A 72,089-nucleotide genomic window follows, 5' to 3' on the forward strand; every position below is an offset into this window, starting at 1 on the left:
GATCTTCCCTTGAAGGATAGTGGGGCCAGTCTTATGCAGAGCCCTATGGGCATGGCTAAGCAATTTAAAGGCAGCCCTCTGATGCATCGGGAGCCAAAGAAGTTTCTTCAAGCATTCCGAGGCCGAGTCTAGCTTGCCTTTGCTGCAAATAAGTTTGACCGCCGAGTTCTGTAATACCTGTAGGCGAGAGAACAGATGTTCGTTCATCCCTACAAACAGCGCATTACCATAGTCTAAACAACTAACCGATAGGTGACGGAGTGTCTGCAGTCCAGGGGTATCCCGGGAAATAACCTAGCGAGAAGTTTTAGGATGGCGAAACCCTTGCCGCAGAGTGATGGCAGAGTGATCGCACATGATCTTTCATGGACAGGGCGTCATCCAAGTTCCTAGCATGTTGTATCGGAATGGGGGCCAAACCCAATGAGGGTGGCCACCATGAGGCATCCCACACATGTTTGGCACCGCCAAAATCGTTTATGTCCTCGAATGCTTCTGCAAACAGAAATATGTGGGTAGCACCACATGTATGGCCAAGAAAAGAGTACAGGAACATCTCAGAGCCATTAGACATGTGGACAATCGATACCCCATTGCAAGACATTTCCAAGAGTACCACCAATCGAATAACTCTTTACTTAAATATTTTGGGGTGGAACAAGTCAACATGGGAAGAAGGGGCGGGAATCGGGAGTTGGCCCTTAGGAAAAAAGAGTCAAGATGGAAAATAGAACTCTAAACTAAGTTCCCTAGGGGGCACAACTTAGATGAGGAACTCGCGACTCATCTACATATGGACTAGGAATGTCTCACATACCTGTCAGTGTCACAAGTACTGAATATCATACATCGATTATGATCTATTTGAATATATGTTTTGTCTCAGAACCTGTGTTATTTAGAAACTGTTTAAGTTCTCTTTAAATTGTACAACAATTTTATTAAGGAGATTTTTAACTGTACATTTGTATATGTTTTTTAAAGGAGAAATGGAAGAGAGATTCACTTCTGTCACGTTCATTGCACCGTCCTTGGACCTTTCCTGTCATCTGGATGAAAGACACTAGCACCTGTATGAAAGTAGATATTCACTTTACCATATTAATTTGCACTGTATTCGGTGTTTGAGAGGCATGATACATGATGATTTTTGTTTACTGGTACGAGGTTAATTAGATGTAACTTTCTAGTGGCACTAGACCCCCTTTCACCTAGATCTTTGCATGAGGGAATGGTCACGAGATACTTTCTGGCAACAGCACAATTTTCCCTATCGCACCCTCCTTGGGCTATTATATTAACATAGCTGTTCTTTTTGTTGCACTTACAAGTTAGGACAATCGCATCGATGTGGTTGTACAGGGCACTAGTCCTACGTAAACCTGTAGATCCTCTGACTTCATATTGAGTGGAATGCTTTTTAGCATGTTTTTTAGCAACTTATACTCCGATTGCATTTACATTCACTCATCAATTGAATAATCAGCTGTATTTAAGCAGAATATATTGTTACCATATATCGTTACTTAATGGTATATGGTAAATCATAGGGTTTGATGACATATAACTCTGTTCCAAGATGGCAGATGCAGTGTAATTAAATGTCACATGACTTACACGCTAGGCACTCTGATTACCTCGTTTGTGTTTATGCTTCTGTATAACATGCCTTTTGAACCAGTTTGGTTTCACGTGTGATCAAGACATAAGATTGTCGAAACGCGTAGCGTGTAGTTGGAAATAAACTTCCTTACTGCAAAGAATTCCCGAGTGCGCCTTTTGCTTTGAAGCAAATTCTTGGATGTTTACAAAATTTCGGCTTCGTGAGGTCCGCCTAATGTGAGGTGCTACCTGACTTGGGAGTGAGAATCCCGGAAGGACCCTGCTGTGTGAATTTGGATATATATATATATATATATATATATATATATATATATATATATATATATATATATATATATATTCAATGAAAAAACCATAGGTTATAGGCCATATATAGTTAGGAATTAGCATTTACAAAACCTTATTTTACTCGCATAAAACCATTGAAATTCCATATATAGTTAGCTAACTATAAGCGCTAACTATATATCGCGCACCCGCAATCCACTGCTGATGATGTCACATATTACATCATTCATGACATGGTCAGTGACATCACTGATGACATCACTGATCACAACATCCAGTGATTGTATGTGTCTGTAAAGTTTAAATATGTTTCACATATTGAAGAATGAGTGGATGTATAAGTGTCTGGATGAAGAATTTAGTAGGTGCATGACTGACTGTATGAGTGAGTGATTAAATGTGTCTCACTGAGTACATGGGTTAGTGACTAAACTGTCTTAATTCGTGCATCAGTATGTTTGATGTTGTGTAAGCTGCTGCATGTGTTGATCAGTAGCTATAAGAGTGGCCATATGGGTTATTGATTGGTTGCCCAAATATTTGAATGGGAGGCTGAGTGTGTGTGTGGGTGGCTGGGAGGTGCGTGACTCTGTGCATAGATGTGTAAGCAGTTGATTCACTAGGAGTATGAGTTCAAGAGTGCATGTGGAAACAACTATATGGGCGGTTGACTGTGCATGGGTGTGTTGGTGAGTGAATGGATTTCTCATTGCTACATGTGCAAGTAAGTACGTATGTAAAACACAATACATGTGAGAGTTGAGATATATAAATAACTGAACATAAGAGCCAGTGAATGTGTGAGTGGCTGTATCGATCACTGTGAGCTTGTATCAGGGATTATATAAGAGAGTAAATATGTGTTATTATATGTTTGAATAAGTAAGATGTGTATAACTATATAGTTGAGGAAATGGAGGTGTGATTGATTCTTTGCATGACTGACTAGGTGTGTGAGTAACTCCATGGATGAGTGACAGTCTGTGAGTGTCTGTTTATACTGAGTGTATGTAAGGTTATATTAGAGTCTGAAGAGGTTCATTGTATTATCACATGAGTGATGTGATCAGTGATGACAAATGAGATGTCATCAGTGATGTCATTTGAGTTGTCATCAGTGATGTCATTTGAGATGTCATCATTGATATCATTTGAGTTGTCATCAGTGATGTCATTTGAGATGTCATCAGTGATGTCATCAGTGATGTCACTGACCATGTCATGAATGATGTAATATGTGACATCATCAGCAGTGGATTGCGGGTGCGCGATATATAGTTAGCGCTTATAGTTAGCTAACTATATATGGAATTTCAATGGTTTTATGCGAGTAAAATAAGGTTTTGTAAATGCTAATTCCTAACTATATATGGCCTATAACCTATGGTTTTTTCATTGAATTTTCAAGGTTTTGTAAATGCAAATTCCTAACTATATATCCACTATAACCTATGGTTTTTTCTGTGAATTTCATTGGTTTTTTAATAGCAAATATGAAAAGCTTTAAAATGTCAAGTACGTGATAGATAAAAACATTTTCGTATTTATGCACGCTGATGTGCTTTGAACGCTGCCCCCCCCCCTCCCCTCTTTTGCCTTAGTAGTACTCTCTCTTTGCAGATACAGAAGGGTAGTTAACGCAGGCCTTTACCCCCGTTGTAATCCGTCGTACCTCCTTGTCTCTCCATTTGATTGATTGTTGTCCAAGCATTTACTGTTTTAGAATTGGTTCTCTTTGGATCATTCTCTATTTACAAACAAGCACAAAGTCGCAATACTCTGTTTAGTCTTTGCAGATAGTGAAAAATCGTGTAAAAAAATAAAAGTAATCGAGCAAAATCAGTAGGCCACTAATTGGATCTCTTTTTGACCTCGCTAAAATAGAAACATTAGGAACAACCCTTCTTGAGAAATACGAAAATAGTGAGATGAACTGAGCTCCACACCATGAGGGCTGCAAGACAGCTCGACTCCGCCACCCACACCGCCCAAAATAACGGCAAACCCTATGCAAATATTATAAATATACACAACACACCAGCAAAGAAACAGAGTAAAACATTTTATTAAATAACTATTTACATAACTATTTTATACTTTTTATTACCCGATCCGGCTAGCTCAATCGATCGAGCATGAAACTCATGCACTGATAACAAGCGTTGAGAGTTTGTAGAATGATGTCTTCAGATTTTCCACATATGGTGTACTGGCGCGAACTGGCAGGGGGCGTTTGGATTCTACCCCTTCTCCAAATAAGATTTTCATACGTGAATGTTCGTTCATGCTTTTTGTCCCTGACTTGCTTCCATGTCACTGCCTTACATACATGGCATAAGTCCTGGTTGTCATACTTCAGAGTTCTAAGCAGCTCTTGTAACACTGTTTAAACCTTATTTGCACCTGCTGCAGCTTCACTATTCAAAGTAAGTGGGGTCCATTTGTGGACCTGACTGCATTGGAAAACAATGTGATACAGTGCCTCCCTAAACCGCTTGACGGAGGCCCCCGAGGGGCGGTGAGATGGCGCGGACTGAGAGGGGGCGCTTGGCTCCTGCCCCCTCCCCAAGTCGTGTTGCCCTGGTGAGGCCTGAGATCGCCCCCGGCATAGGCGGCCGGCTCCCGGGGTCCGGCGGAATTTTTTCCCTTTTGAAGAATCTTTCATTCTGGACCTTGTCCCACAATCCGTTTCACCTGAAGACACGCTGTCGTAGGGCGCCCCTTTACCGTTTTAGTTGCCATTCCGCCCGCTTTTGGTACTCTGTGCCTCTTCCGCCATTCAGCTGTTTACCGCTCGCTCTTGCGACTACAACGTCTCGCTCACCATGTAGTTGAGTTGCTCCCGCTCTTAAGATTTGACCGAACTTTTTGGACTGCTGAAAGCGGTTGTATTCCGACCGCTGGTTGGTGGAGACATTTTGACTATATTCTGCACCTGCATTGTCGCGTAATGCGTCATATGACGCGACGCGTTAGCGCACCCGGAAGTGCTCTGGTGCGCAAGGCGCAGCTTCCCGGAAACGATCCAGAGCGCTGCGCAGCGCGTAACGTAAGCATAACAGGTCATGTGACTTGTTAATAAAACTTTTCATTGGTTCATTTTACTTTTCTTTTCCTAATTATGTAAGACTAGGTCATGTGACCTAAAAATAACACTTTTCATTGGATTAAAACATTTTTTTTTCCCCAAACGATGAAAGCCCCACCTTGTTTCTGGATGTTTCAGACTGAAGCTGCCGTCACCATGAGAGCACCACCATCTCGTAGCTCCGTCGTGGCCATTCCGCAAGCAATCATGGCAGCCGCTCCCCACCGGAAGGCCGCGGGAGTCGAGGGCCCCCAAGACTTTTGTACAATCTTCAAGGCTGAGGGGACGCTTTCGAGAATGGAACCCAAGCCCTGGCAGACAAGCGTCCGAGTTCCAAGGTGTCCCAGGGCCATTTTACTGGACCAGGCCCAAATCCGAAGAGCCGGCCGCCATTTTAAGAGTCCTGTGGCAGCCGCCTATCGCTGCACCGCAAGAGTGGGAGCAACTCAACTACATGGTGAGCGAGACGCTGTAGCCGTAAGAGCGGGCGCTAAACAGGTGAATGGCGGAAAAGGCACAGTGTAGCAAAAGCGGGCGGAATGGCGACTGAAACGATAAAGGGGCGCCCCACTACAGCAGACAAGCCTCCGCCATGTGCTTCAAAACTGCATATGTATCTCGTGATATCAAGGTTGGGCAACCAGTACAGAACAAGCAGTTACGAGTCCCATTTACACCGGCGCCATTTTGGGCGCGGCCGGGCAGGTCCAGGACCTACTGAAACATAAAAAATGAGGCTGACGTCTCTGAAGCAGTTCACGAACAGCAGGACATAGCAAATAAACATGAACTCTCTAAAGCTGTTAACTCACTGCAGGACAAAACAAGTGAACCTGAAACCTCTGGAATAATTGTCGCTCAAAAGAACAACACACAAAACTCTGTAGAGCCTGAAGAAAAAAAACAGAAGGGCACTGTAGTTTCAGACACACTTAACACTAATGACTAAACAAAGATATCGTCTGTTTATAAAGCAGTTATCATCTTGACAGAATTGACAAAGAAGTGTACAGACACCAATGCATCAGCATTCTCGGAGATAACATCTTAAGGAACAAAGAAAGACCTGTTCACTCTTGACACCCCAGGTGCTGTGTATATTGCACTATAGTGCTGCATCGAGAAAACGGGCAACCCTATTGATGTGGATTTTTCATTATTGATTATTGTAAAGAAATTGCGACTCCCCCCTTTAGCAGATTAGCTAAATGTTTGCGTAATTTAGGCATAAAAGTTATATTATTGTTGTTGTTATCGTTATAGTTCTGGTTAATTTCAAAAAATGGTTAAATATATTTACAGTTTTTGTTGCGTTCGTTATATTTAAATGTTAATAAAGTTTTAAAATGTAACTGTCTTGGAGTACTATATTTTTTTAAAAAATCGGGTGAATGGGGCCTTGAATCGGGTTATTGTCATGTGTGGGCTTTGCAAGTGTACTGCTACAAGATCGGACATTTCAAACTCAAATGCACGTTCTTTTTCTTACCTTTCCGAAGCATGGAGCGCAATAGCAGGCAGAGAAAGGGTGATGCACGTGTTGAACACTGCCTGGCCTGCAAATTGCTGGCAGTGCCCCCCCCGCCCGCTCCTGAAAGAGGGCACACACACACCGCCGCCCCGAGTACTTCACAAATCTTTAAAAGACCATGCGCTTGTTCAATGTGAAGTGGATAACATGGCTAATAGCATTTGCTGGATAATGCATGAATATCGCTGACTTTTCAACGATATTCATGCATTGCGGCCGTTTTTTATCGCATTTGCGATAAACCTTGCTAATAGCAAGGTTTATGTACGATAAAATTCGCCGATGTGCGGTGATAATTTTTGTCTCTAAACAAGTTAGAGACAAAATTACCGCTAGTTGTTGGTAATATGCCCCCGGGTTTTTCCTTGCAGGAATCGGGAAGCGAAAGACTAGCACTGAAATCAGTAGTCTCACGCCTGAATCGGGAGGGTTGGCATGTCTGGATACTCTACAGCTGGGGCCATAAACTACATTCGCAGGGCTAGGTGATAGCCTAGGTCCGGCCTGGACAATCGGACACAGAGGAAGAGGAGTGTCAGAGGGTGCGGTAGTGAATAGGGTGAAAGGGAGGTGTCGGGCAGGCACAGGGTGTGATTCTCAGACAAGAGCAGCGCAGATGGGGGGAAGTATATGGCCCATGCATGAGAGAGAGAGCGGGGGTGACCATTGCGTGGGGGAGATGCGTGCGAGGGTGGGGAGCCATGTTTACCGCTAGTTGTTGGTAATATGCCCCCGGGTTTTTCCTTGCAGGAATCGGGAAGCGAAAGACTAGCACTGAAATCAGTAGTCTCACGCCTGAATCGGGAGGGTTGGCATGTCTGGATACTCTACAGCTGGGGTCATAAACTACATTCGCAGGGCTAGGTGATAGCCTAGGTCCGGCCTGGACAATCGGACACAAAGGAAGAGGAGTGTCAGAGGGTGCGGTAGTGAATAGGGTGAAAGGGAGGTGTCGGGCAGGCACAGGGTGTGATTCTCAGACAAGAGCAGCGCAGATGGGGGGAAGTATATGGCCCATGCATGAGAGAGAGAGCGGGGGTGACCATTGCGTGGGGGAGATGCGTGCGAGGGTGGGGAGCCATGCTGAGAATCGGCGGCGTGCAGAGAGTGGCCCTGGTCAAGGCATCTAAAATGGCAGCCGTGCACGACAAAATTGTGGCATTGGACAAAACGCAAGATGGCGCAGACAATGTTTATCAATAAGGATTCATTTATAACAAAATATTTACTCGCAGTGACAAAATGGTGGTCACCACTTCCTGATTTCCATCGAATCGAACGTTAACAAACGTCACGCAGCAAAAAAAAAAAAAAACACGCACAGAGCAGTTTTTAGCCATGTTATCCAATGGAAGGTGGATAACACGGCTAAGAGCATTTGCTGGATAATGCATGAATATCGCTGACTTTTCAACGATATTCATGCATTGTGGCCGATGTGCGGCGATAATTTTTGTCTCTAAACAATTAAAACGAAGTACAAAATGGCGAATTCCCGTTTCGCTACCAGTTCGCGGCCCGGGAAACGCTTCTACCGTGAAAAATAATTTTTTTTTTATTTTCCCCACGGGACCCTTTAATAACCCCAACAACAATCCTAGGGGGTCAAGAGGGGGATACCTTGCCCCCTTTCATTAAATTCCCCATTCGTTTTTCACCTCTTCTTCTCTCTCGATCCTACCGAGAGATAAGATGGCGGCCGCTCCGGACTGTCACGCAGCAAAAAAAAAAAAAGCTCACGCACAGCCGCTGGAAGAGATGTATCAACATATATGAGCCTCCTCAGCCACCCTCAGGAAATATAGGGGATTAGGATACGTCTCCCGCACCCCCTTATACCTAGTAATTTAATTAACGAAGCACAAAATGGCGAATTCCCGTTTCGCTACCAGTTTGCAGCCCAGTTCGCGGCCCGGGAAGCGCTTCTACCGTGAAAAATCATTTTTTTTTTAATTTTCCCCACGGGACCCTTTAATAACCCCAACAACATTCCTAGGGGGTCAAGAGGGGGATACCTTGCCCCCTTTCATTAAATTCCCCTTTCGTTTTTCACCTCTTCTTCTCTCTCGATCCTACCGAGAGACAAGATGGCGGCCGCTCCGGACTGTTTAGAATGTTGACAGACACCGGAGAGCCAATCAGCTTTCTGCGCGCAAAGTTCCGATAAGCGAAAAGTAAGCGGACCGGATCGCTGCCCGGAGCGCTGTTACAGATATATATCTTGATTTAAACGTTAATTTCTCAAAAACTACTGGAGCACATATATTGAGACCTAGCAAAGGCACATCGGGCTAACAGTCCCTACAATTTTGCCAAGTTTCGTGCAAATCCATTCAGCCGTTCGAGCTAAAAGTGAGTCCAACCGCCCTATGGAAAACTCAATGCAAAAAACGCGTTTTGGGACCCCCCTTTTTTCTCAGCCCCCCCTTGACGAAACCCCACCAAATTTTCAGGAGCTGCTCAGAAACAAAATGTGCCATTTTCCTGAAAATTTCAGCCGATTCCATCCACAAACGCCAAAGTTATTAGACATAGAATTTTCAAAAGTCCCATAGGGAATTTATCCTAACTATATATACCTACTGGCTATTGCCAGTAGGTAATATATATATATATATATATATATATATATATATATATATTACCTACTGGCGGTCGCCAGTAAGTATATATAGTTAGGATTTTTTTCCAATAGGATTTTTGAAAATTCTATGTCGAATACCTTTGGCGTTTGTGGACCGAATTGGCTGAAATTTTCAGGAAAATGGCACATTTTGTTTCTGAGCAGCCCCTGAAAATTTGGGGGGGGTTTCGTCAATAGGGGGCCGAGACAAAAGGGGGGTCCCAAAACGCGTTTTTCCCATTCATTTTTCCATAGGGCGTTTGGAATCACTTTTAGCTCGAACAGCTGAATGGATTTACACGAAACTTGGCAAAATTGTATTTATGGTTTGCTCGAGGTGCCTTTGCTATGTCTCAATATATGTGCTCCAGTGGATTTTGAGAAATTAACGTTTTAAAAAACAGTTATATCTGTGACAGCGCTTCGGTTAGTGCCCCGGTTTGCGTACCTGAGGCGTAACGGAACTTCGCGAAGCGAAGCTGATTGGCTGTTGGGTGTCTGCCAACATTCGAAACAGTCCGGAGCGGCCGTGATCTTGTGTCTCGGTAGGATCGAGACACAAGATGTGGCAAAAACAAAGGGGGAAATGAGCATAAGGGGGCAGAGTACATCCTCCCTGACCCCCTAGGTTTCATGATGGGGCTTTAAAAGGGCCTCGCAGGGTTAAAAAATAATAATTTTTATATCGTTTATTTTGCGGGGGAGCGCTCGGTACGCGCACCGGGAAGCGGTCCGGGAAGCGTAATATTGGGAAAATAGGATGAAAGAATGTTCAAATATTGCATGTTTATTGATTGTTCTTTTTGGTTTTTTTTTTTTTTTTATTTAAGTACCAACATGTAGGTACCAATGCAGAGTCTAAAAATAAAAATACATTGTTTCCTTTGTAGATATCTTGCATGTTGTTTCAGAAGGTATTGTGGTATATGGAATTCATAGCGTAGTCTGTCAGGAAAGCAGAAACACCATGGAGGCAGGAGATGATAAAGAGATGTTAAATACACATTGGAGATGATATAGTGGAAGAAAGGAAGTAACTATGAGCAAACTTAAAGTTGCACAGTATATTTAAAGTCTAATTTTACATTATAATCAATTTGCTACTAGTTTAAAAAATACATATAAAAATGAATAATGTCTCAAACAATTTTTGAATTATTATGTATACATTTATTTTTCAGAATTGTTTTCAAAATTAAAAAGAACTTCTAATAATTCTTTGTCAGAATTTGTCTCATTTTCAATTAGGAAATCCGCAGATTCAACACATTGCAGAAGTTCTATGTCCAGTGATTCATCAAAGAATTCTGATTCATTTTCTGTATCTTTGTTGCATTCTGCAACAATTTCCACGTTATTTTTTTTCTCTCCTTCCATTTTTGTGCTGTAAAATGATTTTTAAAAAAATATATCAGTACAGATAGGGCACTGTTGGGTTTAAGTACAGACAAGTAGTTTTTTTTTTAAACAGTGATTTTTTCGTTGGGCAGTGTATGGTATCAGACTGGAAGTAGAAATATCAAAAAATGTATGTGATAAAGTCTAAGTCAATTCTTAATTATACAAGACAAGCCTAACTCCATCCATAACTAAAACAGAGAAGTCTATCTTATTCTATAAGTATTACAGAGGGATAGTATATAACTATCAGAAAATGTTTTCCTAATTAACTTAAAGTTCAGAACATACTTCAGTTTTTAAAATAACATCTTACCTTTATTATTATATTATTATTGCATTTATTGAGCGCACAGCTACCCGGAGGTTTCCCGGCGCTTGCCTTGGGAACCCGTCCTGGCTTTTCCCTGTGAGATAGCCCCTACAGAGCATCCCCAAGGTGAAAGCCAGGCATCCCGCCGCAGGGGGGCCGTTGTGGAGATTAAGCAAGCTTAATGCCCAGAGTTGCAGAGTGAGAACCCATGATTTGAGCAGGCACCGAAGCAAGAATTATCGAGTCCGTGGACATTTGAGCTCAAGACGCTGCCTCGTCGGGAATTGAACCCTGGTCCCAGGTCTGACCTCAGCTTCCGGGTCTGCCTGCTCTACACCGTGAGCCACACTTCTCCACTTTCAAATAGAAGTTTAAGTTCTCAGTTGAAATGCACTTGATATGTACTTCAGGAAGCAGTAGTCAAAAAGGCTGTGTTTCTCTCTCTTTCTTTATATATATTCAGGTACATAACCAATCAAATGTCATGAAATAATAGAAGATATTGAAAGTAGAATTTTGATTGGTTGTCAATTCTAACACTTCATAAGTGTTTTTGTTAGGTAATTTACCTCAGGATATTTAGTGAGGCTTACAGCATAATTTTCTCAATGGAATTCCATCAAATTTGGGGAAATGGTAGGGACTGCTATGTAGTAGGGGCTATTCTATATTTGATGAAAGTGTCTATAGTGGTTTTTCTGTAAATTACTTTCCCACCTTTTTTTATCGAGCGCTTACCGGTGCGCTCCCCGGTACGCGAACCGGCAGCGTTACGGGAGTCCTCCATTTTGAGTATCGGTAGAATTGAGACACAAGATGGAGGACAAACAATGTTCGGAATGGGTAGAAGGGGGCACGGTAGACACTTTGTGACCCTCTAGGTTTTCGGAGGGGGGATTAGGATGCTGATACATGCAAAAATAAAAAAATAAAACATTTAAAAATTTTGCAGGGGGAGCGCCCAGTACGCACACCGGTAAGCGAACCGGGGAGCGTACTTTGGTGAAAAAAAAAAAGTAAGAAAAAGATCAACGTTTTGAATAATCAGAGGTAGGGTAGCTCTGAAAGAGCTATTGGGTTCTGTCGCTAATTTAGGTACCTACAAGTATGTTCCAATGCACACTTTTAAATATTGGACGAATATTCTATTCTCTTCATCGGGGAAGTGCACACCATCTCTTCTGTAGATGTCTTGAATGTTGTAACGCAATATTATTTACTATTAAAAAACCATTCAAATTCACTGAAAAAACCATAGGTTATAGAACATATATAGTTAGGAATTAGCATTTACAAAACCATAAATATTCACTGAAAAAACCATAGGTTATAGACCATATATAGTTAGGGATTTGCATTTACAAAACCTTATTTTACTCGCACAAAACCATTGAAATTCGCATATATAGTTAGTTGCACTAACTATATATCGCGCACCCGCAATCCACTGCTGATGATGTCACATATTACATCATTCATGACATGGTCAGTGACATCACTGATGACATCATCCAGTGACTGTATGTTTCTGTAAAGTTAAAATATGTCTTACATATTGAAGAATGAGTGGATGTATAAGTGTCTGGATGAAGGTTTTAGTAGGTGCATGACTGACTGTATGAGAGAGTGATTAAATGTGTCTCACTGAGTGCATGGGTTAGTGACTAAACTGTCTTAATTTGTGCATCATTATGTCTGTTGTTCTGTAAACTGCTGCATGTGTTAGTGCAACTAACGATATATGCGAATTTCAATGGTTTTGTGCGAGTAAAATAATGTTTTGTAAATGCTAATCCCTAACTATATATGGTCTATAACCTATGGTTTTTTCAGTGAATATATATATATATATATATATATATATCTTCCATATGCGAAGAGAATCGCAGATTGAAGAAACTCCACCGCTGATCAATTCAAAAGTATTAAAAAGCAACCCTTGGAGTGACCTTTTCTGGCCCCAGAAGCTAAGTGCCACCCCCTTACCAGTGCTGGTAGTGAAAAGCCTGGCATAAATGTTGATTCTGAGCTTTCCATCGCCAACCAGGTCACCTCAATGGTCGGCACATGTACAGGCTTTATGAGGCAGTTGCGGAAACTTGTCCCCCTCCTTCCAACCACCTCATTACAGATGATTGTGTCAGCCAAGATGATTTTCAGGCTTCCTAGAAGGTCGCACACCACCCCACCATTGTGCAAGCTGCACTGGCTCCCCATCAGGCAGAGAACAAAATTCAAGGACCTCTGTATTGCCCACAAAGCAAACTACGGCCAAACCTTGGCCTACATCAAAGAATGCCTCGAGAATTATGTTCCAGGCCACACACTGCAGTCTACTGAGGCCTGCCGCTTGGCCCTTTCACGGTACAACACTGCATCCAAAGGGGGCAGAGCATTCTCCGTCCTGGTTCCACAACTATGGAACCAACTACCTGATCACCTCCTTACAGAACCAGCACTCCTCCTGTTCAGGAAGCAGCTCAAAATGGTCCTGTTTGAGAGGCCTTGGACACAGTTTAGCTCCCTGTCCATGCACTGTTATGGCACCGCTAGTAGTTTTTGGCCACTCCAAAGCGCTGAGAGACCTGCTGGCGACTATGCGCTATACAAATACTAGTTAATATTAACATTAACAATTACCGGGCAATAAGACGCGTTTAAACTCCATCCATTGTCTTTGTCACATGATATCCTCCCGGGTCAGACCCCATTTTAAAAGTTCTTAACACATATGTGGACTCCACGCGTCAGTTAATAAACATAAAAGAAATCTTAAAACAATAATTCAAATACAATCAACATGTATGCTAAATAGCAAGTACATTTTAAAGGATGTTTTGTAATTCCTAAACAATTGCCTATTATTGTCAGCATAATAGTCACTTTAGCATGTGCCCTGTGTTTGATAACCCCACTTGCATAGGGGTCAACTGCAGTGTTCGGGGAGACTTGCATACATGTGGATAGGGAAAGTAGGGTCTAGTACCCTGTGTTTGGTGTCAGTGGAACTGGTCGAGGTCAGTGACTGTCCTGAAATACACAGGCACGGCCGCAATTCCGGTATGGTACCAAAACCAAGGGTAAACTATAAAAGTACAGTTACCATGTGTAGATGCCTGGAGTCGCTGTCTGTTCTATTTGGGTGTTTCCATATAGCCGCGTGACGTGGTCTCAAAGGGACAGTATGGGGATCGATACCAATGATTTGGAGTGGTGAGGAATGCCGGAGACGTTCATCCGCTCAGGTGCACATAGCTCTAATGGAGGTGAGTCAGTCCATTTGTCAAACACAGCCCAATGTACCTGTCAACAATTAATTTCAACAGTCATAAGTTTTACAATTGCACCGTCATAAACTCTATTCTGAATGCGTATCACATAGGCACCATGCTCAATGAATGTATTTACGTCCTGTAACAGAAATCATTCTGGGTATATTCCAACATAAAAGATACAGAAAAAGGGGAAAAAAGGAGAAAAGGGGGTGAGGACTCTGACATACATTGCCAGTATGTAAATTCAAACTATTCTACGGATGGGAGTGTATCTCCTCATCCAAGTTGAGTCCACCAGGGAACTTGGTGCAGGCCTGTAGGATAAAGCGTGATTCTAGCCTGCGCAGGGTCACCTGTCGGTTGCCCCCTTTGGGGTCACTGAGTCCTGACCAAAGTATTTGACTTGTGCCCAGTCTCCCTCATGTTTGTTGGTGAAGTGTCTGGCTGTGTTGCAACTGTGGTCTGTATTTGTAATGGCCCTCCTGTGTTCTAAAATATGCGTCTTTACAGGAAATGTAGTTGAGCCAATATTCCACAGGCCGCAGGGGCACACGATAGTGTACACCACAAAATCAGTACCGCAAGTGATCAGTCTAGGGATCTTCCATTTCGTTTTTACTCTGTCTAAGGTGACTTCTGTCACATTACTGCTATGCCTGCAGGTTTTGCAATTGCAGCACCTTCGGAAACCCTTAGTTTGTTTTAGCCAAATGGTTTCCCTGTTCTGGAGGTGGCCGGGTATGAGAAGGTCTCTTAGGGATATACTTCTCCTGTAGGTCATGGAATGATTAGGTCTCACTTTGTTTCTCAAGATAGTATCCTGCCTCAGAATCCCCCATTTGGTTTTCAATATCTTTCGTAACCGATCTGCATGGCTACTATATTTGGTGATGAACTGGATGGGTTCTGACATGTTTTCTTTGGATATTCTTTTAGGGCTTTGTTTCAATAGATTCTCACTCCCAGATAGTTTCTCCACCCGGGCTTCTTCCTGTTTCCATGTGTTAGGTGAGTAGCCTTTTTTGTAAATTATATGCAAAAGAAAAAGTGAGATGGATTTTGCCCCTTTTGAATGGGGGGTTGTATGCAATGCAGACCAGTCTTCTTATGCTGGCAACTACTAGATAGTTTTTACAGCGTAGGTGCAATGACCAGCTTTAAAAAAAATGTACTTAGACTTAGGAAGATTGTTAGCGGCTAATTGTTATAATTAATCAAAATCAAGTAAAATATGAGTGTTTATAAGATGCATAATATTTTTACACGACCTCTATACTGCTGAGTCAAACTTGCAACCTTATTTGGAAGATGAATTCTTCGCAATACTGAATCCATTTATGTATTTTAAGTGTGTTTTTAATATGTTTTTTTTAATTGTTACATCTGCTTCTGTAATGTTATATGACTAAACTTGAATAAAGCTTACTTTGATTTGATTTGAGTAGCCTCTTTCTCTAAACCTCACTATCATATCTTGTTTAGTTTGTTCATATGTGGTGGCAGAGCTGCAGTTAAGTTTGGCCCTTAAAAACTCACTGTAAGGTATGCCCCATCTGAAGCTAGGTGGATGACAGCTGCAGTCATGCAGTATCGAATTACCTACAGTTTTCTTTCTAAAAGCATTGGTACATGTGGTGCCCTTGTCAACACTCAGCTGAGTCGAGGAAATCAATCGATTTTTTGCTGTAATGTCTGGTAAATTTTAAGTTAACAGAATTCTCATATATATATATATATATATAAATTTTATATATATATATATATATATATATATATATATATATATATATATATATATATATATATATATATATATATATATATATATATATATATAGAGAGAGAGAGAGAGAGAGCTGTTCAGCTACTGCTAAGTTGGGTAGGCTGAAAACATATTTGGAAAAAGGATGTTGTACTGCAGACCTCGCTCACACCACCTATTTTTAGCACTTTTAAAAAGACAATCAAATAAAAAAAATATGTCTCACACTACTAAGAATTCACACTTCCCCTCACATTTTTCACACTCTGGTTTAATTGCTGCCTTAATGTCTCAATGGTCATTTACTTGAACCTGCTCTTCAGCAAAGGCTATAAATTCAACACCTCCTACAAAATGATTAGTGCACTAGTTGTTCATTATAACTTTGTTACTAGGGCGTTACATGACAAAATGCTAGTGGTATTGTAAGCACATGTTTCCCTTTGCATGTCAGAATGTTTTACTGAAATGGATGAGGTAAATGTTTGAGAACTCACAGAATATGTGACCTTGGTTTAGCTTTAACTAAAGGAACCCTCTTTTTGTTCACTATTAAAGGAAATGTTTTAAGATTTAAAGATTTGCAGCTTTGATTCTATCAAGATGGCTTGAGGTGTGCAGTCTGTCATAAATATGGAATGTTGGGGCTCTAGTTGTTTATTAGACCACTGTGGGAAACTGCAGTATTAACTGGTGAGTTAACTGACAGACTGCTGCTGCTGTTGAAGGTACATGTTTCAGTCGGCATGTCACAATGTTTTACTGTCATGCATGAGTAAGATATCTGAAAACTCATAGAAAATGTGTCCTACGTTTTTAGCTTTCCAGAGTAGTATCCATGATTTCTATGACGAAAACGCACCTCCTCATTTTGTTCCTTCCTAAAGGGTATGATTTATCTAACAGCTTTGATTCCATCGCGATGGCTTCAGGTATGCCAAGGTTTTGTCCAAAATACATTCTACCCTGCATTCTAGTTGGTCATTAGAACATGCTGGGAAGCAGCAAACTCTCCTAGTGAGTTAACTGACAGACTACTATTATAAGTATGTTTCACTCAGAAATCAGATTTTATTCTAGCTGAGTAAGTTAGTGTGAATTTACATACAATGGCACTTCAATTTAGCTTTGGGGGAACCTTTCATAACCTCATAATAGAAAACAGTTTTCTCTGAAACATGGTTCATCAAATCCCAGAAAAGGAATACACCACAATTCCTGAATTAGTATGGAACCACCAACAAATGATTTATTTGACTAAAATCTATCCCCTTTATATGTGCTTGTATTTGCGGGCTATTGAAGCATGGTTAAAAACAGAAAATCCAGGGGTTATTTTTTTACTGGAAACTCATGTTGCGACCATTAAGGCTTCTGAATTTTCTATGTTCAGATCATGGCCAGGTTATAGGGGGCTCTCAACCTCTTCAGTATCCCATAGAGGGACTGCCATATTTGTTAATAAGAATTTACAAGCAGAATATATTAATTCTGGGAGCGATCCATCCGGGAGATGGTGCTGGGCCTCCTTTTCGTTTAGATCAAAACCTCACCCTCTCAGGTTAGTGAGTTTTTATGCACCTGTAGAGGATAATATGAAACTTTTTCTAGCATTGATTAGGATTCCGGGGTATTTCATTTTAGGAAGGTATTTCAATATTTTGATGGATCCACGGTTAGATTCCACAGTGCAGGGGAAGAAGCAGACAAAGTCCAGATCTCTGAAAGTTTTGAAATACTATGAATCTGTACTGAATTTACATGATCTATGGCGTCTAGCGTTTCCTTCTCAAAAGAGATATACGTGTGGATCTGGTCGATTCTGCTCCTCCTCTCGCATTGATTTATTTTTTATCTCCCAGGGGCTAGAGTTTTTGCAGCAAAATCTTTTATTGCATGCATTTTCGGAGCCCGCAATGCTGACTTTAGAAATACAGCTGGGGGAGGGTTAATAACCCCCAGATGGTGGGCCTTTAATAAGCAATATTTCAATCATAAAGATTGGGTAAAGTCCATGGATTTGGAGCTTAGGCAATTTTTAACTCAGGACATCACATCTGCTGCTCCACATATAGTTTGGGACTCACTGAAAGCATTTGTGCGGGGGCTATTGATAGGTAAAGATGCAGCCATGTCCAGGAAGGCCAGGTTGGAAAAGTTACAGATCAAAGATAAGATCCATGTCCTTAATGAGATATTCCTAGAGGCCCCTACTATTCTAATAGAAAACTTCTTGATCAGGCTAAATGCAAGCTTAGCACTGTTTATAACACCCAAAGCGAGATCTTTTTTTCAAAGCTTTCAGCAGAAGATCTATGAAGAAAGTAACTTCACTGGCAGGCTTTTGGTGTGGCAGGCCAAAGAGCAGGCCGTAGCAAATCAAATTAAAGCATTAAAATGCCCCTGACAGCAGTCCCTATACAAGATCCAGGGAAAATAGGGGACATTATGAAGGCCCACTATGAAGCTATCTATGGTAAATCACAAAGGGTCGATGACCAACTGCTTGCCAAATTTCTTCAAGAAAATCCCTCTTTAACACATTCCGAAATAGATAACCAATCTATGGCGAGCCCTTTTTCTTTGTCTGAACTCGAGGAAGTTGTAATGAGTTTGGCAAATGGCAAGGCCTGCGGTCCAGACGGATTGCCTGCAGAATTTTTTAAGGTTTTTTTTGGAGCACTGTCAGATTTTCTTTTAGTCCTGATTAATTCTTTACTGGAAGGAGGGTCGGTCCCAGAATCTTTTAGACATGGGAATATTGTAAGTTTCCCAAAGAAAGGCAAGGATACGATGGATCCTAGATCCTATCGTCCAATTACGCTGCTGAACTCGGACTATAAAATTGATACAAAACTTTTATCTTTTCGGTTCAATACATTCGCAGCACATTTAATCCACCCCGACCAGAACGGGTTTTTGACAGGAAGACAAATGGCCACTAACACCCACTTTCTTGCAGAAGCCCTAAATTATTTTGAGGGTCGGAAAATTCCGGCTCTCATTTTATTATTAGATGCCGAAAAGGCCTTTGACCTCGTGGTTTGTGAGACGTTATTTTTAATTTTACACTCTTTTACTATCCCAAGGTCATTGATATTGTTAATTCAGAGCCTATATGAGATTGCGATGGCCAATATAATTATTACTTCGGAAGTGGCAGGATATATTAAAATTAAGCGAGGTACAAGGCAAGGCTGCCCTTTATCTCCAGTGCTATTTGCGTTTTTTTATTGAACCCTTAGCAACAGCTATTCGTAATTGTGTTGATATTTCCCCTCCAATTTCAGCAATGCCCAAAATAAAGCTATATGCCGACGACATCATGCTCCTAATTAAGCCCACAGTTGAGGTGCAATCCAAGGTTTTTTGAATTGTTTGCAGACTTTGAATCTCTAGGGGGGTATTGTATTAATAAGGGCAAGACGGAAATTATTCAGTGTGGGAGTGATGCCCTAAATTTACACCCTGATCTTCGAGGTTCCGCTAACTCTAATCCAAAGAGATGTCTAGGAATATTTTTCTCAAACCTTATTGATGATCTTTATAAATTAAACTTTGTTCCCCTGATAAAGAAAGTTAAAGGGCTATTCTCCCGATGGAATTTACTTCCCTTATCTATCATGGGACGAGTGTCTCTGATAAAGATGTCTGTTTTACCGTTATTTAACTTTTTTTTGCCTCAAATCCGTGCACTTTATCAAACTCCTTCTTTTCTCAGGTGGAGTCAATGTTTACAACTTTTATATGGGCAAAGAAAGTCCCACGGCTTGCACTTAGCATTTTATATGAAGAGCTCGATCAGGGTGGATTAGCACTTCCCAATCTCAAAGCCTATTATGATGCGTATTTTGCACAATATTTATCGAGGTTTAAGCCTGCACCACAAGTTCACTTCTTTATTGACTTTTTTATTATTCTTATGTGTCAGGATAGCCAAATTCATTCCCCTCTGTTAATGTATAGATCGCCAAAGCTGGTCCGCTATAAGAGCTTGCAATGGCTTTTTAAAAGAAGGCAGGCTTTTTAAAAAAAATATTCCATACCTGCAATAAACTCTGCTTCCTTGTTAGAAGAGATTCTCCCCCTTATAGGTGCTAGACAACCCAGTTATCTGGCCGTAAAATGGGCGGAAGCGGGATTTGTTAAAATGTCAGATTTTATACGGGATGGTAACTGGGTGTCTATAGCAGATATGCGTCAACTATTAACCAGTGATTTTATCTTAATGAATTCTTATAGTACTCTATATAAATATCTAGCTGAAATCAGTACTATCTTTTTCTTGGCTCAGAATCAGCTGGTGGAGGACCTGTTAGTAAAGGCTTCAGACAGGAAACCTGGTGCCTGGAAGAAATATTTGACTTCAGTGTAATTCCATTCAGTTGTTTTTTCTGTAGCTGAAAAAGAAGTTTCCTATGGAATTAACTTGGGAAATCAATGTTTGGAACTCCCTCCATATTTTTACTTGCTTATTGCTTGATGTATCATCACAAAACCTTAGAGGAAGGAGTTGAGGAGGATGAGCTTTTTTTGCTAAAGTTTTGTAAAAAAGTGTTAAAGAGCACCAATGTGTGTGTGTGTGTGTGTGTGTGTGGGTGTGTGTGTGTGTGTGTGTGTGTGTGTGTGTGTGTGTGTGTGTGTGTATATATATATATATATATATATATATATATATATATATATATATATATATATATATATATATATATATATATATATATATATATTCACTGAAAAAACCATAGGTTTCAGCCACGTTATAGTTAGGAATTAACATTTAAAAAACCTTAGAAATTCACTGAAAAAAACATAGGTTTCACACATGTTATAGTTAGCTGGACATTTCACTCATACAAAATCATTGAAATTCCCCCGTTATAGTTAGTTCAGCTTACTATAACTTGCGCGCCCCCAATCCACTGCTGATGAGGTCACATATTACATCACTCATGACATGGTCAGTAGCATCACTCATGACATCACTGATGACATCTCAAATGACATCCCTGATGACATCACTGATGACATTATCCAGTGAATGTGTGTCTTTCTGAAAAATAAATATTTTTTATGCATGTATATCTAAAGCTCGATGGAAGAATAAATGGGTAAATAAGTGTCTAAATGGATGTTTTTTTGTAAAATTGATTGTATAACTGACTTATTAAGTGTATCTTACTGAATACATGTATTAGCGAGTAATGTTTAAATATTTAAATATCTGTATCAGTGTCTCACTATGTGTATAAGTGGTTGCATGGGTTGGTGAGTAGCTACATGAGTGTGTATATGGGTTATTAGTTGGGTTTTTCAGTATCAGTATGAGTGTCTGTATGGTTCGGTGGGGGATATTACTTAGCGCTTCGATGCATGAATGAGTGACTCATTGTTTGTATGTGTTTTGAAGACAGCATGTGTGCAGGACCGTATGGGAGGATGAGTGTGTGTATGGGTGTGTTAGTGAGTGAATGACTGTCTCAATAGTGTCTTTATGAGTATGTACACATGTTTTACACTAGTAGATGTGAGTATTGATGTATATCAGTGAGTATATCTGAGTGAGAGATTGGAAGATTTCATATATAAATAAGTATGTGTTTCTATAAGTGATTGTTTAAGAGAGTAAGTATGTGTATGTTTCTGTAGAAGTAAGTGTAGTGGTGTGTATATAGCTGTAGATGCAAGTAACTGGATCTTTGAAAGTTTATTTGCATGTGTGAGTGTAGGTGTGTAACAGGATGTATAGGTGTATGTGTACATATGATGAGTGAGTACATGTATGAGTGACTATATAGAATTGTTGGTGAATGAGTGGATGTGTATGTAGATTTTAGAATTACTGAATAGTTTGTTCTAACTAGTATTGGTATTTCCATTGTTTTGAAAACTGTAGTTTCTATTTTCTGTTACTCTTTTACAAGGATGATGTCATCAGTGATGTCCTCAATGATGTCATTTGAGATGTCATCAGTGATGTCATGAGCGATGTGACTGACCTTGTCATGAGTGATGTAATATGTGACGTCATCAGCAGTGGATTGCGGGCGGAATTTCAATGGTTTTGTATGAGTGAAATGTCCAGCTAACTATAACATGTGTGAAACCTATGATTTTTTCAGTGAATTTCTAAAGTTTTTTTAAATGCTAATTCCTAACTATAACGTGTGTGAAACCTATGTTTATTGCAGTGAATTTGCAAGGTTTTTCAAATGCTAATTCCTAACTATAACGTGCCTAAAACCTATGTTTTTTCAGTGAACTTCATAGGTTTTATAAATGCCAATGTTTATATCTATTAATTGTTATATATATATTTTTTAACTAATTTAATAAATTTTTAATGATAATTCTTTTTAGCTATTTTATTTTTCAAATTACAATACATATTTTTAATGTAAAATAATAAAAAACGAAATTTTAAAATGATTTACTATTATTTTTTCAATATATTAAAATTAATTTCTATATTTTGTTTGTGAAAAACGTATGGTACACGTACTATACTCGCATTATCCTACACACCTGTAATCGTACTGTACACATACCAGCCCATACGTTGCGAATACGTTTTGACGTTACGCGTTGCATCTGCGCTTCCGCGTGACGTTATGTGCGTTTCTACGGTGAATATACAGTCAGTGATACCCCGTACCTTCCATGTTAGCCAAGTTGTGGAACTTTACAGATATGATGACACATTCACTTTGAAGACCGGGGTGACGTCAGCACTACAAAACGGACTTCCGAATCACATGATTTTTCATATAGCTCACGACGGAATCATGCCCATAGCTCCGGAATCATGCTTCAGAGCCTTGCGCAGCACTAGTGTACATCAGGCCAGCCCACTCCGATTACGCTACCAGGAAAACACAACAACATTACATGGCCTAGATTTCTATTGTAGTGATTTGTTAGTTCCAGGTCTAGTTGTCAGAACGGCACACACACTCCCTCATGGCTGGTGTACACCCACACCACACCCATCCAGCACATGCTTCGCAACACAGGTGACCCTACCTATAAAAAAAAAGGGCGGACATGCTCTATGCCATTTTAGAGTTGCTCCCATCCCAATCTATGAGACAGTCCATCCTACTGGTTTGAAAGGTTCATGTAGGCCCGAACTACTGAATAAGGAGGCCTATTCATCCAGTCCATCGTGTGCATACCTCATTCGTCGAGTTCATCAAGTGCATACCTCATCTTTTTCCTATCCTTGCAAGGTGAGAAATGTGCATTATTTTTGTAATTGTCTATACTGTAACTATAAGTACTGAATTGCTTCTCGTACATCGTTGTGTATTTCTGTGCCACATTTTTGTGCTGCGCCACGTGCCCTAAGCTTCCTTGTATGTAATGGTAAGGTAAGGTTTAATCCTAGTTCTGTGGTGGTCTAATCACTTAATCCTCCCTTGACTTTCATATTTATTCTTGCGCCGCGGGCCATTCCTGGCCTGTTTTTTCAAATATAATGCATGTCTGACGCTAAACTTAATGTAATGTGCTCTCTCTTATTCCTCCCATGTTTGCAATAGTTGTTGCTGCGCCACATGACACTCCCCGGCCTCTATTCCTATAAATCGTGTGTGCATGACTGTAATACTGTTTGCTGCGTCACGTGGCCCTCCCAGGCCTCTATTCTTATAAATAGTGGGTGCTATACCCCGAAGTTAATGTAAGTTTTCTCCTGCTCAGGAAATTGATTCTTGTGAATTTCTGTGTTGCATTTTTGTGGTGCGCTACGTGCCCTGTGCTTCCTTGTATGCAATGGTAGTGTAAGGTTTAATCCTAGTTCTGTGGTGGTCCAATCACTTAATCCTCCCTAGACTTTAATATTTATTCATGCGCTGCGTGGCTGTTCCTGACTTGTTTTTTCAAATATCATGCATGTCTGAAGCTGATCCTAATGTAATGTGCTCCCTCTTAATCCTCCCATGATTGGAATAGTTTTACTGGCGCTCCCAGGCCTCTGTTCTTACAAATCGTGTGTGCATGACTGTAATACTTCTTGCTGCGTACGTGGCCCTCCCAGGCCTCTATTCTTATAAATAGTGTGTGCCAATACCCCAAAGTTAATTTAAGTTTTCTCCCGCTCAGGAAATGGATTCTTGTGATTCTGTGTCGTATTTTTGTGCTGTGCCACAAGCCCTATGCTTCCTCACATGTAATGGTAGTGTAAAGTTTAATGCTAGGTCTGTGGTGGGCCATCCACTTAATCCTCTCTTGACTTTCATATTTTTTCCAGTGCCGCGTGGCCGTTCCTGGCCTGTTTTTTCAAATATCATGCATGTCTGATGCTGAACTTAATGTAATGAGCTCTCTCTTATTCCTCCTGCGTTTGTAATAGTTGTTCCTGCGTCACATGATGCTCCTAGGCCTCTATTCCTATAAATCGTGCATGCATGACTGTAATACTTCTTGCTGTGTCTATTCTTATCAATAGTGCGTGCCATACCCCGAAGTTAATGTAAGTTGTCTTCTGCTCAAAAAATTGATTCTTGTAAATTTCTGTGTCGTATTTTTGTGGTGCGCACTGTGCTTTGTTGCATGTAATGCTAGTGTAAGGTTTAATCCTACTTTTGTGGTGTTCTATATTGTTTTCTTTATAGATTTTGAAACCTTTAACCAAGACAATAATCGTTCATGATTCACAGAGTAACAAAATTCAGACCTATCAAGAGTTTTTACTAAATTGAAGGTAAGTTTACCTTAAAAAAATCTCACTTTTTCTTATCTCACTTGGAACGTGACGCGCGGAGGCAAGATGGCGGTTTGTCAAGTAACGGCAGTGCACCCACAGCACCAGAGCTCCTGATTATGATCGGAGGATACCGGCCCTGTATCGCCTGAACCCATGGCTCAACCCCGACCAGCCTGACGATAATGCTGAAGGAGTGTCAGAGAGCACGCAATATGGACCCTAAACGATTATTGTCTCTCTATACTGTGATCGGATGGGCCATCCTCAAATTTTTCTTAAACCTGTCAACACGCTCTCATAACAAGCCTGATGAGTTTGATGCCCCCACCTACCTGGTAGAACCTACTGAAAGAATCTCAACTGCAGTAATGGCCCCGAAAGTCGCTGCATCCTCGCTGTCCGCCGCAGCTCGAGCAAGAGCTGCAAGATCGGTGCTGTGGGAGAACGCGGAATGCCAAGCTCAGAGTAATGTTGGAAACTCACAGACGCCCGCAGCGATGGAGAAGACACCCTTTGAGACGGACGTAGCGACCAATAACTCACAGAGGCAGAGCACCGCACCGGTCCGAAAGAAGGATGGAAAGAAGGACACTGCCAGCTCTACCGTAATCGACCTCTGGCGGAGGCCTCCGGGGGCACTTCCGGAGCGAGAGAAGAAGTGCCTGACTTCATCCTCCAGCGATGCTGCAAAATCTGCCGCTGCTCCCATAGGAATCACACTTGGGGAAGTGGGTGAAGGAACCGAGGGGACGAATGCTCAGTGTGACCCAGCCAAAACACAAACAACTCTCAAAAGGAAGCAGGACCCCCCGCTTCAGTGCAAACCGCACAATTAGCGCAATCGGCCGCTAAAAAAGTGAGTACTATGGGGGCTAAAGTCAAGAATGGACAGGGGAATGTTACTAACACCAGCGTAGCTCCTGATGCTACCCTTGAAACTATAGAAGCTATTGATTTATTAGCAGAACTTAACGTCTCCAATATTGCCAATCTAACTTTGAGTAGTGCTCAGATGCAAGAAGTGCAGGAAACACAGAAAGCCGTATTAGAATCTCATGCACCCCGAGATAAAACCTTAGGCCTAAAGGGGGAACAGAAACTGAATGGTGCAGTTAATGAGCAGGCGCAGGACAATATTGACTGTAATCTGGTTGTGAAAAAAGGGCCCAAGCAGCATAGATTGTAACTTGGACGGAGAAATAGACCAGAGTGATTTTTTCTCATTCTCTGATGAGGCAGAGATTGAAGGAGAATGGACGGATGACTCCATGTCGTACCTTATGGATGAGAGCGGCAGCAGTGGAGATAAAGTAGAGATTAGCACCATCAAGTCTAAACCTGCTTTGAAATGTAAAAAGAGACAACATTGTGGAGGGGAACTAGCCTGGGACTACACTCCCACCAATCAACGTATTCTCCCCTCATGCGGTCTCAAACCAGCGCATCAGCCTGCTTACCTTCCTGTCGGGGGCCCCCTGTAGCAACATTAGACACCGTATTACAAGCTACAGCGGCCCATCACGAAAAAACGGCACAAGACGGACACAAAACACAAACAGCATTGCGCAAAGTACAAGGGATTGTACTCAAGCTAACAAAGACTTGTAGCTCTTTCCGGGACAGAATTACAGAGATTGAATCCAGGGTGTTTTCTAATGAAACCGAACTGGCAACGAACCAGGAACGAATTGAATCAAATGAATCAAAGTTAGGTGGAAGTTAGAGGAATTCGAAAACCGCCAATGAAGGAATAATCTTCGCATACTGGGGGTTCCCAAGGCGGCAGAAGGGGATGATATCCGTTCCTTTGTGGTCAATTTATTCAAAGACTCTCTACCTGAACTATCAAATTGGGAATGGGTTGCAGAAATCCAACGAGTACATCGTATGCCCTTTAAACCCCTATCAAAAGCTGGGACCTATCCACGTGCTATCCTGGTGTACTTTGGTAATTTTTTGCTCCGACAGGCAATTTACGAAAAAGCTAGGCCTGAATCCAAGCGTACTAGTAGAGGTATCATCAATTTTGTCTGCGCTGAACTCCTGCGAGCATTACAGTGGAAAGAAGGTGGAGGCTACACATGTTAATCAAGCCGTTTCAAGAAAAAAAAGCACAAGCCTACTTAAATAACCCTGCACGGCTTAAAGTCATTTATGGAGGTCAAACAAAGTTTTTTCTCTCAGAGATCAAAGGTAAAGAGTACTTGTACGAATTAAAATGAGCTAGCTATAATTGACTATATACTCTTAAAGTGTTTAAACTGATGCATACCCAATTGTTATTGGTAAATTCAGTATTTATGCTTGATTTGTAATGATTCGGGTTGTGTCTTTCACTTGCTGGGGGGAGGGTCCACCATGGGTTGTGGCCGATATTGGTCTTTAATAGTTTTTTTTTTGTAATGACTGAAGGTCGGTATCCTCCATTAGTCTACAATGAGAGGTTTACTGTTTAAGCTCTGTTGCTGTGTTGCATTTTCATCAATCCAAACTCTCATGGAGTCTGTATGCCTTATTTTGGGTTTGAACTGGGAGGGGGGAGGGGGCTGGGGCATGGGAGGGGTCGGGTGGGGGGGAGAAGCATGGTCGGGTGGGGGGGAGAAGCATCAAAAAAAGAAAAAACATATCCAGGCGTGAAACAGGAGTCACCACTACTACTTTTTTCACATTAACTCTAGTAGGTACACCAACAAAACCCATTGCATATCAGGGGAAAAATCGAATATCGATAGTGCAGATATATAGAGAAATAAGGAACAAGTCTTTATGGGGAAACTAACCATACGTACTTTGAATGTCGCGGGGCTTCATGACAGAGACAAGCGCCTGCGACTGAATGAGATAATCTACCAAAATCCTGCAGATATAGTATGTCTCCAAGAAACCCACTTCCGTGGGACAAAAAGGAGTTTTTAATAATCAGGGTTATAACCTACTTTCTTGCACCACTCAAATATCTAACACACGTGGGGTAGCGATACTCGCTAAAACCTTCTTAGGGCAAGCTATCCGTAAGATTGCAGATGCTCAGGGCAGATGGGTCGTCATTGAATTGGCTCTGGGCATAACTGGTTGCTCGGTCTATGGATCCAATCAAGATGATCCCTCTATCTTTGAGAAACTTGAACTTGAGCTTGCTTCATGGCCGGGCCCACTTGTTTTTTGCGGCGATTTGAACATCTCGCTCGGACCCTCATTTAACAATAAGAGGCAGCAAAAACATCTGGGCCACAAACCACAAGTTTTTAATGCAATTAGCCAGCTCCGAGATAGCTTTGGCTTGGTCGATACATGGGGTGCTAAAAATCTGCCAGATCCAGGGTTCACATACTTCTCATGCCCTCACAATAAATACGTTAGAATCGAATATATACTTACAACAATGGATCTCTCTAATGAAGCTACAATCATTAAACATCCCAAAATAATCTCTGACCACAATGCACTAACCCTTACAATTAACGTAACAACCTTTAGTAGACAATGTAGGAGCTGGACCTTTGATAGGAAACTATTGGTTAATAAGGAGTACATCAAATACATTACCAATTGGGCTCAAGAATTCTTTGATATAAACCGTTTTAGAGCCCCAAGGTGTGTGGTCTGAGATTGCTTTATGTTTGTGGAAGAAAAGGGGCCCCTGCCTAAAAGGATAAACCCTGGTAAGGTAACTATATTTTTAGGAAGAAAAAAAGTTAGCACTAGTGTTAGACCTGTCTGCCTCTGGGAGTTACCTACCAATTAATCATTTATTTTGTCCCCTTTGGCCTCCTAGTGTTACCATTTTTTTACTTCGCCAGAATTTTTCTAGTGTTGTCAGGGGGCTAGGTGTTCCTTGACGTCACCTTTTCTTACTTTTGAGGCCTAGTCACCCTCATGAGAGCTGAGGGAAACATAGAGACCTAAAATGGTGGCCAGCAACTGTCATAACGGTTAACTTAGTGAGAGTGACCCATTGGACTACATGGAGAAGTTTCTGGAACCTTCTAGAAGGTTCCAGTAGTCAGAGGCGAGCCTAAATAAGGCCAAGTCCAGGGCGGCCATTTGGAGTAGTGAGTGACCAGAGTAAGTGTGAGGTAGTCCAGGACAGGAGGGAGGCGATTTAGAGAGGAGGACAGCGCGGACTCAGGGATAAATCGACCTGTGGGCCGGCTAATTACCTGTGCTGATGCAACCCCTCTTGGGTTGACCAAGAGGATCCATAACTAATTTTCAAGCAGGTCCTCTTATCGGCCTCACAAAAACTCTGGAGCTGTACACTGACTTAAAGACTGACCAGGAGCGAGAGATTAGCTCTAGAGAGCGGTCGTCACCACAGAGGATCTAGATCTCCATGCCGTTCTGCTGATGGGGAGCGAACATCAGCTATGGTAGAAACATTGTGCGTGGGGAGCAGCACTCACCAAATGGGTGACTCGAGGCATCAGCTATCAGACCGTCAACGAGTGGGATGCCCCCTCCTTCGGGTCAGTTTCCGACTGCTCGGTTGGTGGAGGCGCGGCTCAGAGGAGGCCGTCTGAGAAGAGGAGGAATCCCGTGGTGACGTCGAGTGAGAGGCGGGCAGACGCGGATCGAGGCCGAGTAGAGGCGTCGACCTGACCCAGGGAGTCTCCGGTGTCATCGGAAGGGGAGGAGCCTGCCTCAGAGAGATCCCGGTACGAGTAGAAACGCGAGTTGAGGAAAAGCAGCCCCCGTGAATCTCAGTCTTCCCACCTCTGGCGCTGTAACGAGTGATCGGAGCACATCGGAAACTCGAGCCGAGTCAGAACACAAGTGCGAAGTAAGCTGGGAAACTTTTGGGGAAGCGGGAGGCGACACAGCGAGAGAACTGTGAACTCTGTATCGCCGGACTAAAAAGTACTGCAATTAGACATTCCGGCTTTGGAGCAACATCCTAGAGATCGAATTCAATAAATTAAGAAACTATTGAGGCACTGAGGGTGTGAGAAGGAAGAAGGTGCCCTGAGAAAATGGGTCCCTGGCACAAGTGTTGAGAACCGGATTGTAGGGATAAATTAGAGGCCAGAGGTCAATGTTATAAGAACTCCACAGTGCATTAAATGTCCTTTAAGAGCCGAATCGTTCCCAATTGAAGTAGAGCAAAAGCATAGCCATAAGAATGTATGAGTAATTTGCCTGTCTTCTTTTAGTTGAATTGCTGGCTGTGACACTTGCCAGGAACGCTGCTGGGGGTAGAAGCTGTGCAGCTGTAAGCTCAAGCTAATTCGGACCCTGAATTCTTATGGGTAATGTACATGTCAGATTACAAATTGAAGAGCATTAATCTGTTAATGTGACCTATCCAATCTGCACTATCTATGCTGGCAAGTGACCCTGGTGATAATGTTGCTGGTTGATCTCAAATGAAAATGAAACAGGAATTAATCTTCACTGAAATGAGAAAGTTAATGAATATTGCTTATTGAATGCAAAAATTCCTATTGAACTGAATGTATACATTAATTTGATTTAAAGAAAAAGAAAAAGGTACAAAGAGAACTTTCATAAAAGGCACTGGTATTTTTCTAAATTGGTGTGGCGTCCTTTATTTTTAGTGGTAGGACATTGGGTTACTGTGAGTGAGTTTGTAAGCACTACACGAAAACCTCGGAGGTTAGCTGTGACCACTCTGCGCCGGGCTACCCTCTGTAGTCTAGGATTCCTAGGTCTAACATAATTGGTGTTTCAGCTGTCGGATACGAGTTTGTGCTTATAGCCATTTAGTAGTAACGCAGTGTGTACCACAGGCCTACACCTGGAGTTTTCTCCAAGCGGACCCCTGCTTATATTTTAGTTTTTTCCAAATTTACACCTGGTGGTGGGTGGAGGTAGCTTCTAAATACCCTCTTAATTAATTCCTTCCAAGTGGCTGTCCCTGACTCTCATTGGCAAAATGGAATTTGCCCTGGAAGAAATGGAGACCTATACTGTGGCCAATCTTAGAGACTTTTGCCAAAATATGGGAGTTTTCTTTGAGCATGGTGCTAAAAAGGGGGAACTCCAGACCAGTTTGAGGGCGTGGGTGGCAGCACACCCAGAGGGGAAGGAGGGGGAAGAGGAGGAGCGGGACACGGTCATCGGGATAGATGAGTTGTACCAGCCTGAGAGGGAGAACCTACTGACAGGTCCCAGAACACTCTCAAGGGAGGGCAGCAGTGTTTCCGTGAGGAGTTTGACTGAAGCCGAACTAGCGGACAGGAGGGAGAAAAGACAGTTGAAGTGGGAGTTAGCCCGGTTGGAAAAGAAGAAGGAGGAGCAGAGGATGGCTCACGAGTTGAAACTCAGAGAGTTAGATCTCAAGGACCTACAGGCAGGGACTCCCAGTTCTCCAAATGGTTGCAGCGAATCTAAGGACTTGACCAGGGAACCCAGACCCTATTTACCCAAGGACGTAGTTGCCAGCTACAGCGCAGGGGAGGACATCGCCAAGTGGCTGGCTGCCTATGAGGTCTCTTTGAGAGCCCATGGGATACTGGAGATACACTGGGGGGGCTGGCTTGTATAAATATATGCCTCCTGCGGGAAGGGATACACTATTGGCCCTGGACAGGGAGAGCAGACCCACTACCCCACCATGAAAGTGGTGCTAATAGGAAAGTTTGGACTGACTCCAGAAAAATACCGACAGAAGTTTAGGGGTAGTCACAAACTAGGCACACAGAATTGGGTGGATTTCTTGGACTACACAAAGAAGGCATTAGAGGGTTGGGTGCAAGGCAGCGAGGTGGGGGACTATGAGGGGTTGTATGACCTTATTATCAAGGAGCACCTACTCGAGAAATGTTTTCCCGAGCTGCGTCAACACCTGGTGGACAGCAAGCTGACCAACCCTCGGAAGCTTGCTGAGGAGGCGGACATCTGGGCAAGTACCGGGGACTGGAGGGGATTCCCAAAGGACCGGACAGGGCACCCCCCAGAAGAAAGAGGGGGGAGATAAAAAGAGGGAGTTCTCAAAAGGCCCCCAAAACAGTTTCCCGGGAAAGGGAACAGGATTCACCCCTAAGGCTAACCCGCCGAGAAACCCTCATCCTGGCCAAAGTCAGCAGCCAAGGGTTGTCCACTCCTTTCAGTGTGGTGGTGTTGGACATTATAAGGGAGATGTCAAGTGCCCAAAGAGACCACCCCCTCCCACTGGAGGAAAAGCCCCGGGCATAGCTAGTGTAGTGCTCGGGGAGGAGTTGCCCTTGGATAAGGGGGGGAGTGGGCGGGTGTCACCTTAGTGTCCCTGGGAGATCGGGAGATGGTTCCTAAGATCCAGGTGCCCTCCAATACTACAAAGTATGGGCAGTGGGTCACCATCAATGGCCAAAGAGGGGAGGCTCTAAGAGACACAGGAGCCAGTATGACTATGGTAAGGAGTCAACTGGTGTTTCCGGAGCAGGTGATTCCACATGTACTCCTCCCCGCCGCGATGGCTGATGGCAGATTGGGCCACTACCCTGTGGCCGAGGTTCCCTTTGAGTGGGAAGGGGTTGCAGGTTCACTTCAAGGCGCCGTAAGCCCTGCCGTGCCAGTCGATTGTCTGTTGGGAAATGACATGGAGCACAATGCTTGGAAGGAGGTGGAATACCGGACTGATTCGGAGATGCTGGGTACACCTGACTGGGCCTGTGCTAGCACAAGGTCCGCGACTAACCGGAGGGGGAGTTCGCTTGGGCTGGAGCCTGGAACAAGGGCCCAGCCTGCTGCCAAAAAGGGAAAGAACCGAGGACAGGAGAAGCCTGCCTCGGCTTCCACGCCCCATGAGACAGATAGGCCACCTGCGGTGGTGGACCAGGAGTCCGTGGAGGGGGAAGTTGTCTCCCTGGAGAACCTACCTATCCCTGCTGAGTGGCATGTGGAAGGAGGGCCTACCAGGGAGGAGTTTTGTAAGGGCCAGAAGGAATGCCCTACCCTAGAGGGACTGAGGCGACTGGCCGAAGCCCAGGCAGCAGGGAACGTTACTGGGAGTTACCATATTTACTGGGAGGATGGACTCCTCTACAGTGAACCTAAGGCACCCATGCACGGTTCATCACGGGCCTTGGTTGTCCCTCAACATTACTGAGCCTTTCTTTTAGAACTGGCTCATGAAATTCTCTTGGCAGGACACTTAGGACTGGACAAGACCTTTGCTCGGCTTGTCCCCCACTTTTACCGGCCTCAGATGAAAGTGGCATCCGACACATACTGTCGGACATGTGTATCCTACCAAGCCAGTCGGAAAACAGGGGTGCAGCTGAAAGCTCCCCTGGAACCACTTCCTGTGGTTTGCCCTGTTCCCATCATGCACTGGGACAGGAACAGACTAATTTGCATGTAGCCAGGTTCTGAGCTGGGATGGTGCAGTGATCTTAAAAACGGTGATGGATCAAGCCCTGATCTCTTGACTGGGTAAGAGTATTCTGCATCATTCAGAAACTCTGTCCATCACCACCCCCTTTCCCAAAATCGACTTTGTCCACACTAAGTGTGGGAGGGTATACTCAGACGTGAGTCCCTTGCTCATTGCACCATCAGGATTCAAGCAAGCCGGGCCGACGACGGCTGAAATGCCAGAAACCGGTCCCCCGAAGCTTGTTTCCTTCCCAGTATAAGAATTGGCTTGGTAGTTTGGTTTGCCCGGTTCCCATCATGCACTGGGACAGGAACAGACTAATTTGCATGTAGCCAGGTTCTGAGCTGGGATGGTGCAGTGAGCTAAAAAACGGTGATGGATCAAGCCCTGATCTCTTGACTGGGTAAGAGTATTCTGCATCATTCAGAAACTCTGTCCATCACCACCCCCTTTTCCAAAATCGATTTTGTCCACACTAAGTGTGGGAGGGTATACTCAGACGTGAGTCCCTTGCTCATTGCACCATCAGGATTCAAGCAAGCCGGGCCGACGACGGCTGAAATGCCAGAAACCGGTCCCCGGAAGCTTGTTTCCTTCCCAGTATAAGGATTGGCTTGGTAGTTTGGTTTGCCCTGTTCCCATCATGCACTGGGACAGGAACAGACTAATTTGCATGTAGCCAGGTTCTGAGCTGGGATGGTGCAGTGAGCTAAAAAACGGTGATGGATCAAGCCCTGATCTCTTGACTGGGTAAGAGTATTCTGCATCATTCAGAAACTCTGTCCATCACCACCCCCTTTTCCAAAATCGATTTTGTCCACACTAAGTGTGGGAGGGTATCCTCAGACGTGAGTCCCTTGCTCATTGCACCATCAGGATTCAAGCAAGCCGGGCCGACGACGGCTGAAATGCCAGAAACCGGTCCCCGGAAGCTTGTTTCCTTCCCAGTATAAGAATTGGCTTGGTAGTTTGGTTTGCCCTGTTCCCATCATGCACTGGGACAGGAACAGACTAATTTGCATGCAGCCAGGTTCTGAGCTGGGATGGTGCAGTGAGCTAAAAAACGGTGATGGATCAAGCCCTGATCTCTTGACTGGGTAAGAGTATTCTGCATCATTCAGAAACTCTGTCCATCACCACCCCCTTTTCCAAAATCAATTTTGTCCACACTAAGTGTGGGAGGGTATACTCAGACGTGAGTCCCTTGCTCATTGCACCATCAGGATTCAAGCAAGCCGGGCCGACGACGGCTGAAATGCCAGAAACCGGTCCCCGGAAGCTTGTTTCCTTCCCAGTATAAGAATTGGCTTGGTAGTTTGGTTTGCCCTGTTCCCATCATGCACTGGGACAGGAACAGACTAATTTGCATGTAGCCAGGTTCTGAGCTGGGATGGTGCAGTGAGCTAAAAAACGGTGATGGATCAAGCCCTGATCTCTTGACTGGGTAAGAGTATTCTGCATCATTCAGAAACTCTGTCCATCACCACCCCCTTTTCCAAAATCGATTTTGTCCACTCTAAGTGTGGGAGGGTATACTCAGACGTGAGTCCCTTGCTCATTGCACCATCAGGATTCAAGCAAGCCAGGCCGACGACGGCTGAAATGCCAGAAACCGGTCCCCGGAAGCTTGTTTCCTTCCCAGTATAAGAATTGGTTTGGTAGTTTGGTTTGCCCTGTTCCCATCATGCACTGGGACAGGAACAGACTAATTTTCATGTAGCCAGGTTCTGAGCTGGGATGGTGCAGTGAGCTAAAAAACGGTGATGGATCAAGCCCTGATCTCTTGACTGGGTAAGAGTATTCTGCATCATTCAGAAACTCTGTCCATCACCACCCCCTTTTCCAAAATCGATTTTGTCCACACTAAGTGTGGGAGGGTATACTCAGACGTGAGTCCCTTGCTCATTGCACCATCAGGATTCAAGCAAGCCGGGCCGACGACGGCTGAAATGCCAGAAACCGGTCCCCGGAAGCTTGTTTCCTTCCCAGTATAAGAATTGGATTGGTAGTTTGGTTTGCCCTGTTCCCATCATGCACTGGGACAGGAACAGACTAATTTGCATGTAGCCAGGTTCTGAGCTGGGATGGTGCAGTGAGCTAAAAAACGGTGATGGATCAAGCCCTGATCTCTTGACTGGGTAAGAGTATTCTGCATCATTCAGAAACTCTGTCCATCACCACCCCCTTTTCCAAAAACGTTACTGGGAGTTACCATATTTACTGGGAGGATGGATTCCTCTACAGTGAACCTAAGGCACCCATGCACGGTTCATCACGGGCCTTGGTTGTCCCTCAACATTACTGAGCCTTTCTTTTAGAACTGGCTGATGAAATTCTCTTGGCAGGACACTTAGGAAAGGACAAGACCTTTGCTCGGCTTGTCCCCCACTTTTACCGGCCTCAGATGAAAGTGGCATCCGACACATACTGTCGGACATGTGTATCCTACCAAGCCAGTCGGAAAACAGGGGTGCAGCTCAAAACTCCCCTGGAACCACTTCCTGTCGTTAGCACCCCCTTTGAAAGGGGGGGCATCGACATTGTGGGGCCATTGGATCCGCCAACTACAGCTGGTCACAGGTTCATCCTGGTTCTGGTGGATCACGCCACACGGTACCCAGAGGCAATACCTCGGAGGACCATTACTGCACCTGCAGTGGCTAGGGCCCTGATGGGGATCTTTACCCGAGTGGGTTTTCCCAAGGAGGTTGTGTCCGACAGGGGGACCAACTTCATGTCAGCATATATGCGGGCTATGTGGAAGGAGTATGGAGTTACCTACCGGTTTACCACTCCTTATCACCCACAGACCAATGGTCTAGTGGAAAGGTTCAACAAGACCTGGAAAGGCATGATAAGGAGTCTGCCTGAGAGCCTGCGGAGGAAATTGGACGTCCTACCCTGTTTGCTGTTTTCCTACAGGGAAGTGCCACAGAAGGGAGTGGGCTTCAGCCCCTTCAAGCTTCTGTATGGGCACCCTGTGCGTGGACCTCTCAGCCTGGTGAAGGATGGATGGGAAAAGTCTTCCAGGAGGCTTCCCCAGGATGTGGTGAGCTACATGCTGGCTTTCCGGAGCCAAATGGCTAAGTTGTAGAAGCAAGCTTCAGACAACTTGGAAGCCAGTCAAGCAGTGATGAAAGAGTGGTATGACCACAATGCTCACCCCGTGGAGTTGGAGCCTGGCCAGAAAGTGTGGGTGATGGAACCTGGAGAGCTAAGTGCCCTCCAATATCGCTGGACAGGCCCCTTTGAGGTGATGGAGAAGAAGGGTAAGGCCACCTACCTGGTGGATCTTAGGACCCCTCGACAGTCCCTACGGGTGTTGCACGCCAATCGCCTCAAACCCCACTATGATAGGCCCGAGGTCATCTTGATGATGGTGACTGATGGAGCAGAGGAGGCGGAAAGCGAGCCTCTCCCTGATCTCTTTTCGTCTCAGGAAAAGGATGGGTCGGTGGAGGGAGTGATTCTCTCCCCATCCCTAACTCCTGAGCAGCGAGAGGACTGCTGCCAGGTCTTGGAGCAGTACTCATCGTTGTTCTCCCTTGTCCCGGGAAGGACCCACCTGTGTACCTATGATGTGGACACAGGAGACAGCCCACCAGTGAAGTCTAAGACCTACCGGCTGTCAGACAAGGTGAAGGCCAGCATCCACAGTGACGTTACCAAGATGCTGGAGCTAGGAGTCATTGAACCTTCTAATAGCCCCTGGTCCAGTCCGGTGGTTCTGGTACCAAAAGCTGCCCCACAGGGCACCACCCCAGAACTGAGGTTCTGTGTGGATTACCGGGGAGTGACTTCAGTGACTAAAACTGATGCACATCCGATCCCCTGGGCGGATGAACTTATTGATCGGCTGGGAGCTGCCCAATTCCTGAGTACCTCTGACCTTACTTCAGGGTACTGGCAGATCTCCCTTACAGATGGAGCCAAGGAAAGGTCAGCCTTCTCCACGCCTGAGGGTCACTACCAGTTCTGTGTGATGCCCTTTGGGCTCAAGAACGCCCCTGCCACTTTTCAGCGGCTGGTGAACCAGGTCCCCTCTGGAATGGAGGCTTAATCCGCTGCTTATCTGGATGACATTGCCGTCTTCAGCAGCAGTTGGGAGGACCATTTGTGTCACTTACAAGCTGTTCTCCAGGCCCTGAAACAGACTGACTTGACAATCAAGGCCAGTAAATGTCAGATCGGGCAGGGGCGGTTTTGTACCTAGGCCACTTGGTGGGCAGGGGAGCAGTGCAGCCCCTCCAGGCAAAGATTGAGGCAATTTTGACCTGGGAACCCCCCAAGACACAAACTGAGGTCCGAGCTTTCCTGGGCTTCACAGGTTACTACCGTTGCTTTGTGAAGGTTTATGGCACTATTGTAGCACCCCTCACTGAGCTCACATCTAAGAAACAACCTCGACGGGTAGTCTGGACGGAGGCTTGTCAGCAAGCCTTTGAAAAGTTAAAACAGGCAATGTGTGCAGCACCGGTCCTGAGGGCCCCAGATTTCTCCAAGGAGTTTATTGTCCAGACAGATGCATCAGAGCATGTCATTGGAGAAGTGTTATCGCAACTCAACAAAGAGGGTCTGGATCAACCTGTTGTCTTTCTGTCTAGGAGACTGCTTCCCCGGGAACAGAAGTGGAGTGCAATTGAGCGGGAAGCTTTTGCGGTGGTTTGGGCTCTGAAGAAGCTGCGTCCATACCTGTTTGGCTCGCACTTCCTGGTTCAGACCAACCACCGACCCCTTCATTGGCTGATGGAAATGAAGGGAGAAAACCCCAAGCTGTTGAGATGGTCTAACTCCCTACAGGGAATGGACTTCCAGGTGGAACATCGGCCTGGAGTGGACCACGCCAATGCAGACGGTCTCTCTAGGTATTTCCGCCTTAGTGATGAGAACTCCCAAGGGGTTGGGTAGCTCTCCCCCACTTTCAGCTGGAGGGGAAGCGTGTTAGACCTGTCTGCCTCTGCGAGTTGAATTTGAATTTTTGAATTTAAAATTTCTTATAGAGCGCACGTATACCTGCGGTTTCTTGGCGCTGTTACTGATAGGATCCTAATTTAAAAAGCTGGGGGAACAGGAGGGTTATTATTCGAAATATTTCGTGAATAGGTAGGTCTTAAGTTGTTTACGGAATTGTGGGTAGAGAGAGATGGTGCGGAGTTCAAGGGGGAGGGAGTTCCAGAGGGTAGGGGCGAGGGTGGCAAATTTAGAGCCTCCCCATTTCTTTCTCCGGTAGCGTGGGATGGTGAGGAGGGACTGGGAGGACGAACGGAGTTCCCTGGTGGGAACATAGGAAACAATCTCGGAGGAGATGAATTCAGGTGCGAGTCCGTGTCGGGCCCGGAAAGTGATGGAAGCAAGTTTGAATTCAATTCTGGCTCGCACAGGGAGCCAGTGAAGTGATTTCAGGAGCGGGGTAGAGTGGTGAAATTTGGGGAGTTTGAAAACCAGGCGGGCCGCCTGGTTTTGGATCTGTTGAAGGCGACGCAGACTGTAGGCGGGGATGCCGGCATACAGGGCGTTGCCATAGTCCAGGCGGGATACCACCATGGCCAAGATGATGAGCTTTAGAGCAGAGAAAGTGAAGAAACGGGACACCCTGCGTATAGTACGCAGTGAAAGGAAGGAAGAAGATACCACAGAGCTAACCTGGGAGTGAAGGGTGAGTTGAGAATTAAGTTTTATGCCAAGTGTTTTAACTGAGGAAGCGGGGGTGGGGGGAGGGCCAAGAGAAGGGGGCCAGAAGAGAGGGGACCAGGGGCTGGCTGAACCACCCGTCAATACCAACTCAGTTTTGTCGGGGTTCAGTTTGAGGTGGTTGTGGTTCATCCAGTCCCTGATGTGAAGCATAACAGATTGAAAGTTTAGAATAGAGGAAGGAGAAGATAGATTAAAGACAAGCTGGAGGTCGTCCGCATAGTTAAATACGCCGACCTCCATCTGTTGAAGAGAGAAGATTAGGGGGGCAATGTACAGATTGAACAATAGAGGAGAAAGGGAGGAACCTTGGGGAACCCCGCACTGAACTTTCCGGATGTCCGCCGTGAAGTCACCCAGGCGAACAGCCTGGGTGCGGTCACTCAGGAAGGAGGACAACCAGACCAGGGCGGTCCCCCCGATCCCCGCCGCTCCGATACGGGAGAGGAGGATGGTGTGATCCACCGTATCGAAGGCGGCTGAGAGATCAAGGAGCACAAGGGCCTGGTGCTGATTAGTGTCCATGCCCTCCCTGAGGGTGTCCAAGACCGACAGGACGACGGACTCCGTAGAGTGTGCAGGGCGGAAACCGGCTTGACGGGGGGCAAGAGCACCATGATTCTCCACAAAGGAGCTCAGAGCGCAGGTGACGTGGCGCTCGAGCACCTTGGCCAGGAATGGTAGGAGGGAGATAGGACGGAAGTTGGCGGGGATAGAAGGATCTGCCCCGGGTTTTTTTAGGATGGGCACAATTACCGCAGACTTCAAGGGTTTAGGGACGATGCCTTGAGCGAGAGAGCTGTTAAGAAGATGAAGGGGGGGGTCGGGGCAGGAAACAAAGATGTGGCGGAGAATGTGAGCGGGGCAGGGGTCGAGAGGAGAACCGGATTTGACCAGGGGAACCAAGGTGATCAGGCTCTCCCGAGTGATAGGGGGAAATGAGGTAAGCTCGCCCTTGGGAGGGGGGCATTGGGGGTCAACGAAAGAGGAGGAAGGTGGCGGGATGTTAGTCTTGATGGTGATGATTTTGTGAATGAAATAGTTGTTGAGGGAAGAACAGAGTTCTTCGGAAGGGGCCGGCTTAAGAGTAGTTCTGTCCGAGAACGCTAGGTTGTGGACGATGGTGAATATCTCCTTGGACTGGTTTTCCGCGGCTAAGATTTTAGAGGAGAAGTAAGATGTTTTTGCCTCCAAGATATCTTTTTTATACTGGCTCAGGATGTTAGTGTAGTCCAGTTTCAGGGTGGGGCAGTAATTTCTTCTCCATGCCCGCTCAGCGCGGCGAACTGTTAATTTGGTGGTCTTAAGCTCTTCGGTGAACCACCGATTGGCGTCCTTGTCGCGTTTGGAGGTAATACGCTTGAGCGGGGCAAAAGCGTCGCGTCCGTTGGAGAGCCACTGATCTATGGCGTCAACCTGGGAAAGTGTGGGGAGACCCTGTAGGGGGGGGAGGGACGAGGTAAGGAGGGAAGAGAGATTCTCCAGATTGACACGACCCCATGATCGGACCCAGGTGTTTTTGGGCCGGGGGGGCTGCCAATTAATCATTTATTTTGTCCCCTTTGGCCTCCTAGTGTTACCATTTTTTTATTTTATGTTCGCCAGAATTTTTCTAGTGTTGTCAGGGGGCTAGGTGTTCCTTGAGGTTGCCACCTTTTCTTACTTTTGAGGCCTAGTCACCTTCATGAGAGCTGAGGGAAACATAGAGACCTAAAATGGTGGCCAGCAACTGTCATAACGGTTAACTTAGTGAGGCTGACCCATTGGACTACATGGAGAAGGTTCTGGAACCTTCTGGCAGGTTCCAGTAGTCAGAGGCCAGCCTATATAAGGCCAAGTCCAGGGCGGCCATTTGGAGTAGTGAGTGACCAGAGGAAGTGTGAGGTAGTCTAGGACAGGAGGGAGGCGATTTAGAGAGGAGGACAGCGCGGAATCAGGGATAGATCGACCTGTGGGCCGGCTAATTACCTGTGCTGATGCAACCCCTCTTGGTTTGACCAAACCCTGACCTTTTAGATCCATAACTAATTTTCAAGCAGGTCCTCTTATCGGCCTCACAAAAACTCTGGAGCGGTAAATTGACTTAAAGACTGACCGGGAGCGAGAGATTAGCCCATGAGAGCGGTCGTCACCACAGAGGAGCTAGAACTCCACGCCGTTCTGCTGGTGGGGAGCGAACATCAGGTACGGTAAAAACGTTGTGTGTGGGGAGCAGCACTCACCATGTGGGTGACTAGAGGCATCAGCTGTCAGCCTGTCAACGAGTGGGTTGCCCCCTCCATCGGGTCAGTTTCCGACCGCTGCGTTGGTGGAAGCGCGGCTCAGAGGAAGCCGTCTGAGAAGAGGAGGAATCCCGTGGTGACGTTGAGTGAGAGGCGGGGAGACACGGATGGAGGCCGAGTAGAGGCGTCGACCTGACCCAGGGAGTCTCCGGTGTCATCGGAAGGGAAGGAGCCTGCCTCAGAGGGATCCCGGTACGAGGACCAACGAGAGTTGAGGAAAAGCGGCCCCCGTGAATCTCAGCGGAGTCTTCCCATCTCCGGCGCTGGAACGAGTGATCGGAGCACATCGTAAACTCGAGCCGAGTCAGACCACAAGTGCGAAGTAAGCTGGGAAACTTGTGGGGTAGCGGGAGGCGACACAGCAAGAGAACTGTGACGCCGGACTAAAAAGTACTGCAATTAGACATTCCAGCTTTGGAGCAACATCCTTTAGAGATCGAATTCAATAAATTAAGAAACTATTGAAGCACTAAGGGTGTGGGAAGGGAGAAGGTGCCCTGAGAAAATGGGCCCCTGGCACAAGGATTGAGAACCGGATTATAGGGCTAAATTAGAGGCCAGAGGTCAATGTTATAATAACTCCACAGTGCATTAAATGTCCTTTAAGAGCCGAATTGAAGTAGAGCAAAAGCATGGCCATAAGAATGTATGAGTACATTGCCTGTCTTCTTTTTGTTGAATTGCTGGCTGTGACACTTGCCGGGAACGCTGCTGGGGGTAGAAGCTGTGCATCTGTAAGCTCAAGCTAATTCAGACCCTGAATTCTTATGGGTAATATACATGTCAGATTACAAATTGAAGAGCATTAGTCTGTTAATGTGACCTATCCAATCTGCACTATCTATGCTGGCAAGTGACCCCGTTGATAATGTTGCTGGTTGATCTCGAATGAAAATGAAACAGGAATTAATCTTCACTGAAATGAGAAAGTTAATGAATATTGCTTATTGAATGTGAAAATTCCTATTGAATTGAATGTATACATTAATTTGATTTAAAGAAAAAGAGAACTTTCATAAAAGGTACTGGTATTTTTCTAAATTGGTGTGGCGTCCTTTATTTTTAGTGGTAGGACATTGGGTTACTGTGAGTGAGTTTGTAAGCACTACACGAAAACCTCGGAGGTTAGCTGTGACCACTCTGCGCCGGGCTACCCTATGTAGTCTAGGATTCCTAGGTCTAACAACCAGGTTCTGTGCATATTTTAAAACATCTTACTAGACGTTGTACAAACTGACTGAATACTACTGTGAATAATCTTGATTTGTATTTTCCTTTTATTATTGTTGCATTTTTATTTTAAAAATATTTTTTCAAAATATTTTCTTTTTTTTCAGTAACAAATTCATAATAGATAATTTTTCAAACAATCATTATTCTGTACGTGAATAAATTCTCAGTGCTAACAGAATACAAAAAGTGTATAATACAATTCAGTAATCAATGTTCATATACAGAACCAAAATTCCATTCAACGCGTTTCGGCGTATGCCTTCCTCAGGAATTCTGTATTTTTGTTACATAAGTGGTTACTATAAGAAAAAATTAATTCAATCAGTTATTCATGTGTTTTTTTAAAAGTTTCAAAAGTCAACGTCTAATAGATTACAATATTTATATTTCTGACAGCTTGATTTCTGTATTGTTTCTAACGGGAACTTCTCTAGCACCGTCAGGTTCAATTCCAACTATACCACAGCTTATTACCACCATATTTACATTCCATTTATATACATATTTTCAGTATGTGCAAGTTCAGTGCGAATATTTATCTCACTCTCTATACATTATATACACTATTTACATATTATCAACATTATATACAAATCTTCACCTTCTCATGCATTTATAGCACTGTGATTCCACCCACCGATCGGTCAATAAATGTTAAAAAAATAAAAACTTTTTTTGTACAACAATTTGTCATATCAGTTTACTATATGATTCTGCATAATTTTAAAACAAGAGATGGAAAAAAAATTCTATAGATTGGATCTGTGGATTAGTGGACTCATGATGGTATTATCCATGGGCAATAGGACAGCTAGATTAATTCAATAGGTAGAGTAAGTTGGCAACCAACTCCTAATCTTAAGTTTAAAGGTTAAACTAAGTAGTTACATGTAATTTAGGGTGTGGGCATTATATCAAGTTGACAGTACCTGTAGGTGTCCTAGAGGGATGCCTTTTGCGACGGGTAATAGCGAAAAGAGAAAAAGAGCCATCCACTCGTAAATTGTCTCCAATTTAGGGACTACAGTATACACTTATTTCCTAAATAGAAGAACAGTAGGTGTAACGAATGTTCAATATGTGTATCTAATACTAAGTTCAAGATACCCAACAAAAGAGTAAGTATACCTGCAGTAGTGGTTTCTACTGTCGATATTCCATAAGTCGGGATAAGGTAGCTGTAGTGCCCTTGCTGCAAATACTCTGTGTTCAATAGTGCCGTAATTCACTACGTAGGTGGAAAAAAGAAAAACATTGATTCTGTCAAATGCGTATATGCCTATTATGTGCCAATCAAAAAAACGCTGAATTATCACGATATCTCAACATACCATGATGTAAAACTTATCGCAGATACAGGTGGCATGCTTATTGCTTCACTTCGTCATGGGTGCCATTCACCATCAATAAAGTGGTGTTGCCTTAAAGATGTAAAAAGTGGCACCATGACATATGGTAGTTATTACCAGTAATAAAAAGCTACCTTCTTTCAACTCGGCTAGCATTATAATGGAAGCCCAGACCTACTTTAATCCCACTAAGAGACTCTATGGCAGCTACAGACTGAATGGAACTAATGCTAAAGTCTAAAAACTGAACTTACATCTGCCCCATTTCCCTCGTGGCTTTTTACATGGGAAACGCAAAGCACGCCGAGTACATCAGCAATATTGTGTGTCACTGCCTACGACTAAACCAAAATTATGAATGTGCCAGAATTCGACACATATCGTAAAGATAAATAAATGTTCCGATCGTCTTCACGATAAATTCAATTTAAATATACTACATGCAACCCGTGGGGATCCTGTACCTGACCCCGGTGACCGATATATACATCGTACAGCCGTCTACACGTTAAGTTCAATCTGAATATACTGTGTGCAACCCGTGGGGATCCTGTACCTAACCCCGGTTGCCGTCTACACGTTAAGTTCAATCTAAATATACTGTGTGCAACCCGTGGGGATCCTGTACCTAACCCCGGTTGCTGATACATACGTCCCACAGCCTAAGCTACGTGAAAACTTACTTGTAAAAAAGGTGTTTCGCAGGAACGATGTGTCTTCTCTCCGGTCTCTCTTGATAAGAGCTATATTAATGCTTCCCGTTTAAATTGAGGCCCGATCTCGCGCTCATTTAAAGGCAAGTATCGCAATATAACGTAGTTAGAGACGTTTGCGACATATGAAGTTCCGCTTTGTATAAATTTTGTTAAATAGACCACCATCTTGTAGTGGAGTGAAACCACGGTTTCAAAATATAAGTAAAAGACAAATTCATCACTTAATTAAAAAAAAAAATGTCGAGACAAAATCAAGGCTGAGTCCTATTCCGATTACCAGTGTTAAATGCCGAGTTTGTTTTCTGATAGTTTCTAAAAAGTGATTGGATATCTTCAACTACTCAGGTTATACAGTGGAAACACATTTCGAGACCACTAAGTGTGTGAATAATTAAGATTGCAGCAACTATCTGCATTAAAGCGGTACAACGGCGACTTCTAGTCTCATGTCAACCACCATCTTGAAAAGGGATATCGTATGATTATCAGGAATATGAAAGGTAGCTCAAATCTTCAAAAACACGAACTTACAGGGGAAAAGTAAAACCAAGGGGGAATGTATGTATCAAATAACGGGTGTACCATTAATATGTTAAAAATTACCTGAGTATTATTTTCACTCTTAATTAGAGGCTGTAATTCAACTAATCGAAAGGGGATCAGACTGAATTTTGATTCTACCTCTTAGTTTGGAATATGGAAATTAAAATATACGGAATCATCTGCAAGTCTAGACCAGTCAGGGGTGGAAGTTCTGTACTATTTGAGTAATTATATCAGACAAGCGGAACATACCTGTACAATGCATTATCTATATATTACATTATTGCCTGCTCCCATGGTATTTCCGCGTTTATTCCATGAACTGCTGTCCCCAAGATAAAAATCCAGTACACCTCCCGCATTTTTCTAATTTTATCTAGATCACATCCTATCTTATGATGTATTCTTTCCAAGATGTACCAGGTCATATCCTCAGGTGCTGTCAATTTTCTTGTTCTTATCGCTGACCGGTGTTCAGTCAATCTGACATTCAGTGCCCGGCTTGTTTGTCCCACATAACCTTTCTGACAGGGACAGATTATCAGATATATGACATTTGAACTTCTACAGTTATTAAGATCTTGAGGTTTAATCATCTGTTTATTGAACTGTAATGTGGGGCCCTGTATAGCAGAATCACAGGATTTACAGTTTGAACATTTATACGTTCCCTGTACTGGTTGCATACCTGTGAGTGCTAGTTGGCTACCTAATGTTCTGGATGTCATACGTGATCTAACGATATGATCTTTTAAAGATGTGTTTCTTTTATAAGCAAACATAGGTTTTGGCACCTGGTTTTCTTTGGGGGTGTTCACATTCAGTATGTGCCAATTGGCATCTACTACTTGTTTGATTCTATCATTGAGGACAGAATGTTTGGTAATGAATACCAAGCTAGGAGCTTTTTTGTCTTTACTAGGTTGCAGGAGGTGCTGGCGATCATAAAAGCTAGCCCGCTTATATGAATCCCGAACTATTTTTCTTGGATAACCTCTTGCCAGAACTTTAGCTTTCATCATAACTGATTTTCATTGTAATCGGATAAATTAGTGCAATTGCGTCTCAATCGCAAAAATTCACCGAATGGGGCACTGTTCTTCTGTATGCTAGGGTGATAACTATCGTAGTGTAGTAAGGTGTTTCTTGCTGTGGGTTTAACGAATAAATCCACAGCAAGAACCCCATTTTGAGGTTTGATGATGACGTCCAAATATTCCACTTGTTTGTTGTCTATGTGGTGGGTGAACTTGATGTTTGTATCACACAAGTTTATCCATTGGATGAACTGGTCAAGGTTATCCTCATTGTCTATCCAAATAAAGAGCACATCGTCTATGTATCGTGACCAGGAGGTCACAGATTCATAGAACGGTGTGACTTTATTAAAGATGAACTGATTCTCAAACTGGGACGTGTATATATTTGCAATGGTAGGTGCACATGAAGCCCCCATACTGACTCCCTGTTGTTGTTTGAACAAATTGCCATTAAATTCAAAGATGTTGTCCATCAAGACAATTTTCAAACATTCCAAAATAAATATGGTGGGGCATATTATATTGTATTTCTGCATGAACCAGTGAGTCGCTTCTAGAGCTCCCATAATTGGAATATTGCTGTTTAATGCTTCTATGTCAATTGTTACTAGAAACTGAGAGGTGTTACAAAAGTGAACATTTTCAACTAGATTTATAATATGTCTAGTATCCTGGACATATCCCGGGATAAGGGAGATGTGTGGACACAAAATAGCATCTATATACTTAGCTAATGGCTCCGTAACCGAGCCAATTGTTGTCACTATGGGTCTCAAGGGCGGGTCCTGAATATTTTTATGCACCTTGGGTATCCCATAAATGCTAGCCAATTTGGGATTGGTAACATTTAGATATTCCCATTCTTTTTTGCAGATTTCCCCTTCCCTTGGGGCTTTGTCAGTTAATTTTCAGATTTTGGTCTTTATTTGTGCAGTAGCGTCTCTAGCTACAGGGGCATAGAATCGTGTGTCACTTAACATGTCTTCCATTTTTTTGATACAGCTAGATGCATCATACACTACAATCCCCCCACCCTTGTCACATGCCTTCACTACCAAGCTCTTGTCCTCTTTGATTTTATTCTGGGCCTTGTATTGAGCTTGATTAAGATTAAATGGTGTTCTAGGAGTCAAATTGGTAATGTTCGTGAATTTATCAGACACAATTTGCTCGAATATAGCAACCTGGGGTGGTAATTTATCCACCGTGGGTGGAAAGAGAGACTGGGGTCGGAGGCCAGAGCGATTTACCTCCTCTGTACGTTCTTCATGTCCTTGAAAGTAGAATTTTAATCTAATCTTACAAAAAAAGGACTGTAGATCCCTAAATAAGTCAAATTTTGTTTAATCCAGAGAGTGGGGCAAATGTAAGGCCTTTGGATAGATTCTTTTTACTGAGGTTAAATATGGGCAGTAAGTCTAATTTCTCCAGTATCACTTGTTTCTCGTTTCCAAATACTGGTTGTACATCATCGGTTGATTTGCCGGGAATTGGCTGAAATCCTGATGGGATGTGTTCTGGAAACGTGGTTGGTATTGTGGCCTCCAGTTGCCGCGTCTCATCTGGCGGTGCCCTAAAAAAGGCGGCCTATTTTTTTTTTTTAATTCTTTTTATTGTTGCATCAGGCGAATCATAAGTACAAGAAACGAGACATCGCGGGGGAACGTCAACATTCCGCTCTTCCCGTCATTACGCAACTTTTTTAATAGTCAGTTACATAACATTCATCATGACGAACCCATTTGTCATTTTCACCCCAAACTCCCCCCACCCCCCTCAACTGCAAGTAAAGTCATCAAATGAGAGACCTCTTCTCGAAGCCCCCCTTCCCGCCCTCCACTTCCCCCCCCAAGCAGCGTGACACCCTCTCTACCACCCCCCCCGACCCCCGAGTCTCCCTCTGCCCTCTAAGTTGTGCGACATTGAATATAAGCAATCCCATGGCCCGAACCCTCCGGGAACAACTATGCTGGAATCAGCGACAAAAGTACCACCCCGGTGATCCACCCTACCACCCGCCCTCCTCCCTGATCGGTCTCAACTTCCTACTCCAATCCATGGTAGTGCCTCCACTTAGCCCATATTTTTCGAAATTTTTGTGGGCACCCTCTAGCTTTATAGGTAACTCGTTCAGCTGCCATATACATATCTAAACCCCTTCTCCAGTCCTCCAGGTTGGGTTTCCCAGGCGCCCCCCACAATCTTGCTATGTCTCTTTTTGCGACTACCAAAGCCAACAGCAGAAAAATGAGTAGGTGCTGTGTGATGTCCACCTCCGTTGACATGCCCAAAAGCGCCAGTTTGGGGTCCTTAGGTATCTCCACCTCCAGTATCGCACTCAATTCACTGAAGACCTCGTCCCAATATTCCTGTATCACAGTGCACCCCCAAATGATGTGGAAGAAATCTCCTGTTTGGTGCTGGCATCGTAAGCAAGAGGTGTCGGCAACCCTCCCCATCCGGAAGAGCCTCACTCTGTCAAAGTAGGCCCGATGAAGGACCTTAAACTGTATGAGGCGAAGCCTCGATTTTATGGCCACTTCTCGCGGGTGCATGAGTATGAGTTCCCAATCCAGGTTCTCCAGCGTGCCCACATCCGCCTCCCACCTCCCCCTGAGAGCCTATAAATCACCCAACATGTTATTTGTCAGTGTTTTGTATGTCATAGATACCGCCCCCCTCTGTACCCGTTCCTGCAGTAGGCGGCCCTCGAGTGGTGCAAACTGGGGTATGTCTGTGAGAGATATGTTTTGTGCCCCCCACGCATGTCGTAACTGTAGGTATTTATAGTATTGGGTTTTCTGGAGGCCAAAGTCCTGCTGCAGCGCCTGGAAGGTTTTAAGTTCCCCCCTTGCTATGACATCCCCTACTGTGGAGATGCCGATATCGTCCCACCTTTGAAATCCCCGTAGTTTGTTCAGCTCAGCCAGCCACCCACATGACCATAGGGGTGTTTGGCGGGTGGGCCTTTCATGCCAGCCCATTCTAACCGTCGCTCTGCGCCACGCCGACAAGGTAATCTTAGTCGCAGGGAGGAGCTGGCGGCCCCCTCCCCCCCCATATAAGAAGTGTAGCACCGCCTTATTGCCCCATTTGGATCTCTCTAGTGCATAAGTGGGGTGATCAGCCGGGGCGTGTATCCAATCATTGATCGGGGTAAGGTGTTCTGCCCAGTAGTAGGCCTCCAGATTAGGTAGCGAGATTTCCCCACTATATTGGTGGCGCTGCAGAGTCGTGAGTGCCACCCGGGACTGTTTCCCCAGCCACAAGAAAGAGCGGAGATCAGCATGAATTTTCCGCATTGTCATAGCCGGCAAGGGATAGTACTCATTTTGGAGGGCATATAAAAACTTCGGTAGCAGGATCATTTTATACAGGGCGGCCCTGCCTAAAATGGTGAGCGGGAGCGGTCTCCATCTATCCATCTCCGCCTTCGCTGCCACCAACACCCTGTCGACATTGTCTGCGTAGGAGCGCCGCCTATCTCGGGTGATAAAGACCCCCAAGTACCGGAAGCCTTCTGTGGTGTGGATGAGTAGCTCAGGCAGGCACTACCCCCGCGGTGCACATTGTGGGTCGTAGAGGATCGACTTATGCCAGTTTATAGTGTGTCCGGCCACTGCCCCAAAGTCGCCTAGTTCCTTGAATAAGGCCGGTATTGTCCTAGCCGGGTCTGTCACGTACAACAGCACATCATCGGCGTACAGGGAGATCTTCTCCTGTTCAGTGACCAATTCCCCCCAGTGAAAGCCAGTCACATCTCGGTTATGCCAGATAAGGATCGCAAGGATCTCAATCGTGAGGGTAAAGAGGAGTGGGGATAGCGGGCACCCCTGGCGTGTCCCCCGCTCTATCGCGAACTCTCTCGACATTCGCCCATTAATTCGCACTCTAGCCCTAGGGTTCGAGTATAGAAGTCGCACCCAATGCTGGAACTTGGGCCCAAACCCAAAACGTTCAAGGGGTCCCATTAGGAAGGGCCAGTGGACCGAATCGAATGCCTTCTCTGCGTCCAAGGAGAGGAACCAGTGTGGTTCATTTCTGTCACAGACTTCCTGGAGCCAGTTGTGGGTGCGCCGCAGGTTGAGTTTAGTGGCCCTGTCCGGCAGGAACCCGGACTGGTCTGGGTGTACTACGTCCGTTATGACCCGTCGTAGGCGCCTTGCCAGAATAGTGGCCAGGATTTTAGTCTCAATGTTCAGAAGGGAGATTGGGTGGTAGGAGGAAAAGTCCCCTCCGGGCTTGCCCTCCTTGTGGATCGGGATTATGGTAGCTAGGGCCAGGTCCGGCGGGAGACTCCCGGAGTCAAACGCATCCGCATATAGCGACTTCAAGTGGCGTGAAAGGAGGTCCCCCGTCCGCTTGAAAAACTCCGCCGGGAAATCATTAGGTCCCGGGGATTTCCCCGGTTTCAGGGCAGCCACCGCCTCCGCGATTTCATCCAAGGACAGAAAGGCGGCCTATTTTGATACCTAGTATTAGCTCTAGGGTTTTGATAACTGCCTTCATAGTAAGCCCCTTCTCCATCAGAACATGATGACTCTAAAAATGTGTTAATTCTTTTGCCATATTTATTAGCTTTGTTTCCCCGATTGTCTGTAGGGACCTCAGCATTTGTATAGAAATTGCCAGATAAATAGGAGTATGTGGTTTCTTTCTTAAAAAACTTGATGTCCTTTTGTAGTTTCTGTTTTTCTCTTGAATAAATAATCAGAGTAGGAATTCAGGTCCTTTTCTATTTCATCCAACTTTTTCTTAACATCTTCCACCACTCCTGAGTTTTAAATTTTATCTTCTAGCTCTGCTATTTCTTTAGCTAGTTGTTGTAATATGTCCTTTGAAGTTTCTACTATTAACATCATGTAGTCTCTGGAGCACCGGTTAGAAATCAAGGCCCAGTGCTCCAGAAATTCCTTGATGGGTATGAATAGACTTGGTATGTTCCTAACCCTCAGACCCTGGGGTATTACTCCCGCCTTTAAGAATTGTAACATGAAATATCCATGTTGCTCAATACGTTTCAGTTTTTTCTTAACCCTAATAGGGTATTAACATCGTCATTCTTATCTTGTCCCAGAGTAGAGGATTCACCAAAGGAGACTGAACTTCCTACCATATTGGCATATTGTTCGTCCGAGAACCCAAACGTAGGTAATTTAGCCATGATTTAGCGATATTAATAAATATTGTCAATTTTTTTTTTTTAAAGGTGAGATATATGATTAAGAATTGAAACTAAAGTGCAAGTAGCCGTTGACAAAGTCAAACTAAACCTAACAGGTGCACCAAGAGGTCCCTTTACGATGCTGTGATTTCTACAACCAGATCGGTCAGTTGGTATATATGTTTCTAAACCCCTCACGGACCTGCCGTGAGTCTGCTGTTTGTGGAAGAAAAGGGGCCCCTGCGTAAAAGGATAAACCCTGGCAAGGTAACTATATTTTTAGGAAGAAGAAAAGTTAGCACCAGGTTCTGTGCATATTTTAAAACATCTTACTAGACGTTGTACAAACTGACTGAATAATACTTTGAATAATCTTGATTTGTATTTTCCTTTTATTATTGTTGCATTTTTATTTTAAAAATATATTTTTTAAAATTTTAAATTTTTTTCAGGAACAAATTTATAATAGATAATTTTTCAAACAATCATTATTCTGTACATAAATAAATTCTCAGTGCTAACAGAATGCAAAAAGTGTATAATACAATTCATTAATCAATGTTCATATACAGAACCAAAATTCCATTCAATTCGTTTTGCCGTATACCTACCTCAGGTATTCTGTATTTTTGTCACATAAGTGGTTACTATAGGAAAAAATTAATACAATCAATTATTCATGTTTTTTTTAAGTTTCGAAATTCAACGTCTAATAGATTACAATATTTATATTTCTGACAGCTTGATTTATGTATTGTTTCTTAAGGGAACTTCCCTAGCACCGTCAGGTTCAATTGCAACTATATCACAGCTTATTACCACCATATTTACATTCCATTTATATACATATTTTCAGTATATGCAAGTTCAGTGCGAATATTTATCTCACTCTCTATACATTATATCCACTATTTACATATTATCAACATTATATACAAATCTTCACCTTTTCATGCATTTATAGCACTGTGTTTCCACCCACCGATCGGTCAATACATGTTAAAAAAACAAAAACTTTTTTTGTACAACAATTTGTCATATCAGTTTACTAGATGATTCTGCATAATTTTAAAACAGGAGATGAGAAAAAAATCTATAGATTGGATCTGTGGATTAGTGGACTCATGATGGTATTATCCATGGGCAATAGGACAGCTAGATGAATTCAATAGGTAGAGTAAGTTGGTAACCAACTCCTAATCTTAAGTTTAAAGGTTAAACTAAGTAGTTACATGTAATTTAGGGTGTGTGCATTATATCAAGTTGACAGTACCTGCAGGTGTCTTAGAGGGATGCCTTTAGCGACGGGTAATAGCGAAACGAGAAACAGAGCCGTCCACTCGTAAATATGTCTCCAATTTAGGGACTACAGGATAAACTTATTTCCTAAAAAGAAGAACAGTAGGTGTAATGAATGTTCAATATGTGTATCTAATACTAAGTTCAAGATATCCAACAAAAGAGTAAGTATACCTGCAGTAGTGGTTTCTACTGTCGATATTCCATAAGACGGGATAAGGTAGCTGTAGTGCCCCTGCTGTAAATACTCTGTGTTCATTAGTGCCATAATTCACTACGTAGGTGGAAAATAGAAAAACATTGATTCTGTCAAATGCGTATATGCTTATTATGTGCCAATCAAAAAAAGGCTGAATTATCACAATATCTCAACATACCTTGATGTAAAACTTATCGCAGATACAGGTGGCATGCTTATTACTTCACTTCGTTATGGGTGTCATTCACCATCAATAAAGTGGTGTTGCCTAAAAGATGTAAAAAGTGGCCCCATGACATATGGTAGCTATTACCAGTCATAAAAAGCTACCTTCTAACAACCCGGCTAGCATAATAATGGATGCCCAGACCTACTTTAATCCCACTAAGAGACTCTATGGCGGCTACAGACTGAATGGAATTAATGCTATAGTCTAGAAACTGAACTCGTGGCTTTTTACATGGGAAACACAAAGCTCGCCGATTACATAAGCAATGTTGTGTGTCACTGCCTACGACTATACCAAAATTATGAATGTGCCAGAATTCGACACATATCGTAAAGATAAATAAATGTACCGATCGTCTTCACGATAAATTCAATTTAAATTTACTACATGCAATGCAACCCGTGGGGATCCTGTACATGACCCCGGTGACCGATATATACATCGTACAGCCGTCTACACGTTAAGTTCAATCTGAATATACTGTGTGCAACCCGTGGGGATCCTGTACCTAACCCCGGTTGCTGATACATACGTCCCACAGCCAAAGCTACGTGAAAACTTACTTGTAAAAAAGGTGTTTCGCAGAAACGATGTGTCTTCTCTCCAGTCTCTCTTGATAAGAGCTATATTAATGCTTCCGGTTTAAATTGAGGCCCGATCTCGCGCTCATTTAAAGGCAAGTATCGCGATATAACGTAGTCAGAGACATTTGCGACATATGAAGTTCCGCTATGTATATGTTTTGTTAAATAGACCGCCATCTTGTAGTGGAGTGAAACCACGGTTTCAAAATATAAGTAAAAGACGAATTTATCACTTAATTTTAAAGAAAAAATGTCGAGACAAATTCAAGGCTGAGTCCTATTCCGATTACCAGTGTTAAATGCCGAGTTTGTTTTCTGATAGTTTCTAAAAACTGATTGGATATCTTCAACTACTCAGGTTATACAGTGGAAACACATTTCGAGAACACTAAGTGTGTGAATAATTAAGATTGCAGCAACTATCTGCATAAAAGCGGTACAACGGCGACTTCTAGTCTCATGTCAACCACCATCTTGAAAAAGGATATCGTCTGATTATCAGGAATATGAAAGGTAGCTCAAATCTTCAAAAACACGAACTTACAGGGGAAAAGTATAACCAAGGGGGAATGTATGTATCAAATAACGGGTGTACCATTAATATGTTAAAAATTACCTCAGTATTATTTTCACTCTTAATTAGAGGCTGTAATTCAACTAATCAAAAGGGATTAGACTGAATTTTGATTCTACCTCTTAGTATGAAATATGGAAATTAAAATATACTGAATCATCTGTAAGTCTAGACCAGTCAGGGTAGAAGTTCTGTACTATTTGAGTAATTATATCAGAAAATAGGGGCAAAACGGTGAGCTATTTAGCTAGAACCAGAAAACAATTCAATAGGGAGTACAACCAGAATATACACGAACTAGCTAGGGCAGAGGAAGAGCACACAGCACAGATAGCTCAAGGGGAGGATGGGAAACACACTATGTATCGTATGCTGGTACTAAAAACAGATTTAAACTCTGGGTTGACTCAGAAAGCTGTGGAAATCTATAAATCACACCAGAGGAATGTATATGAGAATGAGGAAAGAGTAGGCAAACAGCTCGCACTGCGTACTCGCCAGAAAAACTCCTACAATGCTATCTCAGCTATACAATCAGGAGGACATACACATACACAAACAACTGACATAATTAACGCATTACAACACTACTATCAGAAGCTTTACCGAAAGGATAGCATAGCCAATAGGGTTGAATCCGATATGTTCCTAAGGGATTTCCTAAGTGATCCAGAAATGAGCCGGGGCATAGATGCCACAACCCGAAAGGACCTTGAGAAAGAAATCACTATCACAGAAGTACAAATAGCCCTCTCTGCTCTTGCCTCAGGAAAGGCTGCTGGCCCGGACAAAATCCCCCTCAAATTATATAAAGCTCTGAGTAAATGTCTAGGCCCTCTTCTACTCGATTCATTTCTTGGTATACAATGGGGTGGAAAGAAACAAATATAATCATCTTTCTAAAAAAGGGAAAAGCCCCAGACCAACTGTCATCATACCGCCAAATTTCATTAATTAACTCAGACTCAAAATTATACGCTAATATCATGGCCAATCGGCTCGGGAGGGTTGTCAAACATCTGGTCTCCCCATGGCCGCACGGATTCATCCCCGGTAAAGGCACGACCGACCATACTCGAAAGGCTATCTCGAAGGGCTATCTCCCTCTTCGACATCATGTCCGGGACGGGGGTCTGGATGTCAATGATCTACCTGGATGCCGATAAGGCCTTCGAGTGTGTGTCGTGGGATTTTCTCTGGGCAATATTGACGCACAATAACTTCGGCCCCATTTTTGTTTAATCTATTATGGCGATGTATCTGGATCCTAAAGCTAAACTGCAGCTAATGGGCTCCGAATCAAGTTTAATCAAAATCTCAAGAGGTACAAGGCAAGCGTGCCCCTGCTCCCCGATATTATTCGCATTATACATACACCCCCTGATCTTGAAACTATTAGAAAACCAAGCAATTAAACCTGTGGTGACTGGCCTATATGAAACTAAAGTATTGGCCTACGCCGATGACATTGCTGTCTTACCACCTAATACTGCTGAGGCTATTCTTGAAATAGAGGCTGTCACACAAACATATCAGCGTTACTCTGGATATTCCCTTAATAAGGATAAAACAAATATGCTCTGTATCGACAATATCAAACTTATCGATCCCAGAAAAGCCAAAAAAGCTATGTATCTAGGTGTATGCATAAGCCCAGATGTTAAATCCATCCCCAAACTCATCTACGAGCCATCAATAAGCACTATAAGAAGGGACCTAAAATGAGTCAATAGCTTACATCTCTCAATTATTGGCAGGGGAAATTTCTTGAAGATGAAAATATTCCATTATATTTATTTCGAGCAATTCCCCTGATCTTTGAAGACAACATTCTAAAGTGTCTAAAATCTCAAATGTCTAAGTTTATGTGGCAGCATGGTAAAATTAGGAGATCTTTAAAGTTTCCCTCTCTACAACAGCACAGTGGTGGATTAGCTATCTCCAACATGCTATTCTACTTCTGGGCGGCTTTTCTTCAACAAATGGCTCCACTTCTTGGTACCACCCCTTTTACTGATAACATAGGGGACATAGTAGTACCATCTATTTATGAGTTACCAATAGGTATGAAAGTTAAAGGCCTTTTTCTAAGGCAACTAGAACTAAGCTATTTCAAAAAAATCAAATGTAAGGTCATCTCTAATGCCTGGAAAATTTGGTCAAGAACGGCTAAATACATGCAGATCTCGAAGATAAATGGATATACTACCCTATGGCATTCTACAGTGCTCCCCACACAAGCCAACAATGATATTGCCAAAAAATGGGAAAATATAGGAATTATTACAGTTGGCAATTTCCTTGGCGAGGATATATATACTACCTTCATAGACCTACAGAGAAAATTCTACTTATCTAATGGTGATTATTTTAAGTTTATTCAGTTCTATACTATCCTAAAGCTTAAAGCTCCCAATAATAATTTAGAAAGAATTCAAATTATAGAAACTATTACCAAAAGTGCCACCAAAATTGGTTCAATATACGGGCTTCTCTTAGAAAGATTGCGGGATGACATGGAGCAAACAGAAGCAGCTTGGGCTGGCAAGTTAGCTAATCCAAATGTGGATATCGATTTGAGTCTATAATTATCATCACGTCTGTTCATATTGTCTAGCTTAAAAACCCAGACATACAAAACTATCTATAATTTGTATTTTACTCCTGCAAAACTACATGCCTGGGGAGGGTAAATAACGAATGCCCTAGATGCGCATCTGGTCCAGCTACGCTTATACACATGTTTTGCAAATGTAATAAATTAACACTGATCAAAACAATGATGCTTGAATTTTGAGAAGAGGTGTTTGGACACAAATTAGATGATTCCCCCACCCTCTACATGCTTGGGTATGATAGTGCTCTTGTACTTAAAGCAGAAGAAGAAGCAATGTTATTTAATGGCACCGCTGTATACAGAATTATACTCGCAGCGTGTTGGAAAGACTCAGAACCGCCGAGTTTCCAAATATGGTTGGCCCGCTTTTTGGGGGTATTTAATCAAGAGAGTGCTATGTATGCCACTAGGGGAATACAAGCTAGTAGGCGGGCATCAGGATCTGATCACCCATAACAACTAGGAGTATAGGTGTTAGGTCTCCCGCACCATAGTCGGATGTAACTTTTTATGTATTTCAGTATGGTTATAGGTATAAAAATTCGATGTACAATGTAATTTATTTATTCAATACGAGTTTATGAATTCCTAAAATCTTTTTTCTTCCCTTTTCTCAAAAATGCACACTTTGTATAACTAGGTACTTCCCTTTTTTCTACTGTAAAATCATGTATTATCTACTTCTGAATGACATTTGTTTTATCTAGATTTGATAATAAATATATTTTTTTTAAAAATCTCACTCATCTCTTTATTATTTCTTATATTGCATAAATATAAAATTCTCAATATGATTTCTCTTTATGAAATTAAAAAAGCGAAATATTTAACATAACCATTCGTATGTCTCTGAAGGGTTTTCCTCAGCAATTGAAGCGTCCCGACTATGGCCAATGGCAGTTAGTCGTAGAATGTAACCAAAAGTAACAGAACAGCCACAATTGTGGTGTTTTTCGCATCCTGGTAATGATACTTCCGTTATGGTTTTTTAAAATCTTAATTTGTTAAAGATACATTACTTTATCTTAATAGCTTACTTCTTTACAATACTCGTAAATAGCAAAGAGGATTTTTAGGGATGACATTTAGGAAGTCTACCAAATGTATCTATAGTGTCCGTTGGAAGCATATTGCTATTCGCATATGATTTTGACTGACCGCTATTATGGTCCTAACGTGGTTGCTCTGAGACCTATAATTGCTTTTCAACCCCAATCCTATTGCGAACAATTGTTTTTATGTAAATTAAAATTCAGGTTGGACATTTGTACAACATACATTTATAACTCTCTTTTCAGTTTGCACCATGTTACATAAGTCAGCTGTCAGTTGCCCAGATTTTTATTAATGAAATATTTCTGGAGAATTATCTATTGAAAATTGCAATGGACCTAATGGAGTCATAAGGTTTACTTTAACAATTCAATGATAAAAAATGTTTAATACTCTAGTGATGTCATGAAAATTGGATTATTTGGTATTTTGTTTTGTCTTATAATTTTTTTTAGAAAAAGGCATAACTTTAAATTTAAACATAGTATAGGGAGACTTTTTCATTATGTAAGTACATTTTCAATTATGTTTGTTGTCTAGCCATTACAATTTCTTTGGAACAGTTGTGACTTACTAATTTCCTTCATTTGAAAACACTTGGAAACATGTACAATATATAGCAAATTTAATTTTCAATGGTTAGCATTGCTGTTATGATACGCTAATGTACATCTTTTTTACATTTAGACTCTGTTGAAAAGTATTGTGGTGTCTGCAACCAAAAAGCTTCAGCAATATATATGGAAAACTTTATGATGAGAGTCTTTTCTGCATTGTGTCCGCCATGTTTTTTCATTGGTTATGCATCCTTCCTAGTAATGGACTCAACACCACTTTGACACTGACTGAGGATAGTTCACTATGTTCACTATGTAAATAAGTTTAAGTAAGCATAACAAAAAGCTATTGACCGTTATACAATGCAAATAGAGTAAAAATACATTTTTACTTTCTTCCCAACAGGCACAATGTTTAGAATGCTGCCGATGGGGCCACCTTGAATGTATCAAAACAAATGCAAGATTTTACTTACCTTTTTCATGTTACAAATTTAACAAATGTATGTATTAAGAAAGTAAAGATGTGATCGCATGCCAGCTACAGAATAACATGTCCTGCATACTCCAGCCATCTAGTGTTGTGTCCCGATTATCATAAGTAGTATTTATTTGAAGAAGTCTTTCAAGTTGCGAGGAAGGTCACTCCTCTTCTTTTTTATTCTCTGTGGGCATCAACTCCATTGTTTCTATTCACACACGAGTTTGATAATGGAGTAAGTATGTGTAAGGTAGAGTTGTTAATGCGTATGTGAAATAAATAAAAACATGAAACAACCACAGGTGTTGACAGGGTAGGCAAGAGGACACATGTTAATGAATAGCTGAACATTCCAACAATACATACTGACACTAATAATAATCCAGATATTGACCCTGTTTGCAGTTTCTTACATGAGTCAACAGCCCGAAGCAGATATTTTAAGAAGGTTGCAAAAAACCAAGGGGCATATTATCAAGGGGGTTTATCTCAGCTTTTTAGGCTTTAAAAGCCAAGAAAGCGGAGATAAAATGATCTCCCTATTACCTAGCTGTCGCTAGCACCAGTTAGCGACAGCTAGTAGGAGATAGCGACCATCTTGGGCCCCACTTTGCATGTCAGTGATATTTATCACTAATGACATGCAAAGTGGGCGTGCCAAGATGTTAGCGACTGAAAACAGTCGCTAACATCGCTATCTCCTATTACCAACTTTTGGAGATATTCGCGCTAAGCGCGAATATCTCCAAAAGCTAACACCTGCCCTGAGCAGTTCTTAGCCATGTTATCCAATGGGAGGTGGATAACATGGCTAAGAGCATTAGCTTGGTAATGCATGAATATCGCTGACTTTTCAGCGATATTCATGCATTGTGGCGATTTTTATCGCATTTGCGATAAACCTTGGTAATACCAAGGTTTATTTGCGGTAAAAATCACTGCAGCTCAGCGGTACATTTTTCACGCTAACCAAGCAATAGCGATAATTATCGCTATTGTTTGGTAATATGCCCCCGAGTTGTAGAACGACTAAATTGCCATAGTTTTTTAATTTCATCAAATTTTATTTTCAAAAATTAATGGTTGTCCTTTTACAGGAGTAAATTGTAGTAGATCTCCAAAAACTATGACGTGTTTTCCTCCAAATAACATGTTGTACTCTGTTTTAAGACTTTTGCTGCATTTTTAAATACACAAAGGCAAGCATTACATTTGATACCATGCTTACCTCATCAATAATGAGAAGTTTCATTTTCTTCAAGACTCTTGAAACTTCACAACACGCTTCTCCAGATAGCTTGTAGTATTCCAATTTGTTTTCATGCTCTACTGGTGGCATTAGTAAACAATGTAAAATAATTCCTTTACAATTGTGTGCTGCCAACCCAGTTACTATTTTAGATGGGGTAAGGTGAATAGACATATTCAAACATTTTTAGGACTGCATTTTAGTATAACAGCCTGAGTCATTTTCCATAGTCATAAGCAGTGACTGGTTTTGAATTTTACGAAAACTAAAGAACAGGATATCTTTATAAGCAGTTATATTTATATAACCTTATAAACTACTAAAACTCTACTGTTGGAATGTTATTAGACAACTGTATTTACATAATATTTGTTTTGGGTCAAAATAGTTCGTAAACCTACTTTTGTATTATGTACTAAGAAAACTGTTAAAGTGATGCTTATAGATAAAAAGGCCAATATTACAGAAGAGACATTAAAAATGAGCAACAGTGTAATTGAACTACAAAATCTTCGTGGAGATTGGTTTTGGCAATGTTAGGGTCTTTGGTGAGGGAAAGGATTAGCTGGGTGTCGTCGGCGTAAGAGATGTTAAGGTTGTGTTGACGTGCGATGGAGGCAAGTGGACTCATGTACACGTTGAAGAGGGTGGGACTGAGTGATGATCCTTGAGGTACTCCACAGATGACTTCAGTGGCCTCCGATTTGAATGGGGGAAGTCGGACTCTTTGAGTTCTCCCAGCGAGGAATGAGGTGATCCAGTCTAAGGCTTTTCCTTGTAATCCAATGTTGCTGAGGCGTTGTATGAGGGTGTTGTGGCAGACTGTGTCGAAAGCGGCGGAGAGGTCGAGTAGGATGAGGGCCACAGTTTCACTGTTGTCCAGTAGTGATCGGATGTCGTCAGTTGCTGCAATGAGGGTGGTTTCGGTGCTGTGTTTGGCTCGAAATCCGGATTGAGATGGATCGAGGGAGTTGTAGGATTCAAGGAAGGTGGCGAGCTGGTTGTTGACGGCTTTCTCGATGACTTTGGCCGGGAATGGGAGGAGGGATATGGGTCGGTAGTTTTTAAGTTCAGAGGGGTCTGCTGTGGGTTTCTTCAGAAGGGCGCTGAGTTCGGCGTGTTTCCAGCTTTCTGGAAAGGTTGCAGAGTTGAACGAGCAGTTGATGACATCACGGAGATGGGGTGCCACGATGGAGTTCGCTTTGTTGAAGATGTGGTGGGGGCAGGGGTCGGTTGGCGAGCCGGAGTGGATGGAGTTCATTAGGCGGATGGTGTCTTCAGTGGTGATTGGGTTCCAGGCGGTGAGGTTGTTAGTTGGCGGAGTAGGATCTGAGGGGGGTGGGGAGGGTTGAAAGCTGGGAGTGTTCTCGAAGCTGTTGTGGATGTCGGCAATTTTGTTGCAGAAGAAGGAGTATAGCGCGTCGCAGATGTCTTGGGAGGGAGTGATGTCGTTAGATGCTGCGGTGGGGTTGGTAAATTCTTTGACGATGTTGAAAAGTTCCTTGCTGTTGTGAGTGTTGTTGTCGAGACGATCCTTGAGTGCTGATTTCTTAGCGGATCGAATCAGTTGGTGGTGTTTGCGGGTGGCAGGCTTGAGGGCGGACATGCTGTCGGTAGTTGGGTTTTTTCTCCATGTTTTCTCCAGGGTGCGGCATAGCTTCTTGGATTTTTTAAGGTCATCATTGAAACAAGGAGCCTTTTTGCTGGCTGATTTGATCTGGTGTTTTTTCAAGGGTGGTAATTCGTCGGCACTGTGGGTGATCCATTGCTTGAGATTGGTGGCCGCTTGGTTTGGGTCCAATGAGAGGGTGGGAGGGTTTTGGTTGAGTGATGTGAGGAGTTGGTCGGAGGTGATTTTGTTCCAGTTTCTCCGAGGAATGGGTTGTGGGTCAGGGTGGTTTTGTAGCTAAAGTGAACACAGCTGTGGTCCGCCCAGTGGAGAGCTGTGGTGCGATCGAAGGAGATGTGCTTGCTGGAGGTGAAGATAGGGTCGAGCGTGTGTCCGGCTACATGGGTGGGGGTGTCAACGAGTTGTTTGGGTCCGAGATTGGACAGGTTGTCCAGAAGGGTGGTGGTGTTGCTGTCGTGTTTGTTTTCAAGGTGGTAGTTGAAGTCTCCTAGAAGAATGTAGTTCTCGGAGGCGAGGGCAAGTGGGCAGACGAAGTCGGTGATGTCATCGCTGAATTGGCTGCAGGTACCTGGAGGTCTGTAGATGAGGGTGCCTCTAAGAGTGGTCCTAGGGTCGGTGTGGATCTGAAAGTTGAGATATTCGGCGGTTGCAAGATTATCGTCGGAGCTGGTCGTGATTTTGATGGTGTTCTTGTGGATGATGGCGATGCCTCCTCCTGTCTGATTGATGCGGTCTTTTCGGATGATCTTGTAAGCGTCCGGTATGGCTATAGCGATGACGGGTGCTGATGATGTATTCATCCATGTTTCTGTAAGGAAGGCGATGTCCGTTGACGTAGTGTCGAGTAGGTCCCAGAGTTCCGTTGCGTGTCTGTGGACCGAGCGGGTGTTGAGCAAGATGCACTTCAGGTGGTTAGAGGCGGCGCTGTGTGTGGAGGGGTTGGAATTGGTGAGGGTCCTGGAGCAGTTGTAGTTGCAGGAGAGGCAGGCGAAAGGTCCGTGGGTACGTCCTGGGGTGGCTTCGCAGCATTGTGGTGCGCGTCCGGGATTGAGGGCGAGGAGAGTTGCGGCATCATAAGTGAATCTAGTGGGTTGGGAGCGGCGGGGACCAGGGGGACAGGTGCTGGGCGTGGTCCAGGCGCTGACGGGCGCAGACGGGCTTACCTTTGGCGCACCTTTGGCGCGAATGGGGCGCGACCGCTGCGCGTGAATGCTGCGCGTAAAAGCATCTGTCATATGTGGATGAAGGTGAGGGGAGGGGCAAGGGCGGGGCAGCTGGGAGGCGGGGGTGTGGTGGGGAACTGGGCTAGGCTGGGGGTTAAACAACAAACAACAAAATGGCTGCGAGCCAAGAGCTTCCACAAACAGATGAGGGCACAACCTGAGTTAGGCTAGAGAAAGGGCAATGGCGCCAGCACAATCAAGGCAAAATCGATTCTACAGTTTAAAGGCACAAGGCGAAAATTATACAACACTCTGGCACAGGTGGAAATGGCAGTGGTGCGAGCAGAGCGCTACTTCAGTCAACAGTCACGCACAAAGTAAAGCGTCAGTAGTGGTATCAGAGCGGGAGCCAAGTTGACTCTGCAGTAATGCGAGCAGCTGAGATGTGAGCAGAGCGGGCGCAAGAGCGCTACTTCAGTCAAACAATCACGCGTATAGTAAAGCGGCAGTAGTGCGAGCAGAGCGGGAGCCAAAATAAAGCAGCACTAATGCGAGCAGCTGAGATGTGAGCCGAGCGGGCACAAATTAAGTCTGCAGTGATGCGAGCGGAGCGCTAATAAATTAGATTTCAGCAACAAAACCAGCTTCTGGGTCTGGGACAGGTCAGGGAGCAGCGTTGGGAGCGACCGCTTCTGGCGAGTGCAGGACGGTCACAGCGTTAGGGCACGACGGTAGAGCCTGACTATCAGTTGAAGGGCGGGGCAGCTGGGAGCCGGGGGCGTGGTGGGGAACTGGGCTGGGGGTTAAACAACAAACAACAAAATGGCTGCGAGCCAAGAGTCTACCACAAACAGATGAGGGCACAACCTGAGTTAGGCTAGGGAAAGGGCAATGGCGCCAGCACAATCAAGGCAAAATCGATTCCACAGTTTAAAGGCACAAGGCGAATATTATACAACACTCTGGCACACGTGGAAATGGCAGTAGTGCGAGCAGAGCGCTACTTCAGTCAACAGTCACGCACAAAGTAAAGCGTCAGTAGTGCTATCAGAGCAGGAGCCAAGTTGACTCTGCAGTAATGCGAGCAGCTGAGATGTGAGCAGAGCGGGCGCAAGAGCGCTACTTCAGTCAAACAATCACGCGTATAGTAAAGCGGCAGTAGTGCGAGCAGAGCGGGAGCCAAAATAAAGCAGCACTAATGCGAGCAGCTGAGATGTGAGCCGAGCGGGCACAAATTAGGTCTGCAGTGATGCAAGCGGAGCGCTAATAAATTAGATTTCAGCAACAATACCAGCTTCTGGGTCTGGGACAGGTCAGGGAGCAGCGTTGGGAGCGGCCGCTTCTGTCACTAATATGCGTGTTCCTAAAACCCAGTGTGAAGTACACGCATTCATTGGTATTACCTCGTATTGTCGCCACTGGATCCCTAATTATTCCTTACTAACAAAACCACTCCTTTATCTGACCACTACCGAAGTGCATGAACCCCTGCCTTGGGCACTTGCATGTCAGCAATCTTTAAGCAATTAAACATTGCGCTTTGCTCTGCCCCTGTGCTTGGTACTCCTGACTACCAGAAGCCTTTTGTGGTCTACATACATGAGGCAGATGGTTGCATGCTCTCTCTTCTAACACAGGGTTTGGTGGTAAGCAGAGACCCTGTGCTTATTTTTCTGCTCTTCTTGATAACGTTGCCAGAGTCCTCCCAAGCTGCTCGACAGCAATTGATCCAGGAGTCACTGCGACCAGTACCAGAGGGGCCCGGGCATCAGCTTCGGCTTGTGAAGAGCTTCCAGCGGAAGAGATGCCTGGAGCCTCGTTGGAAAGGCCCACTCCTTGTCCTTCTTGCCACTCACACCGCAGTGTAGTTCGAGGTTCGGAAGAACTGGGTGCACGCCACCCACACCAAGAAGAATCCTCTCCCACTTTCGTATGACAAGTAGGTCCTCAATGGCGTTGGGGACTGGGAACGAGAGAAGGTCACTTGTTTTCTTCCCCTTTCTGACGTCTGGCTGACATGGGCGCAGACAGAGAGGAGAGTGATAATGTATTGCAGGAAGGGATACCTCGAGAGATCAGAGCTGCCCACGATTCTGCCCCATCTCCTTCGGTGGCAGTTGAACACCAGTCCCCTGCCGTCCCTGAATTTCAACCACTTTTTGCTGACGAAACAGTGCCTGGAGTCACCAGGTATAACTTGCCCACCCGGTGGAAGGACAGAGAGAGAGATTCGAGGAGCTAGGGAAGGACTTGAGACTAGGGTGAGGGTACCAAGCCCAAGGTGCCTGCAATGGAATAGGTTGAGCTGCACTGGTGCACTGCCCTAGACACTGGACAGGATCGTTGAGGGTATTTGCCCAGGAGGGAGGGTACCCTATCCTGAAAGAAGAAGGATTTGTTTTCAGTAATGGCTGTGATTGCGCAGCTCAACTGAGGGAGTGCTTCATAGCACCGACCTTGATGAACAATAGGAGTCTACCAGTGAGGCTCTGACGGACACTAGGTAACTTACACCCCTCTGTTTCTGCTGTAGTGGTTCCAGTTTGTGATTTTCCCCTGATAAATATAAGTTGCTCACGAGATTCTCTAAATGTATATATTTGGTTGTGCTGTTATGGAAGAAGAACAGCCCCTAGTGGCCCCACCACTAGGGCAGAGTAGTCCTGGTTGGTCTAGATGGTCCACAAGGAGTAAGATAGTAGTAGTGATTTTCTTTCTCATACTATTGATCACAATGATTGGGGTATAATGGTATTTAGAAGAAAACCATCCAGCACACACTCTGATAGGGACTACCCTGGTTCCACCTGAGCGCCTGTTTGGTACATTGGCTCCAAACAAGGAGAGACATAGACAGGCATTCGTCGAAAATGTGTGTGTGCAAATGCTTTACCAGGTACACCACATGACAAATGCCACAAACTGTTAGATGTGTGGGTTACTCCCATCTGTCGCACACAAGAATGATTTACTGGTGTATTTACCCTTGTCGTACCTAGGTAGCTGTGAGGCATGGTTCCAGCTAATTTCCATGGTCTATATTAATTATCATGCTGACTCTATGGATATGACGGAGTCTGATTATAAAGCAGCATTAGAGTATGTAGTGGTCCAGGAGAAAAGGAGGGTTCTTTATGTCCAGATGCCTGCATGAATATCTTTGAGAATAACAGAAATGTCACATGGTTGCAAGATGAAATGCTGGATTTCCAGGCATTCAAAGTCACTAAATACTTTAAATGTTTTCATGAACTAAATATCTCTGTAAATGAAATTATGCCCGTACCTGTCATCCATACAGCAGCTAGTTTCTGTATTGAAGGTTCTGGGAAAATTCCAGTGGGACTAATCAACTGTACTTACACATATACATTGAACACCACTAGTAGCCGACCTTTGCTCACATCCCCTAATGTGTACTTTCTGTGTGGTACACATGCTTATACCTGGCTCCCTAGAGGATGGTCTAGCCATTGTTATCTCTCATTTCTTTTACCTCCAGTTTACATTGCAAAGTCTAACTATCACAAAGACCATAGACTGCAGCGAAGAGGTGCTCACTTGTCCCGATTAAGGAGAATTATTAGTACAGCAGACATTGATCAGACTGATACTACTTTACAGCAATTCACAGATGCCATGAAGGGTATTCTACCTTTCTAGAGACCCATGCATAACAGTATTAGTATTTGTCGCCTCACCAGGGTAGTAGAAGGTGTTATCAACACAACAGCAGGTAAACTCACTAACATTACAGCTGAGCTCCAGGCTACCAGGCTCATTGCTCTTCAAAATCCGATTCTGTTAGACATCATCCTAGCAGATAGGGGAGGAGCTTGCTGCGTCATAGGCAGTAGCTGCTGCGTGTACATTCCTGGTCACCCACCTACTGTGTACTCAGCTATCCAGAAGATACATAGAATAGCATCTGATATTCATCAAGACAACGGTTCTTGGTCCTTGTCAGGATGGTTCTGGGGCCTGATATCATCCTGGGGATGGAAGATACTTATTTTCTTAGTGGTCATTGCAGGTGTCGTCTTCATGTGCTGTCTATATGTTAATTGCCTTCAAGCGTGCTGCACCTATTGCATCTGTAAGCTTAGTTGCGAGGACACAATAGTAAAGTGTCTACTATGAAGATGCAAGAAATAACGGATATGACGTTGATAGATAAAGGAATTTCTTAATATTAACAAGTTTTTTGCTATACATGCAATAATTCATTTATCTTCTGCTTAGAATTGTAAAGACCCTACCTGATAGCCTCAATAAAGTACTTTAGCCTCCCCTGCTAAAAGGAGGGTCTGTTAGGTTTGAATCATCTTTAATTCTTTATACGCCTTTTCTATGCTATGTTAGGTTAGCTGGGTGCGGCTAAAGTAGGTATCATTCATATTCATAGTAAGCAACCCACTGAGTTGTCCCTGCAATGTGTAAGCTTTAGTTAGCACTCATAACTCCATTTGGTATTTCGTAATCTGCATTAGGCTGTGTCTGAACTAGGCCTCATTATTCGTATTGCTTGCCTCAGCAGAAAACTGTATTCAGCTATTAATTCCTTCGCTGCTCAAGGTTGGATTCTGACTTGCTAATGAATAGGCCATTCTGCCCTCACATTCCTATCCTTGTGTGTAACTTTGCTCCCACATTAGGAGACGCTAAGCCTCAGACACTTGAGACACTGATAATATGTACCCATCTGGCAGGTGGTAGCCCATCCTTCTGTGCCTGCATTGTTCATGTTCGGCCTGAGCCGGTAACATTCCACTGTGGGCGTGGTTGGGGGGTTCTTGGAAGAATGACTATGCATTGCAGACTGTTGGGAGGCCAGTTCCTGGCAGACATCTTAGGGTGCAGGTCAGATCGGACTCCTCTGCAGAGTATTACTAACGCTTGTTTATATTCTCTACTGTCTGACCGACTCTTCATAACTTGGGAAGGCATAGCAGGCGGTTTTCAGTAACCTGGGTGACTTTTTCGGGTCACTTCTTTCACTCCACGAATGGAGTGGGGCTCACTGCTCAGGCTTACTCTGTAATAGTGTGCACGGTGTGCAGAACTGACTAGGTACACACTACTGCAGTGCACACATAAGGAACTTCCCGAGAACGTTGAAGGTGATGTGGTACTATAGGCTACTGTGTAACTGGTGTATGTGCAGTTAGACAATTTCCTTCCACTGCACAGAGCTTTTCTTTATTATCCACCCTGGTTCTCTATCGAAGGATATTTAAGTTAGCTTTACATTGTAAGAATAATTATGTTCCACAGGTTAACTAAGACAAATGACAGCCTTTTTTAATTTAAATAAGGGACATCATTTATTCAAATGGGTTTAAGGTACTAAGCACTTGTGAAAGCATGAAGAAAACAACACAAAATATCAAAAGAAACCTACAGTAGTTACAAATAAACTATCTTTAAACTAATGTAAGCGTTCAACACGGTTTGAGAAAGTAGCAATTGTGTGAAACGAACGTGGAGAATAAGTCAGCGCAATGGAACATTAAACCAAAAAATGTTTACCGCAAGAGACTACTTTAAAGAAAAAAACAGAGAGGACAAAACAAGAAATTATTTTCATTAGATGTAGAAAACTGCTTGCCCTACCGAATTAAAAATTATATTGAATACATAAATGTAAGAATTTAAATTGACCGGAAATCACCATTACATTTGAAATATGTACCGGAGAGCAATGCAAGCGTGGAATGATGAACAGCACAATTCAGGTTGCAAGATGGCTGGCTTGTAAATCTCTTTAAATGGTAGCATACAGTACTGTTCAGTAATGACGGATGAAAACAGCCGATCTGATCCTCATTTCCATCTGTTCGCTAGTGTCGTTCATGCCAAGGGATTTGTGTCAGATCCGTGGTCTCTAAATCCCTGGCTTGTAAAAACTGGGACAAGCAGTTTAACTGTTTCCTTTATTTAACAGACCATTTCTGCGTGCTCCGCTTGTCACGGTGATATTCAGAGGGTCCCTTGTGTGAATCAGATGAAGCCTGGTTAGCTAATGTGGCGACATTATTACTACGCATTGGCGAGCCGTTCACCTAATTAATGATCCGACCAGGTGCCGTGGAAACTTGACATGTGATTGGTGTCAGATCAGAAACATGAAATTGAATTGACATTTTGACAAAGGATCGAATGCCTATGAAAGAGGCAGACGTGATTTAGGAGGCACGGCATTATATTTCACAAAATGGCATGTCTGCATAGATTTAAAAAATATAAATAAGCATATACGTTGCCTAATGCAAGTTTTTTTTATCTAATAAGACAACAGCATAACATCCAAAGACATGAAATCACAAGTTACAGGCTAAATGAGCAGTACCTTTTCCAGTGTGGCACAAACACCAACACAAGACAAGATGCTGACGAAGAGACAGTGGCTAGGGGTGTAGTGGCAGAGATAGCAAAGAGAGATGACAGTGGATTCTTCCACTTTCAAAGATGTTTTTTTCTTCTCTGCATCTGTTGGTCACTGAGCAGAAGGGTCGCAAGGCAAAGGCGGCAAATGTTCTTTTGGACAAGATTATGACAACTGTTGGTAACATTTGTGACAATAAAGGGGTTGCATGCAAAACATTCAGTTCCAGGAGTAAGGTGGTCTGTGTTTCGTTAGTGCATCATTCTTTCTTCCCACCTGTTCATTTACATGACGTACTTCTAGATCTGGCCATTAGTGAATGAAAGGATTAGCACTGCATGTCAATATCTGAATTCATGTAGATCAATGCATTACACATAGGGTGTTAACAATGTTAAAGCAGACCTCTTGTCTCAGCTCCTTCAGTCTTTCCCTTTTAACCCACCATAACCTACGCTTAAAGGCATAGACATGAAGAGGGAAAGGCTGCAATACTTGCTAACTTAGGGCTTGATTTAGCGTTTGACGGGCAATACTCTGTCAGCCAAGGTGGCATACAACATTATCTCTGTGTTCCTGATGGGCTTTCATCCTTCAAATTCCGTGAAGACCGGTGGTTGTTTCTCTCCCTTAAAGGCAGCCACATTCATGGCAGTTTCCCACCTTCATGGCAGTTGCCCCCAAGGTAAGTACAAGTTTGGTGGGGAGCTGCGGTCAGTTTTGACGGCAGTTCACTATATTTTTAACATTTTTAGGGTTATATGTACATGCCCCTATTGCCACAACATCACTTTTACGGATGTTGTGGTGGCGATAGGGGCTGCGCCTTATGTACAAGGAAGCGTTAAGCCACTTAACGTGGCTTAATGCTTCCTTGTACATAAGGCACCCTTTCACGCTATCGTTAGCATGAAAGGGGCATTCAATGGGTGTTTTGGTGGGCGTTCCACTGCAACACCCATTGTATTCGACGCTGCCCCCTATGTAGAAGGGTGGCGTGCCTAGGAGGCAGCGCCAAAATGAAGGCGAGGAAAACCCTGGTCTTAAGTTGGCGAAACAAGGAGAAATGCATTATTTATCCTCGTTTATGCTTTTTCCATGTGTGCTGCCTGGTGCAGGACACATGGAAAAAGCAAAATGTCATGGTTTGTTTATGTACAGGAAGGTGTCCTTTCCTGTACATAAACAAACCTTTAAAAAAATGCCATTTTGTTACTTTAATGTGTGCTGCATGAAACAGCACACATGAAAGTGACAGAATTGCATTTTAGGATTGTTTATGTGCAGGAAGGGACACCTTCCTACACATAAACAATCCTCCACTGCACGCAGACACCCTTGCACTTTGGTGCAAGTTGCCTGCGTTGGAGCTAAGTTGCTGAACTTAGCGACATCGCAGGGGGAAACGCAAGGCTGCACTACATTCTCGTACATATGGTGCAGCCTTGCGTTTCAGAAGTGGCGGAGCGTGCTGTTAAGCTAATGAGGCTAACAACACACTCCGCCACTTCGTTGTACATATCCCCCTTAGTTTATTAAAACAAGCTCCCAAAGTGGGAGTTTGTTTTAAAAAAACGAAAAACGAATGACTACTACATCGAGGGATTTTTTTTCCAATGTGCGGAGGGGGTCATTTTTTTTCAGTCCCTCACAAACATGTTTTACCTGGCTGTGATGGAGTGAATAAAAAGACTTTAACCCCTTAAGTGCTGCCTCGGTGCATTGGCCGACGGCAGCACTACCTCCCCAGTGCTGCTAACGACTATTGGACGTCCATTCAGCACTAGTTCCAAAGTACAGCGCAGCACTGGGGAGGAATGTTTAATAGCATCTATGAGGTTAAACAGTCCACCCTAAATAAGGCAAGCATTGAAATGCCCTCCCTCTAACAGCCTTACTCTATCAGGACATAAGAGGAAGCCTCCCCTTGACAGAGCCAAAAAGGGCTTGCTCATTGAAAGCGTACTGTCTGCTTGTCTCCAAATGAAGCAGACATATTTTTACTTTTCATTACTGTCATGTTTTATATGTTCTATATCGTGGTCACTGTTAGACATGACAGCCTTAAGGTTGTCTTTACAAAACCTTTTCCAGCCTTTTTCAATTTTTCTAAATTCATTTTGTTGGCTTTAGAAATCTGTGCACTTTACCAATGCTAACCAGTGCTAAAATGCCTGTGCTCTCTCCCCTAAACATGGTAACATAGGCTTATGCCCAATTGGCATATTTAGTTTACTCATAATTCCCTAGAAAAGTCACTACATGTACCCAGGGTCTGTAAATTAAATGCTACTAGTGTGCCTGCAGCGCTCATTGTGCCTCCGACTTGAGGTGACCTCTAACCGTGACTCAGGCCTGCCATTGCAGAGCTTGTATGTGCAGTTTACACTGCCAGTTCAACATGGCAAGCTAAACCTCTTGCCAGGCTAAACCTTCTCTTTTTATACAAATGTCACCTCTAAGGTAGACCCTGTATGACCTACAGGGCAGAGTGCAATGTGTTTAAAAGGTAGGACATGTACTTTTATGTTTTACATGTCTTGGACTCACAATGTCGTTTTTCACTACTGCAAAGTCTATCTCTCCCATAGGATAACATTGGCATCACCTTATTATATATTTTAACTGTAATTCCCATTTGCAAAGAGATAGACTTTTCAAGTTTTGTGTCACCGGACTCACAATTTAAAATCAGAACTTATAGTAAGTTGGATTTTAAATTTCAGTTAAGCAAATGCCAATTTTAGAAAGCTGGCATGCAAACAAATGATGAGGGAATGCTGAATAAATTAAACATTCACTCCCAGTCAAGAGATATGGGTTTAATCCATCGTTCTCTTGCTGACCTTGCCACCCCAGTTTAGACCCAGCCATTTGTAAATGCGTCTTTACCATGTTCCTCATGGGAACACTCCAGCCCGAGCTGCCTAGTCAGGTCCTCCCTCGACTGGAAACAAGCATCCTGGGACCGGTTTTGGGGTATCACCCCTCATCAGCACGCTAGCTTGAATCCAGTGGCACAGTGAACAAGTGACCTACGTCTGGGCATACCCATCCCACTTATGGTGAAAAATGCTACGCAAACAAATGATGGATGGAATTCTGATTAAATCAAACATTCACCCC

Source organism: Lissotriton vulgaris, chromosome 8 (genome assembly GCF_964263255.1).
Source record: "Lissotriton vulgaris chromosome 8, aLisVul1.2, whole genome shotgun sequence".
Classification (NCBI taxonomy): domain Eukaryota; kingdom Metazoa; phylum Chordata; class Amphibia; order Caudata; family Salamandridae; genus Lissotriton; species Lissotriton vulgaris.